We start from the raw sequence: 72,089 nt of genomic DNA on the forward strand, positions 1-72,089 counted from the left end.
AGGGTACCCAGATAGTTGGTGTTACACGACCATAGGTGTGTCTTTAATGGTATTTCTAGATGCAAATTAGCATTTAAATTGGAAAACTGAATAAAGATGATTGCCCTTCCCAGTGTGAGTGAGTCTTTCCAATTGATTAGATCCTCCAGCACAATAGAAATAGAGTGAGGAGACTTCATTTCTCTGCCTAACAAGTTTTGGATTAGAACTCGGGTCCTTCCACACCCTCAGACTGGAATTCATGCCATGGGTTCTCTTGGTCCTCAGTTCTTTGAATTTCAGTTGCAGCTGTACCCCTGGCCCTCCTGGGTATCCAGTGTACAGACCCCTGTCTGTATTGAGAGCTGGGGAAAGGCTTACCTTCAAACACCTATATCCCTCTCTATCCCCTCCAAATGGGCAAAGAATATTTATACTTGACTTCCAATTATCAAGTTTACTACAATGCACACTAAAGAACCATCTGAAAGTGGTTAGAAAGTGTCAGGAATTTTAAATGTGGTACTAATTATTTCTGTACCTCATCAACCACTCAGCACTTTTATTCTGGGTAACCATGACTCACCCTCCCCAGCCATTCACTGCCTCCATTAACTTTTTATTTTCTGCTATGGTGATGTGTATGGCATCATCAGAAAATTAGCAAAAGCGGGGAGGGGGGGAACGAAGCCTTAGTTGGCAGTCAGAGTCACCTTCTCCTCTCCTCTCTTGCTCTGGTATTGTTGTTGTTGTTTGTTGTTGTTTTATTCTAGTAGGTCTACTCAAAACCTGATATGTTGAATTGAAACCCCTTATGTTGAAACTACTTAAAGACAATAATGATAATTTTTTTTTAAATCTTTTCATGAAAAAACAAAAGTCTAGTGAAAAGTCAGGAGTTTAGTGCCCTGATTCAAGTAAGGATAAGGACTGATGAGCTGGGCGATGTAATCCTAGCTATTCAAGAGGCTGAGATCTGAGGATCACCATTCAAAGCCAGCCCAGGCAGGAAAGTTCATGAGACTCTTATCTCCAATAAACCATCAGAAAACAGGAAGTGGCGCTGTGGCTCAAATGGTAGAGTGCTCACCTTGAGCTGAAGAGCTGAGGGACAGCACCCAGGCCCAGAGTTCAAGCCCCATGAGGAACAAAAAATTAGGAAGGAAGGAAGGAAGGAAGGAAGGAAGGAAGGAAGGAAGGAAGGAAGGAAGAAAGAGGGAGGGAGGGAGGGAGGAAGAAAGAAAGAGAGAGAGGGAGGGAGGGAGGAAGGATGCTATCTTAGACAAGGTATTAGCAGAAGAGTTAATGGAAAGAAATTGATTCTGGGAAGAGGAAGGCCAATAGAACTATGTATTTGATATGGTGATGAGAATCCAAAACATCAATGATTACTCCAAGATTTATGGTCAGAGTGACTGAAACACCGAGGTCTTATCAACCCAGGCAGTTTTGTTTGTTGGTTTTCGTTTGCTTGACTTGATGGTGTGGAAGCATTCAAGCAGTCTGTTTAGAATAAATTCAGTTTGAAATAACCTATTAGAAGTAAGTAGAAATGCCAAGTAACTATGTAGAAAGAATCTGAGCTGAAGATCCAAATGTGGGTGGTGTAAATACGGATGGCATTTAAAGCCTGAAAAATCGGATGAGAGTAGGACTACTGAGAATAAAGAAAAGTAAGAACAAAGTTAAGAATGGAGTCCTACAGTGCTCAACTCCAAAGGGTACCAGTGAAAAGAATGAGTGGCCAGTAAAACAGGAGAGAATCCAAGAGTGTATGGTGTGTTATAAGCTAAAGGAGGACATACCTTAATCTTCTCCCTCTGTAGAGAAGAAGATAAAATCAATTGTGTAAGTGCTATTGGAATAAGACAAAGTCTAAGAATTGGCCTTTTTGGTTTTTTTAAATTTATTTACTTATTATCCTTCAGTAGTTGTACAAAAATGTTTCAATTCAACATGTCAGCTTTGAGTACAATGCATCTTGATCAGTGTCACCCTTCCATTATTCTCCTCCACCTCTCCCAACTTCACCCATCCCCTTAATTTACTCGAGTCCATGATTACATCTGTACATTGAATCGTATGACTACATTTACCCACCCTTTCTTTCTCCAGAAATAGTTAGCAAAATGGAGGTCATTGGTGATCCTGAGGAAGAGGCAATAAAAGCCTGGTGAAGAGAGAGTGAGAAGACTGGAAAGGAAAATGGAGAATAAAGATAATTCCTTCAAGACGTGCTGTTGCATAAGAAGCATAGAAGTGATGGGAAGTGGGGTATGATGTATAGGTATAGAAATGACAAAAAAACATTTGTGGTACTAAAACACAATTTTAGAAAGAAAATGTTGATGATAGTTGTCATTTCAAGAAAGAGAGTTTAAAAAAAAATCAATGCCCTTAGAGACAGAGGGGAAAGCTGGGCAAAGAAAGCCGGGCAAGGCCACTAAGTAGAAGAATGAGACAGCATCTAATGTACAAGTGGAGCGTCGGTTTGCAGAAGAGCAGAGGTGTTACAGTCCGGTGGGAAGGCAGATGAACACAATGCTGATGAACAGACATGGTGCTAGAAGCCAACAGAAGTTCTCTCCTGATGGTTTCACTTAAAAAAAAAAAAAAAAGAGGTTCATCAGCTAAGCAGAGGCAAGAGAAAGAGATTCTGACATTGTAAAAATGAAAAGAAAGGCATGAGTGGAGTAGAGACAGAAAGGGGCTTTGTTTGGCAGCCTTCAATTCAAAATTCGCTGTGCTTGTGTGCTTTGTGTTTTGAGTCAATCAGGCTCAGCTGCTCACATGTAAGTGGAAAGAAACAGAAGCTGGATATATAACTGCAGTTATGTCCACAAATATAGCAAGACCCATGAAAACCAAATGAGTTCAGGAAATAAACCAGAGAGGGATCTGTCTCCTATGTCTATGGAATTTAAGCAATAAAAGAGAATCATGGGGTAAGAGGAAGGGGAGAGACTGAAGTATTGGTAAAAATCAATGGATTAGAAGCTATACTGGAATAAAAGGATTACACATTTTGATCTGATAATACCTTGCTAATTTATTTGTTTCAATAATTTTTTGTCAGTTATGGAACTTGAACTCTGGGCCTGGACGCTGTCCCTCAGCTCTTCAGCTCAAGGTGAGCGCTCTACCATTTGAGCCACAGCACAACTTCCGGTTTTCTGGTGTTTATTGGAGATGAGAGTTTCACGGACTTTCCTGCCCAGGCTGGCTTTGAACTGTGATCCTCAGATCTCAGCCTCCTCAGTAGCGAGGATTACAGGCGTGAGCCACTGGCACCTGGCTAGTTTCAATAATTTCTATAGAGCTCATTTGTTTGTGTGTGTGTGTGTGTGTGTGTGTGTGTGTGTGTGTGTGTGTGTGTGTGTGTGTGTGTGCTAGTACTGGGGTTTGAACTCACAGCCTAGAGCTCTCACTGGGCTTTTTTCCTCAAGTCTGGCACTCTACCACTTGAGCCACTCCTCTACTTCTAGCTATTTTTGCTGGGTAATTACAGACAAAGAGTCCCATGGACTTTTCTGCCTGGGCTGCCTTCAAACCTGTCCTCGGACCTCAGCCTCCTGGGAAACAAGAATTACACACGTGAAACACCAGTGCCCAGCTCTACCTAGCATTTTTAGTTGAACAGTGCTTTGGTTTTAATCTGGAATGTCCAAAGCCTCCAAAAGACCCCCACAGTGGCAGGGTCTAAAGGAAGGTCTACTCACTCTCTCTCTCTCTCTCTCTCTCTCTCCCTCCTCCTCCTCTTCTCCTCCTCCTCCTCCTCCTCCTCCTCCTCCTCCTCCTCCTCCTCCTCCTCTTCCTCTTCCTCTTCCTCTTCCTCTTCCTCTTCCTCTTCCTCTTCTTCTTCTTCTTCTTCTTCTTCTTCTTCTTCTTCTTCATCTTCTTCCCCCTCTCTTTTTCTCTCTCTCGCTTTCTTCCTCACTTTCTCTTTCTCTCTCCCTCTGCCTCTTTCTTCCTTCTCTTCATCTTCATCCTTCCTCCACCTACTCTTCACGCTCTCCTTCTGCACATACAGATTTTTCTTTGTCTCATGGTCCCACCATGATATGTCATGATAGGCCCAAAACAACAGGAACCAAAAATAATTGTGAGTAAACTATTCCTCTTTATAAGCTGATTATTTCATTTTCTCTATGTGTGTATAAAAGAGAGAGAGAATCAGAGTGTGTGTGTGTGTGTGTGTTGTTTGGCTGGAACTAGGGCTTGAACTCAGGGTCTCTCCCTTGCTCTTTTATTTTTGGATGATATTCTACTGCTAGAGGTATGCCTCCAGTTATTATTTTGTCTATTTTTCCATTGAGATGCTATCTTTTCTTTTGTCAATCAGTAAACATTCCTATGTACTCTGGATATTTACTTTCTTACACATTACTATCTAGAACATATAAATTCTCCCATTCCGTTAGTACTTATATTGTCTGTGGTACCTTCATTAATCAGAAAACATTGATTACTTGTTTGTGCAGGTAATGGGGCTTGAATTCAGGGATGGCCTATGCACTCATTATACCTTAGCTTTTTCACTAACGATTGCATTCTATCACTTGAGCCACAGCTCCACTTTTGGCTTTTAGTGATTAATTGATAAATGTCTTATAGATTTGTTTTCCTGCCCAGGCTGGCTTCAAACCTCAATCTTCAGATCTCAGCCTCCTAAATATCTGGAATTACATGATGTAACCCATTAGCACCCATCAGAAATTGTTAATTTTAGTATAACCAAATTCATCAATATTTACCTTACAGTTTTTTCTGTTTGATTTTTATTAAATGTCATTCCTCACACCTAGATCTTATATTTTCTTCTGTGAACAATAGTTTTATCTTTTACCTTTAGAATGTTATGAATGTTTGAAGGATATGTTAGCTGACAATTCAGTTTGTCTGCATCCATTAAACTAAGTTTCCCAACATCTTCTGAATAATGCTGCCTTTCTTTTTAACTTACAAGATAGCCATCCTTAATAATTAATCAATTAAGCACATGTGTACATATATGTGATTCTGTCCCTGTTTTATTCTGTTGATCAGTGTGTCTACTTTGGGACCAATTTCTCAGTATTTATTAGAGCAATTCTATCTCACTCCATATACCAACTTTATTTTTCCTCAAATTTCACTTTTTATTCTCCCTGGCACATGGAAAATTCAACTACTCTTTTGGTTGGAACCCTATTGACTTTATAGATCAATTAAAGAAGGGTGATATTTTCACACTATTAAGTCATCCCATTCAGAAACATAAAATGACTCTCTAATTAGGGAGAGCATCACTGATGGCCTTTATTGCAGCCTTAAGTTTTTCCACATAAAATAGTAGCATGTTCTTGATTAAGTTAATTTTAGATGCCTTACGGTTCTTATTGCTACTCTGAATTACATTCTCTAGCTGATGGAAAGAATTATATTTTCCCCCTGACTGCAAACACACTGAGTAATCATAAGAAACAGACATGAACAGGTGCACTCATGTGGGGACTGCTGGTTTGAATACAGTAGAATGCTGCCCTGGCAGGGTAACTCACCCCGGAAAATATGACAGATTAAGCAGATCAAAGAACTGCATTTGGATAAACAAATTTTATGGGTGGCTCCTCTCCTTCTTGCCCCTTTGTACCTTGATGTGGGCCTTCAAGTGTCTAGATAAAGAGGAGAGGTAATTCAATCTTTCTTCAATATTCCTACTAGTAGAGCAATACTGTTTGTTTTTTCCTTAGCAGAGCCAATATATAGCATTCTTGGGCCTATTTTATAAGAGCCTTAATCCCTAACATACCTAATACATGAGGACTCTCTACCCTTAGGATCTAACAGCCACCCCAAAGACGCCATTCTTGTGTGTGTGTGTGTGTGTGTGTGTGTATGCGGCACGTGCACTAACTTGAACTTGCACTCCGGGCCTGGGTGCTGTCTCTTAGCTTTTTTGCTCAAGGCTAGGACTCTATCATTTGAGTCACAGCTCCACTTTCAACTTTTTGCAGGTTAATTGGTGATTGGAGACTCACAGACTTTTCTGCCTGAGCTGGCTTTGAATTGCAATGTTCAGATCTCAGCCGCCTGTAGCTAGGATTACAGGTGTGAGCCACAGACATCAGGCAAGGCCATCACTTTAATGCCATCCCCTTGGGGGTTAGGATTTTGAGAATAGACTAATTGACAAATTTGGGTGTGAATTTTAAGAAAGATATAGTTTAAGAGGAAGTAACCATTGGAAAAAATGGCCATAAATACACCAAAGCAGCAGGTTGGAGTAGGGAAAGAAGGAGATGGAAATGTTGAAGGTAGAAAAGAAAGTCAATACTTGGTAACAGAAGATAAGAGATCCTCTGAGTCTTCATCCAAAGGCATTTCCTGGTGCCTGCTTTACCCCAATCCTAAATTCAACCAGGAATAATCAGGGTTAACCTGCGTAGCTTGTGCCCTGGAAGATACTGAGGAAACCAGACACTAGGCAAGGGCACATAAGCCAGTAGACAAAGGACTAAGAAGGAAGAACACATCCTCTTCTATGATAAAGAGAGAGGGAGGAATCAGATGTAATGAGATTTAGGGAACCAAGAAAGGAAGCAATTTAGCGAGATTGTGGATCAGAGCTTTTTACCACCTCAAAAAAACCCTAACAACTAAAAATATCTGCTGTGAATGAAGGCCTCTGATGTGTAATTGGTGCCACAGGAAACAAGAAAAATTATAAATGGCGTGAGTGCCAACATAAGGGGCTAGCAGAAGCAGAACATGAGTGTGGTCATAGGTCCACCTGTTTTAAATCATCTGGAAGGATTGTTAAACATGGTTTCCACAAAAACCATACCAGAGGCCAACTGAAGCAGACTCACTGGTGGTGAGCCAATGAGCTACATTTTTGTTCAATTATTCAGCAAACTCCACCACACCAGAACTCAAGAAGCACTAATGCAATTGTGCTAATCCTGACTGGGTTGCTAGTTTCTTCTGTCAAGATTCAGCATTGCATTTCTTAATAGTGAAGTTTCTACCAGATCTCAGTGGCACACCTGTAACCCTAGCTACACTGGAGGCTGAGATCTAAGAATTGCAGTTCAAAGTCAGCCCAGGCAGAAAAGTTTCTGAGACTCATATAGAGAGCATTAGCCTTGAGTATAAAAGCTAAATGACAGCACCCAGGTCCTTAGCTCAAACCCCAATACTAGCACAAAAAGCAGGGGAACAAAGAGCTGGAAGCATGCTTTAACTGATATAGCACTTTCCTGGAATGTATGAAGCACTTGATTCAATCCTCAATACTGAAAGGGGGGGGAGGGGGAATTCTGTTAAACTTACTAAAGTTTATAGAAAAGTTGGTTCATTACTTTGTTTCTCCTCAAGTAGGTCTCTTTTCCTTTATTATTGCATTCCAAATTGCAATGGCAATAATAATAGTTCCTCTAGAAATATATTATGTATTCAAATACTATATATATATATATATACTATAAATATACTGTATATTCAATCAACTTGTTAAATTCAAAAATTTTAAAGCAATATCCACTTTAAAAATGCCTTTAAAATGCCTTTAGGGTATACTACAAAAAAATATTCTCATAGATTAATTTGAAGTCATACTAGTCACTGAATAACTTTCATAAGTTCACTTATACATTGTTTTATTTGGCAAGAAATCTATCTTAGGTGGTTGAATAGATGTGTGTAATGGCTTCAAACTATGTTCAACTCTGATCTTCTAGCCATAACTTTTGTTGATTTTCTTTAGCTCTTTCTAACCTATTTAAAGCAGACACAGACACTGTCGCTTCCCAACTAAAAATTGAATCCGAAGAGTTTCTCAGGAGAGAGACCATTGCCACACAGAACTTTTCCTCTCAGGTACCTTCCTATAGAGCAACGCTTCATAAATGAAAGAAGGTAAGTACAGCAGAGCCTATCCGTTCCATGGAATCACTTCAAAAAAAAATGAGTGGCAGTTAGTGAATCTCCCATTCATTCACACAATAGGCACAAACAATAGTAGAGCCCACAGCGGTGATGCAATCCACTGCAACAGGTCAGGCATTGTCCTAACTGTGCCTGCGTCCCACATGCAACTCTAGGAAGAATTCCAACAGCTTCAATGAATCCATACCTCTGCTCTGCTCAGGACGCACTGCTTGTTTCCAGCTGTTTCCTCCTCCCTCTACACCCATCCCACAATCCATCCCCATCTTCTCCCTGGCCTCATCTCTGGCTACTCTCAGGCAGGAACAAGAGCCTGTTTTTCCAATCTTCCCTGCCAGTTACAACCTGCCTTAAGATATGAGGAGGAGGAGGAGTATCATTATTATTATTCATTATTATGTCCAAGTACTGGTACAAAGAGGTTTCAATTACACGTATCAGTTGATGAACACAATGGTTCTCAATCAGTGTTACCCTTTTCATCATTCTCTCTCATCTTTTTCAATTCTCTCCATCCCCTCAATTTTTCTAGCTCCATTTTCACACATATATATTCACCCCCTTAATGGTTTATATCTGTGAACTGGCTGAGCATCCGTCAGCAAAAACAGAAATCTCAAATTAATATTCTAATGATACACCTCAAGCTCTTAGGAAAAAGAAAAACAAGTCAAACCCAAATCTAGTATATGAAAAAAATATAATAGAGAATAGATTAGAAAATAAATGAACTAAGGGCAAAAAGAAGCACACAGAGAAGTAACAAAACAAAAAGTGAGTTCTGGGAAAAGATAGACAAAATTGATAAGCCCTTAATAAGTCTGACTAATAGAAGAAGAGAAATCATCCAAATAATTAAAATTACAGATTGAAAAGGGGAGGGGATATCACAACAAATGTAAGTGAATTCAGAACATTCTACGGTAATAATGTCTCAAATCTTTATGCCAACAAACTGAAAAATCTAGTAAAAAAAAGAAAGGGATGCACTGTTAGATAGCATAAATGTACCAAACTTGAGCCAAGAACATATAAATCACTAAAATGGATCTGTTACAACTGCTTTAAGATCTTTTCAGTTGCTGTCACCTTGTTCTGGAATGCTCATTCCCAGGTGGCCCCATGGTCACCCCTCACTCCTTCCACATCTCCAGTCCTAAGTCTCTGCGAATGCCTGCCCTGTCCATCTTACCTAAAAGTTTACAGGTCCTCCTCACGCTTCCAGCCTCCCTGCTCAGCTTCCTGCTGGCATGTTTTGTGTTCTTATTTATTTTGTCTCCTTGCTAGAATATAAGTTCTGTCTAGTTCATTGCCATGCTTCCAGTGCTCAGATTACAGGTGGCTCACACCTGTAATCCTAGCCACTCAGGAGGCTGAGATCTGAGGATCGCAGTTCAGAGTCAGCCTGGGGAAGAATGACTGTGAGACTTTGATCTCCAATTAACCACCAGAAACCTGGAAGTGTCACTGTAGCTCAAAGTGGTAGAGTGCTGGCCTTGAGTGAAAAAGCTCAGGGACAGTGCCTAGGTCCTAAATTCAAAGCCCACAACCAACAAAGAAACAAGAAAGAAAGAGAGAAGAAAGAAAAAAGAGGAAGGAAGGAAGGAAGGAAGGAAGGAAGGAAGGAAGGAAGGAAGGAAGGAAGGAAGGAAGGAAGGAAGGAAGGAAGGAAGGGAGGGAGGGAGGGAGGGAGGGAGAGAGGGAGGGAGGGAGGGAGGGAGGGAGGGAGGGAGGAAAGGAAAAAAGGAAGGTGGTATACAGTAGGCGCTCCATAATTGCACACTGAATTAATGAAAGAATTTATCTTCATCATGCATGGTGAAGAATTTTAAGTATGGAGCACTGAAAATCAATCGTAACAGATTTACCAGGAGTCACTTGCAATTACTCCTTTACTAGGGCTAAAGCAGAGTCTTTAAGTCCCTTAGCTCCTGGTGCATATTACTATTTAATAATTGCATATTCTTTGGCTCAACCTAATGTGTTTTCTGGGTTTGTGACAGATGCATTTCAGCCTTACACAATATTTATCATCTGATCATTCTCCAAATCTGTTTTATACGTTGTGTTTTGAACACTCTATGTTGGAATATTCCTTGGTATTAAAAAAAGAAACAATTGGAAGGCACAGAACTAGAAGCGTGGGCACAAATCAAAGATTGGCCTCATAAGGTGGCATCTAGGACATGACTTTGACCAGGATAATAATTCTCTTTCTAAAGCATCTGAGTGTAGGTGCTGACTGCAGGCAATCTGTTCTCTGTGGGGAGTACAAGAAGCATTAGTGAGGTCCGCCGACCACCAAACCTCTCCTGGACCTCCACCAGGGGCTCAGCCTTTCTGTACACCCATGCTGGCTCTGCTCACCTTCAGAGCCACCTGTTCAGACCCAGCTGTTTTCTGTGACTACTGACTGACAGAGAATTCCACTCACCAGCTTGCCAATCATGGTGAAAAATGTGGAGCTAGTAGACTCTTAATCAGTCCCCATTAAATATTCTTTAAACAGCATCCAAACTGGGGTAATGCCAGTACAATCCTCATGCTGGTAACCAAGACAGGGTGGGAAGTTCATGGAACCAGGCAGCCCTAGGTTCAAATTCCAACCTAAAGGTGTTAAAATAAATGCCTCTTGTTTAAGTAAGAACATTGTGAACTTCACGTTCACAATGGTGTAATTGAATCATTATGTTTCTCATTTTACAGATGAGGAAATTGAGACTATTCAAAAGGAGGAAAATGGAGGAGGAAATGGTGGTCTTGAATGCTAGACCACTTATTCCTTCCTCTTCCATCATCAGTAACAAGAAGAGGAATTAGAAAGAGGGAACCCTAGGAGCATAAAAAGAATGGATCAAAGTTCTGATTTTTCTATTTCTTTTTTTTAATTGTGAAAATATTGTACAGAGGGGTTACAATTACATGGGCAAGATAATGAGTACATTTCTTATCAAGCATTGTTGCCTCCTCCTTTGTTTCCCCTTCCCATTCCTTTCCATCTCCTCCCCTTCCCTCCCCAGGCTCCCCCCCATGCCAAAGTTGTAAAGTTCATTTTTCGACATAATGTCTTGTACATCTCATTGTTGCAATGGGTCCACGTGTATCTCTATTTAAACAATTTGTTTTTTTTACCTTCCCCTCCACAAATTATACCAACATCAAATACAGTGAAAATGGGTTATACCATGGGGGAGGAACATACAAAACAACAAAGAAATATCTTATAAATATGTTAGAAACAATAGCAAGAAAGAAAAAACATTTATGTCCTTATCTTGGGGTTCATTTATCTGACCATTTCTGCTTGTCTCAGACATATACTAGTTATTGCAAGTAAGGGAAACCATGGGACCTATGTTTCTTTGGGCCTGACTTACTTCACTTGAGATACCACCTCACTCCAGTTAAAATGGCTAGAATCAAGAACTCTAATAACAACAGATGCTGGAGGGGATGTGGACAGAAGGGAACCTTACTGCATTGTTGGTGGGAGTGTAAACTTGTTCAACCACTTTGGAAAATAGTATGGAGTTTCCTCAAAAGACTCCACATAGAGCTCCCCTATGACCCAGCAATCCCACTTCTGGGTATTTACCCAAATGATCACAAACAAGACCATACTAAAGCTACCAGCACAACTATGTTTATTGCAGCATTATTTACCATAGCTAAGATATGGAACCAACCCAGATGCCCCTCAGTAGATGAATGGATCAAGAAAATGTGGTATATATACACAATGGAATTCTATGCCTCCATCAGAAAGAATGATGTTGCCCCATTTGTTAGGAAATGGAAAGACTTGGAAAAGTTCTGATTTTTCTATTCTCATTCTGCATGGTTCTGTCAACCACTCAAATTTTTATGCAATGTGTGTGCCAGTACTGGTGCTTTGAACATGGGGCTTGGGCAAGCTTTTTGTCAGTCATAGGGCCTGGGCAGCCAGATCAAGGCTGGCGCTCTACCACTTGAGCCACAGTACCACTTCCGGCTTTTTCTGATTATATGGTGCTGAGGAATCAAACCCAGGGCCTCATGCATGCAAGGCAAGCACTCTCCTACTGAGCCACCCTCTCAGCCCTGTGGGCAAGCTTTTTCACTCAATGCTAGTGCTGTACCACCTGAGCCACAGCTCCACTTCTGTCCTTTTGGTAGTGAATTAGAGGTAAGAGTCTCATAGATGGGCAGGCTTTCAACCACAATCCTGTGTAGCTATGATTACAGGTAGAAGCCACTGGCATCCAGCTTGAACTTACTTTGTCATATACCAAGTGGTGCAAATGATGCTTACTTCAGAGCTGAGAATATTGGCTGTAGCTCATTTGTAGAGTACTTACCTTGCATGTGCTTGGGTTCAAATGCCCAGCACAACAAAAAAAAAAAAAAAAAAATACTTACAGAGGTGAAAACCTTAAGGTTAAACAGTTAAAGATTCAATGGAATGAGACAAAATCTATAATTATTCTTCATATACAGAAAATCATGTCATCACTGAGCTAACAACACAACTAGAAATAAGAGCTCGTTTTATTTAATGTGGGAATCACCTGCTATCTCTAAGAGAAGCATAGAAGAAATATTCTGTGGAAAAGATGCTCATCCAGTGGAACTTACCATGAGTAATAAATAATAACAATTACTTTATTAGTCCAGGCAAAGAATTTTGTGTGTGCATGCTGGTACCTGGACGCTGTCCCTTAGCTTTTTGGTTCAAGGCTAGTGTTCTGCCACTTAAACCATACCTCTATTTCTGGCTTTTTGCTGGTTAATTAGAGATAAGAGTCTCATGGAGTTTTATGCCTACGCTGCCTTTGAACTGTGATCCTCTGATCTCAGCCTCCTGAGAAGCTAGAATTACAGTCATGAGCCACCAAAGGAATTATTTTAATATTTCTACCTGATGAATTATTGGCTCTGCCATTTTATCAAATCAAGCTATTTCATTTGAGAGCATTCACATTTTGGAAATCTTTTTTTTTTTTTTTTTTTTGCTCTATAGGACAAATGTAACCATATCTTCATGATTTAAGAGTTGTGCAGATTTACTTTTCCGAACTACACTTAAACTTTACTTCCTAATATGTTTGGTTTTGTATTAGGAAATAATTCTTTCCATCCCAAATAAAAGTCAAGTCTGTATCTTCTTTATCATATTCTTTTCTTGTTGATAGTAATTTAGTCTCAGGAAAAAAAATAGAATTAGGAAGAAATAAAACACAGGACAGAAAAAAAAACAGTGATCATGTAAAAGTAAAATGCAAAAATTAAAATAACTCAAGGTATAGTTTTCAATAAGCTAACAGAGCTGAGTTTTAAAATGACTAATCTTCATTATGCTGAAAAAATACCCTAACTACAAATTAGAATTTGGAAGCCCATGCTTTGAATTTCATTTGCTTCATGAAAAACTCCAAGAAACATATCAGACAAAATTTATTTACAAATGAGAAACTTGGGAATTTTAAACGGTTAGTGTTTTCCTGGCTTTTCTTTTTTTTTAATTCTGACAATATGTGTTATTTTACTAGGCCAGTTTCTACTAAAGTATAGTTTATTAAAGATAGACAGAAAAGAAGATAAATTTTTCCACAGATGCTCCCGTCGGGTAACTGACACATATCCACAATGCATTCACACATTTTGCTATCTGCCTATTTGAATGACAGAAGAAGAACAAGCATCCTGATCGTCTAGATGAAAATTGAAGACAGCTTTTATGGATACAACACACCCCCCCTCCGAAAATAAAAAATAAAAAGATGCTTTCAGAAATGTGATTGGCAAACTTGATATTGTTCTTGTTGATCACGACGCGTTGGAGGCATGACTTCTCTGAAGAAACACTAGATCTCGCAACAAAAATATCTTTAAATCTTTTAGATAGCCAGTCCACAGGGAAAGGTTTAAGAAAGGATCAAAGCTTGTCCTTTCAGCTTGAATTATTCCATTACAGCCGAATGTGACATAATTACAAAAGATGTTGGATGTGGAATCTCATCAGGATTATCTGACACTCATCTTTGTTGAAAAAGTCTCCCCAGCTGTTGCTCTGACCGCACAAATGTGACACAAGAGCAAAGTACAAAAGTCCGTGTAAGTGACCACTGCTTCGGGTGAGCTTAACTTCCTTAGGCCATTTTGTGACTTTCCACAATCATCAATGGTATTTTTTTTTTTAAATAACACAGCAAACATTGTCCCAAATACATTCCCATTTTCATCTGTAAGATATCTTTAAAAACATGAAATCAAAGCAGCAGCTAGAGAGATTCTTTTTTTTTTTTCTTTTCTTTTCTTTTTTCTTTTTGACAAGTTTGTGTTCAGTTCAGCCAAACTCATTTGGCTGGAAACATTTCGATCAGAAGTGATCATTTCTACCTCCTATGCAAGTCAACCTCTGCTCCTATATTTTTTTAATACATTCTTATCTTAATTTAGCTGTGCTCACTATTCTGGGGCCTGCTAATGGCTTTACTAGTCCAAATTCGGGAGATGAGGAATGACTTCAAAAGAGTGCTTATGACACTGAAAATGAAATAAGCTGAATAAATATTTAATTTCCTACTAGGTTGAAGAAGTTCTGACCATCGCATTTAAAATTTGAAAAAGATGTGTGTGTGTGTGTGTGTGTGTGTGTGTGTGTGTGTGTGTGTGTGTGTGTGTGTTTGTAAGCATTTGCCAGAGTTGCTTTTTGAAATGTCACTACGGAAGTTCCATTGTAAAATATAACATCAAACATAAAATGTTAGATAATGACTCATTCCCAAGGATTTGGGAAAAGCAAAAAAAAAAAAAAAATACTTTTCTTTCCTTCCTTGTCGTGGATTACATTTTCTTCATACATTATTAATGAAGTTAAACTTCTAGTAACATGCCAAATGTGGTGCACAGGAGATCTGTGCTTAATCCAACACAAAACAGGCTCAGTCACATAACGAGAGAAACAAGAACAAATGTCAACAGTTTCACACTGGGACTAGATTAAACAGCCCGTACTTACTGATTTCTTACACAAGGATTATCTCACTTTTACTGCTCTGAGAAGGAAGGCCACACTTCTCTTACATTAACACAGAAATGCACCTGAGAGAGGGAAATGCAGAAAAGAAAAAAAAAAGCTTCCTCTTCTCTCCCCTTCAATCTTACGGCCATGGAAACCTGATTTATTAAATACCACCGACTTAAGCCATTGTTTGGCTAATGGGCTACATAAAAAATGTCTACTAGTGATATACAAGTATTAATACTATAGAGATCAAATATAATATGGCTTCTTATTGAACTCTGATTAGATCGTGCTTAAAATAACTGGTGTTTACTGTTTACTCTTCTACTTGCTAGGTTCAAAAAGCTCTCTGGCTTAGGTGGTGGCTGGATCCCTTACAGGCGATATTAATGTTGAAAGAGTTTAAGGATTTTTTTTCCCCTTTAATCCTTAGAGGCTGAGGCTTGTTGCCCTCACATAAGCAAACTTCCATTGACTTCAGTGAAGAGTTTAGCAGTTGCATAAAAGTCACAGAAGCTGTCTTACTCAAAGGGTTTGTGTTCATGGAAAGTGTAGTATTCAGAACTTCCATCAGCTACATAGGGAGAATTGTATCTATTGTCTAGGTCTAGAGGGCTCACCATCAAGATGTCTAAAAACAAATATATGTGTTTACTCATTTACTTTTATTGACTTAGGCTGCAGAATGTAAGCATTTATATGACTTCAAAAAGCAGAAAAATTGATCCTCCATAGAACATATACTCCATTCTAAAATTTTCCAATGTGTCTTTACTTAAGAGGTTCTCAAATGTACTAGTTTAAAAAAAAAAATTGAAATAACAAGATTCTGCATACTTGATCAACATGGTTTTTGTACCCATCCTGGTATTTAAATTCAGGACCTGGGCACTGACCCGGAGCTTCTGTGCTCAAGGCTAGCCCTCTACCACTTGACTCACAGCTAAACTTCTGGCTTTTTGGGTGGTTAATTGGAAATGAGTCTCCCCGACTTTCCTGCCCAGACTGTCTTGAAACCATGATCCTCAGATCTCAGCCTCCTGAGAAACTCAGATTATAGGTATGAGCCACCAGCGCCCAGCTGAAAAGAGTATGCAAAATAAATTCTGATGATTTGGAAAATCTTGATGAAGTGGACTTAATCAAAAGAAAATATGACCTACAAAGCTTACTTTAAAAAAAGACATTCATTTTACTGACTACTCACCTGTCATTCTTATAGTCTATACGTTAGGAGCAGAGCTGTAAATTACAGGACTCTGACCAGTTAACCCCTTCAAGGCCAGATATTTATTCACAATTGTTCAACACTCAGTTTCTGAGAAATAATCCCAGCTTTTTCACCTAGTTCCTTCATTTCCTGACAGCTTTAATCCTGTTCCAAATCTAATACAATTATTATCTGCTTTCCCTTATCCCCCATTGCCACAAATAAATGCAAGCTCCATACTGGAAAAAAAATTTTGAGAGAAACTTTACCTTACAGGGAATGTTATCCTACAATAGGCATCCTTAACTATTTGCTAACTTGCCATGGTTCACATACCAGCTACACACCAGTGAGTGAATGAAACATTTAGTCACTTAAAGCTTTTTACTTACGTGATACCAAACAGTGGCTCATTGTACAGTTCAAATGCAAATCTGAAACAACTGTTGAGAAAATTCTAGCAATAAAAATGAAGCAGCAAAAAAAAAAAATGAGAAAAATAGTGGGAGAGAGCAAGGGAAGGGGGAACAATATTCAAAAAGAAATGTACTCTTGGGGGGAGGCTGGGAAGGGATGTGAAGGGTAAACAAAGGAGGAGGCTGCAATGCTTGGTAAGAAATGTATGCATTATCCTGCCCATGTAATTGTAACCCCTCTGTACAGTATGCTCACAAATAAAATAAAATTAAATTAAAAAAAAGAAATGTACTCTTTTTCTGACTTATGTAACTTTAACCCCTTTAAAATCACCTTTACCTTTACTACATGTATAAAATAAAGCCTTGAAAAATAGAGAGACAGGTTTGTCTATTTGTTATGATTTGAGGAAAAATTGGCAGCCAATGTCCTTTATCAGTTTACCTAAAAATGAACTATTCATCCTTTTTTTTTTTTTTGTCAGTTATGGAGCTTGAACTCTAGGCCTGGGCCTTATCCCTCAGCTCTTAAGCTCAAAGCTAGTGCTCTACCACTTGAGCCACAGTGCCACTTCCAGTTTTCATGGACTTTCCTGCCTGGGCTGGCTTTGAAGTGCAACCAGCCTCCTAAGTAGCTAGGATTACAGGCATGAGCCACTGGTGCTGGGCTCTGAACTATTCATCTTTTAGAACAATTCTCTAAGGTAAGCACAGTGATCAGTAATAAAACCTATATATGTCATATATAGTATGTATGGCATATATACTCTATATAATGTACGCATACTATATATACTATGTCTACTATATGTAAAATATATCTCATATATGTAGTATATGATATATATAATATAGTATATATTGCTGGTATATACAATATATGATATGTGTAATATAATATGTATTATATACATTATATATTATATGTAGTATACTTTATAGTAAATAGTATGATATATAGTATATATAGTATATAGTATAATATACGGTTTTATTACATATAGTTTTATTATATGTGTGTGTGTGTGTGTGTGTGTGTGTGTGTGTGTCCAAGGCTTGGTCAACAAGGTAGAACACAATTGGAAGTAAAGGAAACTTTAAAGGATGGGGCCTAGTGTCAGAATGCTTGTGTCCCCCAAATTTTTCATGCTGGAACCTAACCCTCAAAGTAAGGCTATCTGCAGGTGGAGTTTTAGGGGGAGTAATTAGGTTATAAAGGCAAAATTTTATGACCAAGATTAATGCTTGTAGAGAAACAGACTCCAGGCAAAGCACAGTGGTCACTCCTATCATCCCAGTTCTGTAAGAGGCTGAAACTCTAAGGATCACAGATCCAGCCCATCCCAGGGGAAATGTTCATAAGACTCCATCTCAACAGAAAAGGGCTGGGGGTGGCACTTCAGACCTGTTATCATAGCTACACAAGAAAGATAAATATGACGATCATGTTTCAAGCCATCGTGGGGCAAAAAATAAGATGCTATACCAAAAATAATAGAGCAAAAATGACTGGCGGTATGACTCAAACAGTGGAGTACCTGCCTAACAAAACCCTGAGTTCAAACCCAAAGGCCATAAAAATGTATTCATAAACAAATAAAGACAGGAATGCCCCTGGCCACTTCAGTGACCACAGAACCCAGCAAAAGTAAGAGCTATCCATAAACCAGAAAGTAGTCCCTCCTCCAACCTCCTAACCCCCAGAACTATGAAAACATCAACGTTTATTTTCATTCTCAAGTTAACCTTATGAAGTTGCACAAAGGGGTTTCAACTCAATCTATCAATGTATGAATACAATGCATCTTGATCAATGTCACCACTTTTATAGTTCTCTCCCAGCCTTACAAAACAAACCCCTCCATTTACCTGCTTCCATTTCCATGGATGTACATTGACCATCATGATAACATTCTTCCATCTGTTCCTCCTCACCTTGACCTCACGTACTCCCAGTAACACACATTCCAGCTTCCTGATATTCATGTTCTTAAACTATAAGTTAGTTACTCAAAGGAGGTACAACATTGGAATTCTCCCCTGCATAACAGGTTTGTGTAAATATGCATATGACCCAGTACATGTTTCTATACGTGTTTATAATTTAGAGCTAACTTCCATACATAAAAAGCATGTGTTTTTGTTTGTTTGGGTTTGCTTATTATCTTTAAGTAGTTGTGCAAAGGAGTTGCCGTTCAACATGCAGTTTATGAATACTTGATCAACACCATCCCTTTTCTAATTCTCACCCCTTCCATCCAACCCACCCCTTCCCTTACTTGTCTTAATTGTATAGGAAATACATTGAGTTTTGGACTACCCCCTCCCTTCTTTTCTTCATTTTTCTACCGTCTACCCTTGGCCCCATTCTTTTCAAGTACCCAGTTCCTAGTGTTTATTTTGCTGAACTTTGGTTTTGCTTTTCTCAGGAATAACCATGTTTGAGTACTCGCCTGTATCTACCATCTTTGAGTTAATGCATTTGTATACACTTGCATGCCACAAAAATAGTCACTTACATGCTTATAAACTAATTCTAGCTTCCACATTTGAGAGAAAACATGCAACTTTTGTCTCTCTGAGCCTGACTTACATCACTTAAACCTAATTTGTTTCCAGGTTGTTGCATTCCCTTGCAAATTATGCACTATGATTCTTACTAATGGATGAGTAAAATTCCACTAAATACTACACTTTCTTGATCCATTTGCCCCACTAAGGAGTGATGTTGAGGGGTGTTTGGGCTGATTTGTTTTGTTTTGGATAAGCCCAAACTCTGGTATTGTTACGGCCACCATCAGAACTAAGACAGACACCCTCTCGAAAGGTTCAGCCTTGACTCTTAAGTGCAACATACTATGAACATAAACTCATGAACACCAAACAAAGGAATTCAAGATTAGGATAAACTTGGGAAAAATTCAACCAAAAAAAATTATTTGTGAAAAGTGAGGAGGTACAAAATAACTTGAAGGAAAAAAAAAAATGAGTAAGGAGGAAAGAAAAAGATTCTTCCAGTGTGTATCTTTAGTTGAAAGAGGAAAGATAGAGAGATTGGTTGCCTTTGATTATTCTCCAGTAGTGCTGTTTCCTGGGTTTACAAATAGGACAAGACAGAAGCATTCCATAGACTTCTGTGCACTGGAATCCTGCTCCTGAATGAAGCTCCTCCCCACCCCCACCCACCACCCCAACATTGCTCTGATAGCCACTGCTTTGGCTGTCCTACCCCTAACCTTCTCATTTAACAGCCTTTTTGTTCAAGTTAAATATCTGTGACAAACAACAATAGCTAGAGTGTCTTGTTACAGCATGATGAAAAGGTCAACTTGTTATTTATTTCCATTCTGTGATGATATTGTGGTAATGTTTATAACTTAAATATGCCTTTGGAGGGTACTCTTACCTTCTCTATTTATAACTGGCCTTTGGTTCATGGCACAGCAGTTGTACCCAGCTTTTTTCACATGTGACTGGCACACACGCAGCTAGAATATTGTCAATGATGATTGCAGTTGACTCTTCTCATAGTGTACAGTGCCATTCTGTCTGACAGTAGCTGCTAATAGCACCATGACTAATTAGTTCTGCTATACACGTATTTTTCCTACTATTGATTACCACTTGGGAAATGATCAATTCAGGAAGAAATAAACATTCTTTCTGATGATTCACTCTCTGATGTTTTTGCATTTCTCTCTTTGTTTTGTTTTGTTGGTTGTGGACCTGGGCACTGTCCCTGAGCATTTTTGCTCAAGGCTAGTGCTCTACCATTTTGAGCCACAACTCCATTTCTAGTTTTCTGGTAGTTAATTGAAGATAAGATCTCCAAGAATTTCCTTCTCTCTCTGGCAGATCTCAGCCTCCTGAGTAGCATGAGCCACCAGATCCTAGCTTGTAATTCTCTTTTAAGTCTTCAGTATACAAATTTGAATGGTATATTAAACATCCATCCAATTTCCCATTGAAGTAACATTTTCCTTTGGGTGTTCTTATGAATGTGTGCTCCTATGACTTTAGCTGATTATAGTATTTGCTAATTAGGCAAATTCAATCTCCAGTTCAATTTCCATGTAGTTTAAATGATTTTGATCTATGCCATTTCCAATAGATCCAACCAAACTACATTGCTTTAGAAGTGCATAGCTACAGTTCATCAAGCAAAAGACCTCTTCTCAGATACTCTGTACTTTATATTCTAGATAGTCCAAAGAAAATACTGGTTTGGATTTAAATACTAAATGGATTTTAGAAGATAATAGACTCATAAAGCTTGAGGAATATGAGATCAGTGTTCATCATTGATCATTGGCCACTTTCTTTATAACTGGATGTGAAACACCCTTGTGGAAATCAAGAGATTTGAAGACTTCCAGTTTTATCAAAATCCTTCTAGGCAAAGTATTTTAAAAATGGAAAGGATCTTTGGATAAAGAAAAAGATAGATATTTACAGGCTCAAAGTTATATTCAATCAGTTTTTAGGATGCATTTGAGATGTTCGCATCACCAAGGCTTTTTTGGAACATCAGTGATAGGTGAACAATTAGCATGCAAGTTCAGTGTAAGGACAGATAGAAAAGCATGTCCTTCATAAACTCTTCCAGTTATAGCTAACCACCCAGTTCTATCTGTAAACATGTCATACAGAGCTCTCAGAATGAGAGTTTTCAGTTTTCTGAAAGTATTCAAATAAAGGCTCAATAATATATATTATATTGTTATATTATATTTTTTAAATATTAATTTAAACAGCATGGAAGACATTTCCAGCATTTATGAGCATGCCTGCTAAATGTGAATTAACTAAAGATAAAGAAGAGGAAGCAACCATTAAAATAATAAAATAGTAAATAAAAGTATTTTCTTGCTGTCTGAGAGAAAGCAAGTGTAAAACTCTTTAGCCTTTCATACCTGTTCCCTTAAATAAAATGATAAAATGAATTTAATTAATAAAACAAATATTGCAAGTCTATTTTATTATAAGTTAATTTAATATGAGTGATACTGTGGGCTAAAATTGTGAAGGCAATTCAAAATAGAAAAACAAAATCACAGCAATGGCATTTATAATCCTAACTACTCAGAAGGTTGAGATCTGAGGATCACAATTCAAATCCAGCCCAGGCAAACAAATATGAGAGACCCTTCTGTCCAATTAATCAACAAAAAGCCAAATCTGCAGGAGTGGCTCAAATGTAGAGCACCAGTTGTGATCTAAAAAGCTAAACAAGAAGCCAGGTGCTAGTGGCTCACACCTATAATCCTAACTACTCAGGAGGCTGAGATCTGAGGATCATAGTTCAAAACCAGCCTGAGCAGGTAAGTCCTAGAGACCCTTATCTCCAGTCAACCCCCAGAAAACCAGAAGTGAAGGTGTAGCTTAAAGTGGTAGAGCACTAGCCTTGAGTGAAATTGCTCAGGGACAACACCCAGGCTGAGTCAAGCTCCAGGAATAACAAAAAAGAAAAGAAAAGACAAGGCCAAATAAAATATTCAATATTCTAACTACTCTGTAAACAAGTTATTTTCAGAAAAGTCAAAGAGGAAAAGCAGATGATTGAAAGGGTCAAAAGGAATCTTATTAAGCAATGATATTGCTTAATAAATGATTTGTCATTGCTTTCTGATAATTCCAGGGTATACTGATCTGAAAACAAATACCAAGTGTTAGCTAGGTTTTGTATTTTCAACCCATCCAGAGTATATATTCCTGACTTATTTGTAAAAAGAATTTTTTTTAAAAAAGAAACTTCTCAAATGTAATTAAAATTATTTTACTACTTCAATTAAACATTTTTTTTTTTTTTTGGTCAGTCCTGGAGCTTGAACTCAGCGCCTGAGCACTGTCTGGGCTTTTTCTGCTTATGTAGTACTGAGGAATCGAACCTAGGGCTTCATGCATGCTAGGCAAGCACTCTACCACTAAGCCAATTCCCAGCCCAACCATTCATTTTTCATTTTCTTTTTTTTTTTCTTTTTTTGCCAGCTGTGAGGCCTGAACTCTGGGCCTGGGCACTGTCCCTCAGCTCTTCAGCTCAAGGCTAGTGCTTTAGCACTTGAGATGCAGCGCCACTTCCAGCTTTTTCCTCTTCTGTGGTGCTGAGGAATCGAACCCAGAGCCTCATGTTTGCAAGGCAAGCGCTCTACCACTGAGCCACCTTCCCAGCCCCCATTTCTAAATTTTAAATTGCTACCTATTCATTTTGGGGGGGATTTGCCACTTTGACATTTCAAATGATGGAAGTGTATTAACCTTCATCAAATTGGGAACTGCACACTCAGCAGAACGACTGCGATGCCAGCAATGGGAATTGCCTTTCGGGTCTAATTTACATGTGTTTGACGAAGGATACAATCCAGCTGTTGTAGTGATTTCACTCTTGGATGACTTCCCTTTGGGCCACCTCCTGCCTCCTGATAGCTTTCTACTGTTTATTCATGTGTTCTATTGATTGACAACCCTGAACCATGTCATTACATCCTTTTAAAAAGATATGACTTTACCAGACCTGTCAGATATGACCAAAGAATTAGCCAAATTTTTAGAATTAATGACCCACTTATTGTATGGTTAAAACAATAGCTTAGGAAAATGGGAGGGCATAATAACCGATATTGATACCCCATGTTCGTCAGACTTGGGGGACCATCTTAATTGGATGCTGTGTCGTACTTGTATCAGGGGGCTAATTCTCAGGTTTATTAAAACCACTTTAACAAAACAGGTCCACACATCCTATCAGTTGCTGTTGACACCGAGGTCAATAATTAGATCCAAAAACTTGCTAAAAGACTTTGAAGAAAAGAGTTAAAATGCAAGTGGGGTGGGGAGATGATTGTAGGAGACTGCTTTTTATCCATCAGAGTATGTTGTATTTCTTTATAAGACTCCACTTTTATTTGCCCTGTTCCAGGTTCTTTTTCTGTACTCTTGTTTGGCTGAGCCCTCCTCCCTATGTCTGTGAAATTTGCCCAGACTTTTCCTACTAGATTGTTTATGTGTTAAAAGTCCACTATCAAGATTCCCACTCTTTCAGTTTAAAGGTTGAATGTTAGCCAATTGAGAGAGACTGTAAACACAAGCCTAACCAATCCAGATGAGGACAAGGGCTCACTACATCAGGATAAAAAAAAGCACAGGTACACATTCTTTTGATTTGTATACTCTTTTGCTATAAAAGTAAATTTTGCTTTTCTGGGGGGGAAAAAAGTCTTCTTTTTAAAGCCTCTATCTCAACTCTTCATATTGCAATGAATTTGGAATCATTTCCAGTAATACTATATATAATATATCACAGAAAGGATTTATTAAGTATAATATGAAAATAAATGGCTGGAAAACAGGAAATAGCTTGATGCTATTTGCTTTCTTAGGAATCTCTCTGACTTCTTGAAGAACAGAGTGAGAGCGAGTACCAATAAAAAAAAAATGAAGAAAAAAACAGGCCCAGAGTTCAAGACCCACAACTGACAAAAAAAGAAAAAGAAAAGAAGAAAAAAGTGTCACATCCAGACATGATGTATGTTGGAAGTTGAACAGACAAAAAGCTTCTGATAGATTTAATGTGATTGAAAACAGCACTTACCAAGAATGATATCCAGGATCCTTGCTTATAACTCTAGCCATAAGCTAGAGACTAGTACACCTGTGCTCTTTATTACCAGGACCAGGAGACTGAGACTCGAGGATCACAATTCATAGCTAGCCCTGGCAGGAAAGACCTTAAGACTCTTATTTCCAATTAAGCAACAAAAAGCCAGAAGTGGAGGTGTGACTCAGGTGTTAAGTGCCAGTTTTGAGCAGAAAAGCAAAGGGTCAGTGCCCAGGAGGAGGAGGAAGAAGGAGGAGGAGGAGGAGGAGGAGGAGGAGGAGGAGGAGGAGGAGGAGGAGGAGGAGGAGGAGGAGGAGGAGGAGGAGGAGGAGGAGGAGGAGGAGGAGGAGGAGGAGGAGGAGGAGGAGGAGGAGGAGGAGGAGGAGGAGGAGGAGGAGGAGGAGGTAAAAACACACTCACTAAAAACAAAATGAAAACAAAAATCTTTAATTTGAATATCTAGTACGACATGGTCAGTATGTATTATACTGATTGCTGAATTGAAACTTCTTTGTAGAATTAAAAATAAGTAAAAATAAAAAATATTAAATCCACTAACATCTAGACTTAGAGACAACCAAGATGAGTCATTGGATGTTCCTGCCACATAAACACAACAGTCCCAGAAACATCCTGGCTTCCCCATTTCACAGAAGTCAATACACTACAGAAAGAGATTAAGCCACCTCTGCGGTTTGCCTTTCTGCTCCTCAGTCTCTAGATAAATTCCAGACTGCTTGCCCTACATCTTCATAAAATGCAAACCTTTAAATATTCTTTAAAAAACTTCTTGTAACATGTCCATATTTGGAATTCAAGGTTTTCCAAAGCCGACGGACAAAATGCTTCTGCCCATCACTAAACATGGAAATATCATTTGGTTTCATCATCTAATTAACCCTTTAGTAAAATTAATGTGGAAGGGAAATCTAGTCATATAATTCAAGGTCAAAAATTAAAATTATTTTTTTTTAAAAAACTGCATCAAACTAATGAAAGAGCCATCTTTTGAACTTTGTCTTCGTGGAAGACCACTACATGGAAGACAAAAGCCTACTCTGACTTTCCCAATTATGCTAAGCCCATGTAGTTCTCCAAAATGATTTGAATTTGAATACCTTTAGTGTAGGGACAACCATACAGAATTCCCACAAGATTCAGCACCTTTTCAATTCAGGAACTCAGCTCCCTTCCCACAAATGAGCTTTCATTTGTGGCCTCTGGTCTGTATCGCTTTCTAATTTTGTGTGTCGAGGCTACTTAAAATTATTTTTCATATAAAGATGTATTGAAATTTTAAAAAACAATTATTTTTCATGTCTCCTTTTTTTATTTCTAAAATATTAAAGCACTTTTGTTTTCAATTTAAGCTGTCCCATTTCATTTCTTTTTAATGTCCAAAATGCATCAATTTCTTCTAGCAACTTTTTGACCTGAATTCCAAAGCAAACACATTATTGCCAAAAAATAAAGGGGAGGGGGAGGGGAGAAGCCAAGGTAATTCTGGAGTGTCTTCCAGTTTCAACCACAAAGAAGTTAACCTATTTTTGCTCATATTTGAAAATATATATTATTCCTTTAGATTTAAATTCCTTGAGGCATCCTTCAGATTTCGCATGAGGTTCGGAGTGTAGTAATTAGCAGTGTGCTGCTTACATTGCCAATATATTTGTACAAACATATGTTGGCACTCGGTTCCATATCAGCCGCACATCAAAGGCGGGCACTAAGGAGGAATTATTCCACCTCAGGGCTGGATTAGTGTCTCTGCCTGAAACAGGCCTCATTTAAGGGTATGGTTTGGGAAAAATGAAAGAACTGGCCTGGTCTGGGTATTGGAGTGAATCCATTAACAAAGAGCGAGGCTGAATATTTCTGCCATTCTTTCTCCAGCCCTGCTACTATGATGCTGGCGGCCCCTTGCAACCACTTTTATCTTTAGTTATCCTGTCTGCAAAAGGGGACCATAAAATGCTCCCCCAAACCACTCACCTAAGAATAGGCATATCCAGAAACCTCAGGCTAGCAAAGTTGGCGTTTCTTTTTAACTGACATCTTTATGCAGAAACCTTTATGTTATCTAGATCCACACTCCCCTCACAAATCTGGAGAAAATGAAGCCTGCAGCCTCCACTGGAAAACTGAAGAAAGATGCCCAAATCTCACTGCCCAAGAAGAGAGAGAGACAGAGACAGAGACAGACAGAGAGACAGAGAGACAGAGAGAATGAGCTTGAACTCAGTCAGGGCCTGGGCACTGCCCCTGAGCTTCTTTTGCCCAAGGCCAATGCTCTACCACTTGAGCCATACTTTTGCTTCTGGCTTTTCGGTGGTTAATTGGAGATAAGAATTTCATGGAGGAAGTGGCGCTGTGGCTCAAGTGTTGAAAAGCACAGGGACAGAGCCCAGGCCTAGAGTTCAAGACTCATGACCAACAAAAAAAAAAAATCTCATGGATTTTATTGTCCAGGTTGGCTTTCAACCATGATCCTCAGATCTCAGCCTCCTGGGTAGCTAAGATTACAAGCATGGGCCACCAGTGCATAATTCACTGGCTTTCTTTTTATTTCCTTCAATAAAATAGTACTTCCAAAATAAGTCCATATAAGAAAACTAACATTAGAGTTGACAATGTAAAATTCCTATTTGCCCCAACTCAATCCTTCACAACAACTTTGCTCTGTGTGTGTGTGTGTGTGTGTGTGTGTGTGTGTGTGATCCTGAGAATTGAACCCAGGGCCTTATGCTTGCTAGGAAGGTCCTCTACCATTTGAATTACACCCCTAGCCCTTTTGCTTTCATTTGTGTGGGTTTTTGTGTGTGTGTGTGTGTGAACATACTGTACAGAGGGGTTACAATTACATGGGCAGGATAATGCTACATTTCTTATCAAGCATTGCAGCCTCCTCCTTTGTTTACCCTTCACATCCCTTCCCAGCCTCCCCCCACCCCCCCCCCACCCAATCCTCCCCTCCTCACCCCCCCCCCCCCCCGCACCAACGTTGTAAAGCTCGTTTTCGACATGACAACTTGTACTTCTCATTGTTGCAACAGGTCCACCTGTATCCTTAAACAACTTGTTTTTCCCCATCTTCTCCACAAGTTATACTGACATCAAATATAGTGAAAGCAGGGGTTATAATGTGGGGGAGGGACATACAAAGCAACAAAGAAATAATCTTATAAATGCGTTAGAAACAAATGCATGAAAGAAAAAAACATTAAAATACATATCTAAGGGTTCATTTTCCTAGCATCGCATTATCTGACCTTTTCCGCTTCATTCATACATATACTAGATATCGCAAATAAGGGAAACCATGGTGTGTGGGGGTTTTTTTTTTTATAGAGTCTTTGTAATATTTGCTCAGGGTGGCCTCAAACCAGAATAGTCTTACCTCCATCTCTCAAATAAATACCTTTTTTACTACATACAATTATTTCCAGTTTGCATATAACGCAACAGGATTAGATATCAAAGAACTTACCTAAGATTGGACCATTAGTAAGTCACAGAGTCAAAATTTTAACTGAATGCTGACTTCAAAATCAGGTAATGTAACTATGCTACCCAGTTAAGAATTGAAGTAACATTATCACAAACTCATCAGGAATGTACTAGGCTAACAGAAGTTCAGGAAGTTAAGTTTTCAGAAATTTTATGACAGTCACTATTAAAAATAAATGTTGTAAATGTAAAGTAAAATAAATTAAATATTAAGAGTTAAGCAATCTCACACCTATTTAAGTGCTAAATGGAGTCACATAATTTCAAAAAGAGCTTTTTATGATAGGCTAAGTCACACATTCAACAAGTAGAATGTCCATCAAGAAACACTGGGTACACACATTTTTAAAATCTAATGCTTGTTGGACACTTAAGAGTCACACCTCTAATCCTAGGGACTCAGGAGGCTGAGTTCTGAGAATCGAGGCTTAAAGCCAGCCGGAGCGAGAAACATCATGAGACTCTTACCTCCAATTAACCAGCAAAAACCCAAAAGTAGAGGTATGATTCAAGTGACAGAGTACTACCCTTGAGCATAAAAGCCAAGCAAGAACATGAGACCTTGAGTTCAAGCCCCAGTACAGGAACTAAATAAATAAATAAGCTGACGGTTTCTGCATAGAGGACTACTTTATAATATAGAAAATTAAATAATAACCCTCTTGTTATATTTTATGGTTTTGGTTTTGTGTCAGAAATGCTAGCAGAGCTCTAGGCTGGACCATTTGTGTGTTCTGCATGTTATCACCTAAAGCAGCAGATAGGCTGGTTTGGATCATGCAGAATGGTTTGACTCACACATCTGGGTCCTTCACAGATACGGCTGGAATGCTGAGCTCTGAGAGTATCCATGAAAAGTACACGTAGGCCTGTTCCCAGCTGTTTCATAGTAACTGGACTTACATGAAATTCAAGGTTTCTAGAAATAATCCAAGACATCAAAATGCAGAAAGTCTCAAAGGATGGATCTTCAAGCTCAAATAGCATCATTTCAGCCATATTATAGTCACAGAGGCTAGCCAAATGTGGAGGTGAGGATAAAAACCCTATCACTAAGTTGGCTCTGGGTGGCTTATGACTGCAATCCTAGCTACTCAAGAGGCTGAAATCTGAGGATCACGGTTCAAAGCCAGCCCAGGCAGGAAAGTCTGTGTGATTCTTATTAACCACCAGAAAACTGGATATGGCGCTGTGGTTCAAAGTGGTAGAGCACTAGCCTTGAGCAAAGAGAGCTCAGGACAGCATCCAGTCCCCAAGTTCAAGCCTTCACTGACCCAACAAACAAACTCTATCACCAACCAAATTAGCCATAACAAGTTTACACTTTCAAAGTTATTTATTATTGCTTACAAGACAAGTGTCTACTAATAAATGACTATGACATTTGGGATAAGTGGGTCAAGGTATAGATAAAACAAAATTGACCATGAGGTTCTGAAGCTGGGTAGGGATTCATTACTGTACGTTGAACAGGATAAGGATTTGTTGCCATATTTATAGATGTTGAAACTTCTCTATATTAAGAAATTAAAATTTAAGTAAAAAATGGGTTTAATATCAACCAAGCAAAAACCAATTATCTATATCATGTCCACCAAAGACAATGAAACAAGTAGAGATTGAACAAAACAATTCTTTAAAACCTCTTTTGATGAGTGATCCTTAGGAATCCTTAGGGATATGGTAAGCTCTAATACTGAGGGACAGGAAAAAGTGAGTCTGCCTTCCTTCCTTCCTTCTTCCTTCCTTTCTTCCCCTCCCTCCCTTTCTCTCTTTTTTTCTTTCTTTTCCTCCTTCCCTCCCTCTCTCTTTCTTTCTTTCTTTCATTTCTTTTTTTTACCAGTCGTGGGCTTCTGGGTACAGTCCCTAAGATTTTGTGCTCAAGGCTAGCACTCTACCACACTGAGCCACAGCTTCATTTCTGGCTTTTGGTAGTTAATTGGTAATAAGAGTCTCATGTACTTTCTGGTCCAAGCTAACTTTGAACTGTGATCCCCAGATCTCAACCTCCTAAGTAGCTTACAGGCATGAGCCAGTGGCACCCAGCTAGAATTTCTTTTCAGGGCCCAAAAGTAAGAAAACACTCAACAACAACAGAGGGAAAAAGCCACAATGGTGGGCATGTCAAAAAGACACAAGCGCCAACTGTAAGAGCATTCAGTGTTAGAGCAAACAAATAAGGGAGTATTGGATTCTAATCCAAAGTGGAGAGCAAATCTCCTTGAGTGCATACTAGTATAAATAAGTGATTAAATAAATAAGTGAGGAAAATAAACAAATCACCCTTGGAGAAGAATTTATGTAGTCACTACCTCCGAGCGGTGCAGCGTAACTTTTCACTTACTTAAGTTTGAGCTGTATGGCTTCCTCCCAGAGCATGGAAAGCTGAGTAACTTTCCTGGAGAAGCAATTCCTTCCACCAGGTTATCCAGGTGAAGCTCAGCGGTGGTGAGTCACGGCGATCGTACAGCCCCTGGAGGAGACGTGATGGTTAGGAGTCCTTTATTCTGTAATCATCTTGGCCAAATCCCCTAATCCCAGTCTAATCATAAGAAAAACATCAGAGTTTAACAGAATGCCACAGACTGAGTAATTTATTTAAAAAAAAGAAAGAACAGAAATTTATTTTCTCATCGTTCTGGAGGCTGTGAAATCCAAGATCAAAGCTCCAGAAGATTTAGTGTCTAGTGATGGCTCAATCTCATGCTTCAAAGATGGAGCCTTTGCATCACCACTCCACAGAGTAGGAAAAGCAAACACGTTCCTTCAGGGCCCTTTTCTAGGGCCCTAATCCTTGCCCTCATGACCTAGTCACTTTCCAAAAGCCCAGCCTCTTAATACTGACACTTGGGAGATTAGATTCCATCGCACAAACCTCAGAAGGATGCACACATTCAGGCCATACCAGGTAAAAACTAGAAAACATATGAATACAGTTTGACTTTTGAATCAATATTGCTTATTAATTACAATAAGTACATAAAAATCAATGTCAGAAGGGAAATAAGTTTCTATGCAACTTTTTTATAACATCTTAACACATATTTATAAATCTTAAACTACATTAAAATGAAAGCTTAAAATTAAAATTTTAAACCGGGCACTGGTGGCTCAGACCTGTAACCCTAGCAACTCAGGAAGCTGATAAGTGAGCTTCAATAGCTGGCTTTGATCAAGGTTCAAAGCCAGTGTGGGCAGACAAATCTGAGAGACTTTTATCTTCGCTGAACTAACAAAAGGCCTGAAGTAGAGTTGTGGCTCAAGCGGTAGAACACCAGCATTGTATGAAAAAGCAAATTGAGAGCAGAAGGCTGGATTCAAGTCCCAATACCAGCACACATACACACACACACACACACACACACACACACACACACACACACACACACTTTTTAATGAAAAATGAGCCCTGCAAGCCTTAACAGAAGGTCTGGTGGGATCTAGAGCTTTGCAGGTCCTCTACAGGGAAAAAACATCTGTATTTCAGCTTACCATAGACTAGTGCCAAATCAAATCATTAGATGAAAGATGGTAACAATGAGAGAAGTATAATGACTTCTTTCCATATCTAATACGCTCCCTTATGTCCACTCATGTTTATCCTGTAACACATGGAAATACCAAGACAGAGGCTCTGAGGATGGTCCCAGGAACTAACCCAAGAACATTCTGGTAGCATAAAGAAACCATCCATTTCCAAAGTGTCAAAAAGGTCAGAGAGTTTTTTACACTGAAAGAATTTGTATCAACTTGTTTCTTGGCATCTTGGAAAGAAATAATCCCTTTCTAAACATTAAAAGAAATCATTCTAAAGAAGTTTTAGCAATGCCATAGGTCCCCCATCCCCTTTTTTATGGTAAAGGTAATATATAGAGGTGTTGCAATTACATAAGTCAGCCAATGAGTACATTTTCTTTTGAACAATGTCACCCCATCCCCATTTTCTTCCAGTTTTTACCTTTTCACCCCCTTCTCCCACAAGGTTATATAGTTCATTTTCAAGGTAATGTCTAGTGAGTATCGCTGCTCTATTTGTTCACCCTTAAATAGGTCCACAGTAACAGAGGGGAAAAAAATGTTCGGACCTTAAGGTGGTCCTCACACCTGGAACAGTTCACCATGCCGTTACAAGGGTGGTCTTATTTCTCCTTCTTGCAGTTGTGTAAAGGAAAGACAGTAGGCTGTCAAGGCTCGCTCACTCCTCAGGGTTCCTGTGATGAGTAGCTGCAGGTATTGCTGCTGAGTATCCTCGATGAGCTGCTAGTCAGAATAAACCTCCCTCTGTGCCAGAACACTTTGTCCATCGTGGGGCTTGACCTCAGGTCCTGGGCACTGTCCTTGAGCTTTTTGTTCAAGGCTAGCACTCTACCACTTTGAGCTACAGCATCACTTCTGGCTACTCGGTGGTTAATTGGAGCTAAGAGTCTCACAGATTATCCTGCTGGGCTGGCTTTGAACTGTGATTCTTCAAATCTCAGCCTCCTGAGTAGCTAGGATTACAGGCATGAACCACCAGCATCTGACTAAGAAAAATTCCACCTGCTAAAGTCATGGCTCCTGCGCTCCATCGAACTCTGGTTATAGGCTCATATTTACAAGGACCACCCCATCCACAATGCCCTATATGCATGTCCTGCTTGTGTGGGACAGCTATGGTGACTCCTTAACATAAGTGTTCTCCATAATGTTGAGCTAGTGTAGCAGAGAGCTGAGAGTCACCTTTCTGGTCCACATGGGGTCTTCTATGTGCACAGATAGGAACCCAGTTTTCCTGTTCTTTCTCCATCTTCTTAGGACATAGTTTGAGCTATGCATGCAACTCCTTGTTAAACATGTACAATTTCTCTTGCCTTAATTATTTTTAAAAAATCCTGATGTCAGTACAATTTGTGGCGGAGAAGGAGAAAAACAAGTCGTTTAAGGATAACTGTGGACCCGTTACAACAATGAGAAGTACAAGTTGTCATGTCGAAAACAAACTTTACAACTTTGGTGGGGGGAGGCGGGGAGAATGGGGTAGGGGGCAGGGAGAGGCTGGGAAAGGATGTGAAGGGTAAACAAAGGAGGAGGCTACAATGCTTGATAAGAAATGTACTCACTATCTTGCCCATGTAATTGTAACCCCTCTGTACAGTATGTTCACAATAAAAAATAAAAATTAAAAAAAAAAATATCCTGGGAGCCAGGCACTGGTGGCTCATGCCTATAATCCTAGCTACTCAGGAGGCTGAGATCTGAGGATCATGGTGCGAAACTATCCCAGGCAGAGAAGTGTCCCCATGAGATGCTTATCTCCAATTAAGCGCCAGAAAACCGAAGTGGAGCTGTGGCTCAAAGTGGTAGAGCTCTAGTCTTGAGTTTAAAAAAGAAGAATAAAAAGCTTATGGGTCTGGGAAGGTGGCTCCGTAGTAGAGCACTTGCCTTGCAGGCATGAGGCCCTGGGGTCGACTCCTCAGCACCACATAAACAAAAAGAAAAAAGCCAGAAGTGGCGCTGTGGCTCAAGTGGTAGAGTGCTAGCCTTGAGCTGAAGAGCTGAGGGACAGTGCCCAGGCCCAGAGTTCAGGCCCCATGACCGGACCCAAAAAAAAAAAAAAAAGAATAAAAAGCTTAGAGACAAAAACCTAGTCCCTGAGTTCCCATGACTGACAAAAGAAAAAAAAAACCCTGGGAAGAATAATAAACAGAAGACCTAGTTACATCAAATATGTGAAAATTAAGTTAAAATTGAACTTTGAACCATCAATGATCCATTCTCAGTATCAGTAAAGTAGTAAAGTGACAGATAGTTCGACCATGCTATATGCAAAATTTTATACTTACAAATAACTTTATGAAATAAGCATAAGAATCATTTATTTACAAAACATTAAAATAAGTTTCATTATCTAAGTGTATACTCAACCCGTGGTGCAGAAATAGATCAGAGGCATGTGAGGCTGACCGACCGATGTTACCTCCCATTGAGCACTGCATTCACTTCCGGCTCTGTGCATGGGAGCCGCCCACCCTCAGTGGAGACCAGCCCAAGAGAATGCTCTCATCAGAAAGAGCCAGACAACCCATCATTCCAGAAAACGACTAAAACACACCCACACCTATAAATCCCAAACACGGTTTTATCACACGAATTCAGCTCGCTGTGCTTTAATTAAGTCTCATCAGCAGCTTTATATTGAAGTCTGCAAACTTTAAGGACTAGTTCAGTGACCAAAGATATTCATTACATAATGGCATTTAATTGGAAGCGTCCCAAAAAACACTCAAAAATATACTGTCCCAGAAGCTTCTGTCTAAGGCAGACATGAAGTAAAATGTAAAAGAAACGGTCGCTCAAAAACATGATGTAACAGGAACCAGGATAAAAACTGGCAGACTTAGGTACATAAGATTGACTATAGATAGTCTTTTTCCATTTACCACTTTGATGGAATCTTAATGCTTTATTTGCTAAAGGGGATGGATTGGGTATAAAATGTAGAGGTGTATCTAATTGACATTTTTAGAGTATTTGTTTTAGAACAACACAGAAAGTGGGTATTTATCGCCCAGTTGAAACAGTAAAAGAAATGTTTCTAATCCAAATGAATGACTTTTCTTAAATATGAACTTTTACATGGATGGCCATTTTTCAACTGACTTTGCATAAAGAGTATTTAAGGAAAAATAATCCTTTTAGAAAGCCTTATTATTGCATAGACAATTACATCTTCTGTCTAAATCAATAACTTCAGTTATTGGGAGCCAGAAGCACTGGGAAAAGTCACACCAAGTATTTTACTTCTTTTTAGTGTTTTGTTTAGATAGTACACCCTCTGGCTAGAAAAGACAGAGAAGATCAAATTCATATTAATATTTTTGAACTCTCAAAATATCCATGTGATTGCTCAATATCTCTATCCCAAGTTTACTTCAAAAGTAAAGGGACTCAGGCACTGTTTGCTTTCACCTATAATCCTAGCTACTTAGGAGGCTAGGATTTGAAGATCATAGTTTGAAACCAGCCCTAGCAAGAAAGTCCAATTAACCAGCAAAAGAACAGAAATGGAAGTATGGCTCAGGTGGTAGAGTATTAGCCTTGAGTAAAAAAAGATAAGGTAGAATATCCTGGCCCTAAGTTCAAGCCTCAGTATTAGCACACACCAATTAAAACAATGAATCTATCCCTGTTATATTTCCTTTGTAAGGTACCTAATATTGACAACTATACTATAGATTTTGTTTATTGTGTTTTGTTTTGCAATACTGGGTAACTTTACCCTTGTAAGCTAAATAAGTGTTCAGCCACTGCACCACTAGTCTACATTCTCAACCTGTACGTAATGTATCTTAAATAATTTATAGCGTTGTTAGCTTCTAGTTTTACAAATTCTAAGAAAACTTTCAATTTAAATATATCTTGGGATAGTATTTTTCAGTGCCATATTAATCTATTCTTAGTGTCATACCCTTTTGTGATGTATGATGGTCTTCCTGATCTATTATTTGAATTAGAAGCTAGAAAAAAATTGACATGATCATTTTATATTTAAAAAAAAAAAAACACAGTCTTGCTGGACTAAGGTAGTTCACACGTGTCATCCTAACTACTCAGGAGGCTGAGATCTGAAGATCACAGTTCAAAGCCAGCATGAGCAATAAGTCCATAAGACTCTTACCTCTAGTTAACCACCAAAAATAAAAACAGAAGTACAGCTGTAGCTCAAGCGGTAGAATGCTAGCCTGGAGCAAAAAACCTCAGAGACAGCACCCTGGCCCTGATTTCAAGCCCTAGGACCAGCACACACACAGAAAAGTCACAGCCTTAAGCAGTTTGTGTCTTATTCTTAAACACTAAGAGTAATGAATAAATGCTATGAACGACCAAAAATATTCTTGAAATCCTTTGTTCCCTAAGGAATTAAGAAAAGAAAAATTCCTTATGGCAACAACTCGAACATGACACCAGTCAGGATAAAGCAAACAAGAGTGGATAGAAAAAAGTAGGAGGGCATACGCCCAGAAAGGCTGGAATGAGAAAGGAGTGCAGGCCTAGGAACCAATCTTTCCTGCTTCACGCTTCTGTATCGGTCAGGACTTGCCTTCAGATGAGTGCTCAGCCAATGCTGAGAAGCCTGAGTTCCTGATTTCCCCTCCCCATTTCACTTTCCTAACTCATTAAATTCTTTCTTATTCTGACAATGCAATTCTACTCAGTCTCCCAACATGCATTCCTGGAGTACCTGAGCCACAGAACTGTCTATAAAATATTGAACAAAAACACACACTTAAACCACATTTGGCAAAGACTTCTCCAGATCCATGTGTCCCTTCCACCCATGGTATTTTTGTTTCCCTCATAGAAAATTAGCAACCTCATAGGCTCATCATAACGGCCAGTAAATAATCTGAACCATGTCAAAGATGTGGGTTGTGGGAATTGTGCCTCTCATTTTATACTTGAGTTAAAAATTATCAAATATTTTTAATTAAAAAATTGTAAGTGGGATTATCAACACAGGAGCCAAGCTTCAGGTGAAGGCAATTCAGACAGGTTTGGTTATAAAATGATCAGATAGCAATTTGGTACGTGGGAAATGCTGATAGATCTTTAGCTCATGAAATTCAACCACAGATCAAGACACCTGATCCCACAAAGGCACAGGAAGATTTCTTTTTATTTTATTTTATTTTGCTTTTGTTGTTTTCAGTCATGGAGCTTAAACTCAGGGCTTGGACACCATCCCTGAGCTTTTTCACTCAAGGTTAGCACTCTGCTACTTTGAGCCATAGCACCACTTCCAGTGGTTTATTGGAGATAAGATTCTCACAGACTCTCTTGCCCAGACTGGCTTCAAACCACAATCCTCAAATCTCTCCCTCCTGAGCCGCTAGGATTATAGCTATGACCCATCAGCTCACCAGCTTTTCCTTTAGTCTATGTTCCACCACACAAATTCAATGAACAAGAAAGCTTGTTTGCTAGGTCCTAAGTGGTCCTGACGCATTTGCAGGCTGACGTTAGCCAGCTACGGCAGAATGGGAAGAAACTGGTAATACCTCCGAGAATTGTGAGCACCTAGGTTCTTGAGAATGGTAAGAGTGGAGCCTCCGACACAGGATTCCAGCTCAGATTACCTGGTCTCCAAACATGGCATTCATTAGGTCTCTGTGGAATCCTTGGGGAAAATGTTAGCCTTTCCCTAGTGACCCACCAATCTATCTCTTTTCTCTCTGTTGAAAGCTATGTTTCCAACTCAGTAAGATTTTCCTTTTGTGTCTAACACCTGTGGTAAGGTTATGACAAAAAGTGTGTATGTAAACATGTCTTGCTAGGCACTGTTCACAATAACCAAGATATGGAAACAACCCAGATGCCCCACTATAGATGAGTGGATCCAAAAATTGTGGAATATTATGCAGCCATTAGAAAGGACAAAATAATGGCATTTGCAGGGAAATGGATGGAACTAGAGGAAATCATTTTGAGCAAAGTAAGCCAAGAGCAAAGAAACAGATGGCACATGGTCTCCCTGATATGTGGATGCTAAAGCCAAAATGCAAGGAGATATAACAAAGTAAACAAGACTCGAGAAACAAAGGACTGCCACTCATTTTGTTACATCATTGTTAAGTAACTCCAAGTTTTTAACCATATATATATATATATATATATATATATATATATATGCACACATCTGAGGGAAGCTAGGAGGAGGAACAGACTCGGAGGGAAATGGGAAAACATACAACAGAAAGGCCCATCAGCTGCACTGGACAGTGATGAAAATGAACTAAGCAACTCAAAGGCCACAATGAGAGGGAGGGAATGAGAGGAAAAGAAGGAACAGCTTACACTAAGCAAAAGGAAAGAAATGTAAATATCACCTGATGTGGAAGAAATAGTGGCATAGTCAAAGCTCATAGAAAACTTTATAGGCCATGATAAATTTGCCTTGTGAAGGTTAAAATGTGTTTGTGACTTTAAGTCTCACTATTCCACAATACTGTGAAATATGTGAAATTTATGTAATCACCTAATCTCAATAAAAATTATTTTTAAAAAAAATATCTTGATGGCAGTGGGGCTTCAACTCAGGGCCAGTATTTTCTTTCTTCACTCTTTTGCTCAAGGCCAGTGCCCTACCACTTCAGCTACAGCTCTACTTCAGGCTTTAAGCTAGTTAACTGAAAATAAGAGTTTCACAGACATTCCTGCCTGGGTGGCTTCAAATCGAAGATACAAAGATCTCAGCACATTGAACAGCTAAATTAGCAAGGGTGGGCCACTGGTATCAGAGGCTGTCTTTTTGTTTGTTTTTGTTTTTTTGTTTTTAAGTGCTAATGATAGAACCTTGTACATGCAAGGCAACTGTTCTACTCTTGAACTACATCCTCAGCCCTTTCACACTCAATTTCTAAATCTCTAGTTCAGTTAACTACATATATAACCTTTCTAGCACTTCAGGAGAGGTACTCATAAAAAAAAAAAAAAGACTGTGAAACTTATATTGCAAAATTTCACTTAACAAATGTTTCCCAACAAATCTCACCTCTTGAAAATCTTTCATGAAAGGTCACTAATAGACCATCAACCTTTTTAAAATCGTGGCGTGATTAGAATTGCACTTTGAGTATAATCCAAACATGATTATTAAGCAACACCTTCATTTCTTCTTAGCCCTTAGCATTAATTTTCCCATGTAATTTGACTTTTAGGAACCCAAGAGACTATATTTAAACAGTGGTACTGACAATTTTTAAAGTAATTAAATGAATAGGATTCATTTTTTTTTGTCCTTGGGAAAAATCTTGAGCCCACATCTAGATCTTATTTTTAAACCTTGGTGTTTTAAGCATTCTGTTGAGGTGTTTGAAGTACTCTTAATAGTTACTCAATTGTTATAAAACCCAATTTCTATTCTCCTAATCTCTATGATCAAATCTTTACTTTCATGACTTGCAATTAAGCCTCTATTTAGGGATTATGAAAAACCAGATCTACACCTTCTGCGACTTGTTACCATCAAGATGAAGATGCAATCTCCCACTTACAGTGGGGATGGTTTCTTGGGTGTACTGTCAGAAATAAAATGTGTGCTAATGTTTCGATGATGTTACTGAGGAAGCACTTGTAGGCAACTAAATACATGGTAGATAACTTGATTGATGCAAAAGGAAAATGTGCACCATTAAGATTGTAGATAAAATGAGCAATAAGCAATATGAAACATAAGAATCATGGGACTTGATTATGTCCCACAACAGCAGGATCTACACAAATATTATAATTGGGGTAGTAATTTATGTCTTTGGAAAGCTAAAAGACATGAAGCACTGTTTATTGCTTAGGCCCCTGGCGCCATCAAGATGGGTCCACTGGGACACAGCCCCGAAGCCCAACCCATTTGGAGGTGCTTCCTATGCAAAGGGAATTGTGCTGGAAAAAAACTAGGGGTGGAAGCAAAGCAGCCAAATTCTGTTAGAAAGTGTGTCAGTCTGCAGCTGATCAAGAAAGGCAAGAAAAGCACAGCTTTTGCACCCAAGGATGGATGCTTGAGTTTTACTGAAGAGAATGATGGCATTCTGGTTACTGGATTTGGCTGTGGGGGACATTCCCAGAGTCCACTTTAAGGTCATTAAAGTAGCCAATGTGTAGCTTTTTTGACCCTGTACAAGTCAAGAAGTAAAGACTAAAATCCTAAATTCTAATGATAAAAGCACAGTAATAATCAATTTTCATACTCAAAAAGAGAAAAACAACACCACCAGTTAAGAGGATAAAATTGGCCAGGTGTTGGTGGCTGACAGAATCCTAGCTGTTCAGGAGGCTAAGACCTCACATTCACAATTCAAAACCAGCCCAAGCAGACAAATCCAAAAGACTTATCTCTAATTGACCACCAGAAAACTGGAAGTGGAGCTATGGCTCAACATGGTAGACTGCTAGCCTTGAACAAAAGAACTCAGGGACAGTGCTCAGTCCGTGAATTCAAGCCCCATGACCAACAAAAACGAATAAAAAACTATCTCTCTATTCTGTTTGGAATTCTCAAGACTTTATTATTTATCCTAACCATGACCAACAAAAACGAATAAAAAACTATCTCTCTATTCTGTTTGGAATTCTCAAGACTTTATTATTTATCCTAACCATGACCAACAAAAACGAATAAAAAACTATCTCTCTATTCTGTTTGGAGTTCTCAAGACTTTATTATTTATCCTAAAAACACCCTATGTCAACTTTTCCTCCCTCCCCAAAGCAAAGGTTGAATGCTCAGTATGGCTCAGACTATTTCTGGTGTTTGGAACATATCACTGAACAGGAGAAACATCCTACTCTTTTGAAGCTTTTATACTATTGAGAGCCAACAGATTAATCGTGGACATAATGAAAAATAATATATATATAGTAAAATATAATAAATACTGTGTGCAAAAAAGTCAAGCAGGATAGAAAATAAATTATGGTGGAGGCATAGCAGCACAATAAACCATGCTAAACCTGCAACAGCAAAAATATAATAAAGTTATTATTCAGCTGGGTATGGTGTTACATGCCTGGGATGCCAGGAACTCAGGAGACAGAGGTAGGAGAATCGTGGTCTGAGGTCACTTCTGAACAAAAGTGTGAGGCCCTATTAGAAATATTAAGTGGAGACATGCCCATATTTTTTCCCATTCATCTATGGGTGGGCACCAAGACTAATTGCCTAACTGCTGTGAATAGTACCACAATGAACGTGAATATGCAGGTGTCTCAATTGTAGGCTGACCTACAGTGTCTGTCTAACTTTGCTCCTCCTTGTAAATCTCCATAATGACTATTGCAGGCTTAGTAATCTGTTAGAGAGGCTCACAGAGGTGTGGGCAACAGCTTATCAATTGGTTTAGGGCCTATTGAAAAGTTGTAGTACAGCCAAACCATAGGCAACTACTGCCCCCCCCAAAAAAATGAGAAGGTACTCAACAGCGCAAATGAATCACAAACACACCGCTGTAAGTAAACACAAAGGCTACTTATGATTCCATTTACATGACTTATTCGAAATGGTAAAACTCTTGAGACATAAAGTGCATGAAATTTGCCACAGAGCAGGGCTGAACAAGGAAGACAAGGAATTGACTAGAAAGGGAGTTGTGTGAGATGATGGGAAGTTTCCATATTTCAGTGATGGTGGTATTACAATACACATTGACCAAAGTCAATTGAACTCAACAATGTAAAAAGTGTAAATTCAACTTCATGCAATTTTGTGTTATTTGTGTGCCAATCCAGGATGCTATCCCTGAGATTTTTTTTTTTTCTTTCCTCAAGGCTTAGCACTGAACCACTTGAGCCACAACTCCACTTCTAACTTCTTGTTTCTTAATTGAAGATAAGAATGTCAAGAACTCTCTTGGTCAGGCTGGCTTCGAACCTTGATTCTCAGATCTCAGCTTTCTGAGTCGCTAGGATTACAGGCCTATAAACCACTGGTGCCTGGCTGGTTTCATGTAAATTTTGACCCAATAAATTTAAACAATATCCCCCAAAATTACATAACCAATGGGGATTAAGTAATAGTGAAATTATATTCTCCCAAATTCAAACAAAAACTGAATGAAGTTTACATTACTATTACAGGCAGAACTACCTAGCTACCCTCGTTGGTGGTAGATATAAGAACACACAATGGGAGAACTGCTCTGAGCAATCTTTACAGGAAAATCCCAAAATCTTTAGTTTCTTTCAGACTTTTGTTTTTTAGGAAGCTATTAGCTCACACTTACTCAACAAGGAGGATAACTGTCAGCAAAAAATGAGACAAATAATCTGGGAAGGATGGAAAAAAAACAAAAACAGGAAGAGAAGGGGAGGAAGCGCAGTAAGAAAACTTTCCACCTATTTGTGGTTGACAGTTTCTCCAGGCCTTAACACTATCAGTGGCCTTTGGATTGGAACTTCAAACAAGGATCTGGATAAGCAGTAAGGATGGTAAACAAACCAGCCTTTTCCAGAGTCAGCTGGAGACTGAAATGCGCAAAAGGCAAAATGGGTGTGTGGAGTTAGGGGCCGTAGGTTGAAATTGTGTCACTGGCAGGAATGAGTTTTGCTACTTTGAAAGTTAATCATCATCGTCTCTGGGTATACCTTTCTTCATTTCTACGGAATGGCTATCCTAATACGTTATTGATTGTGTGTTCTGAGAACAAACTGAAACGTTGCCTACAGAATGTTGAACTGGTATGGTACACAATTAATAAACCATTGCGTTTCTGTTTTCTTTCAAAGTAGGATAGTGCTGGTGGCTGTGGTGAGTTAAACAAAAAGCTCCTTCATTGTTTCTCTGCTTAAGGTCAATGGAATAGATAGAAGTATTGAGACTTAATTCAGAGCCCTCTCTCACTCATCCCGTCCAAACCTTCCCAGCACCAGCATTGCTATTGCGACTCACATCAGGAATGTCCTTCAATGACTCACAAAATTTACAACCATGAACTTTAGGATACCAACTGAGAAGAAAGAAAACTAAATGAAGCCTAAAACTGGTGGCTCACACCTATAATCCTAGCTACTTGGGAGGCTGAGGTCTGAAGATCACAGTTCAAAGACAGCACAGGCAGAGAAAATCTGTGAAACTCTTATCTCCATTTAACTATCAAAAAGCCCAAAGTGGAGGTGTGGCTCAAATGGTTGAGTAGCAGCCTTGAGTGATAAAACTCACCACCTAGGTCTTGAGTACCAACACACACACACACACACACACACACACACACACACACACACAAAGGCCATTATAACAACCTAGACAAGAAGCAATGAAGTTCTATACATCATGGTAACTATAGTTAATAGTAAAGTATTCTTAAAAATCACTCAGCCCTGGGCTGGGAAGGTGGCTCAGTGGTAGAGTGCTTGCCTTGCATGCATGACGCTCTGGGTTCGATTCCTCAGCACCACATAAGCAAAAAGAAAAAAGCCAGAAGTGGCGCTATGGCTCAAGTGGTAGAGCGCTAGCCTTGAGCTGAAGAGCTGAGGGACAGCGCCCAGGCCCAGAGTTCAGGCCCCACGACCGGACCCAAAAAAAAAAAAAAAAAAAATCACTCAGCTCCGGGCTGGGAAGGTGGCTCAGTGGTAGAGTGCTTGCCTTGCATGCATGAGGCCCTGGGTTCGATTCCTCAGCACCACATAAGCAGAAAAGATTTTTTTTAAAAGCCAGAAATGGCGCTGTGGCTCAAGTGATAGAGTGCTAGCCTTGAGCTGAAGAGCTGAGGGACAGCGCCCAGGCCTAGAGTTCAGGCCCCACGACCAGACACACAAAAAAAAAAAAATCACTCAGCCTATTGTAAGTATTCTTACAATGAAAAATATTAAGTATATAAGAAAATGCATATATTAATTAGAGAATGTATACATATTTCAAAATGTTGAATACATAAATGCACTTTGTTTTATCAACTAAAAATTAAGCAATTGACTTCAAACCATATTTTATTTTTTTAATTTTTTTTTGGGGGGGGGGTCCAGTCGTGGGGCCTGAACTCTGGGCCTGGGCACTGTCCCTCAGCTCTTCAGCTCAAGGCTAGCACTCTACCACTTGAGCCACAGCGCCACTTCCAGCTTTTTTCTTTTCACTTATGTGGTGCTTAGGAATCGAACCCAGGGCTTCATGCATGCAAGGCAAGCGCTCTACCACCTTCCCAGCCCCTATTTTTTTAATTTTAGATTTTTTTTATTGAAAAGATATTCTACAGTGGGGTTACAGTTACATGAGTAAGGTAATGAGTCCACTTCCTATCCAGCATTGTTACCCCCTCCTTTGTTTTTTCCCTACCATCCCTTGCCCTCTACCTCCCCAACTCCTTACTGCCCCCCACAAAGTTGTAAAGTTTGTTTTCAAGATAGTGTCTTGTACATCTCATTGTTACAATGTCATCCTGTATCCTTATTTCAGCATTTTGTTATTTCCCTTCCCTCCCCAAATTAAAAAAATGTATATATAAGATGCAGGACACCAGAATCAAATATAGTGACAACAGGAATTGTACCATGGAGGAAGAACATACAAAGAAACAAAAAAAAAAAATCACATAGTACATTATAAGTACATTAAAAAGGACAACAAGAAAGATAAAACCTCTTGTGCCCCTATCTTGGGGTTCATTTCGCATATGGTCATAGACACATAGCTTTTGACCTCTTCCACTTGTCCTAGACATACACTAGTTATTGCAGACAAGGTAAACCATGGGACCTATGTCAAACAATATTTTAAAAGCACTATGCACCCAGAATAGTGGCACATACCTTTAATCCCAGCTCTCAGGAGGTAGAAGCAGGAAGACAGTGAGTTTGAGGTTGACTTGGGCTACATGGCAAAACCTTGTTTCAAAAAAACAAGGGCTGGGAATGAAGGTCAAGGGTAGAGCTTTTCTAGCATGCATGAGAAATAAACACACAAATACACAGTTAGGCCTTTATATTTTTGTATGAGTTGTACTTGAATCTGATATTTTATATGTCAATTAATTTTTGAACTATTTAGAAAATAATAAAAATTTTTCTTTATTAAAAAAAAAGGAGGGGGACTGGGAAGGTGGCTCAGTGGTAGAGCGCTTGCCTTGCATACATGAGGCCCTGGGTTCGATTCTTCAGCACCACATAGGCAGAAAAACCAGCAAGTGGCACTATGGCTCAAGTGGCAGAGTACTGACCTTGAGCTGAAGAGCTGAGGGTCAGGGCCCACGCCAAGAGTTCAGGCCCCACAACTGACCAAAAAAAAAAAAAGATGTATGTGTGTGATTTGCCAAGGAAATAATGTGAGAATATAAGCTTTATTTGTTCTTATCTTGAGAAATGGGCTATTTTTTACCCTTTAATTCTAGATGAAAAAGAAAAAGGAAGGAGGGGAAAACAAGCAAGAATTGTCTAGCATTAGAGATTTTGCATTAGATAAAAAGTTTATTTATTGTACTGTACACTCAAATATTAGCACTTCAGCTATTGCTCTGCACAAACAAAAATAAAACTCATTTCCTCATCTGCTATGAGACAGAATATTTAAGACATTATTATGATCCATCCATTCTGTTGCCTGACAGACCAAATACATGGATAGAATACATTCTACTTGAAAATTTTCAATTGCTCTGTCACATTTCAGCTTTACCCATAGGTTCAGAAGAATGGTATTTTCTTTTAAATATCACTTAAGATCACTCAATTATGGGAGTGGAAAGAGAGAGACCTTTCATAATAGTATTGTTGAATAGTGGAATGAGAATCCCTGAGCCCCTTGTCTTATGAAATAAGTCTTTTTGTGTGCATAAAATATAGTTCAACATTAAGCATTTTCTACAAAATAGGGGACAAATCCCAGAGTAATCTTCATACAAAGTTATTTTAGGATCCTAATGCCTGTAAAATTATAGTTGTGCCTTGTCCTAAAGTTGAGGGTCTTTCTACATTTTCATCATAAACCCCATTTTTCAAGAGCTTATCATTCAACTATAGAAATTTGCTTCAGGATGAAACTTGGAATACCCAATTTCAATTGATCTAGTTATATAACCAGTTGAAATAATGATAAAAAGTTTGCATTCTATCTCTCATTTAGCTGTCTGTATTTTAAAGTGAAAAGAAACACTGGCAGGCATTTCCATTTGTCTCTCTTTTTTTTTTTTTCAAAAAAATCTTTACCTCTGGCATCTTTGAAATATAACAAAAAGGATAAAAAGAAAATTTAATGAGTAATTAGTGTCTCAAGAGAAGGATAAAGAAGTGCTAAATTTTTCACCGCCAACTCACCCTCCCAAATCCAGGTAAGGTCAGTAGATATCAAAACTCATTATAACATAATGACATTTATTTTCAGTGAAGAGCTTTTATTGAATGAGAGCAGAATGCCTAATGGAAGCCCATAGAATAGAAAGTCACAGGGAAGTTTAAGCACAAATCTTCTCTGTCCAATGAGAGAATGTTCTAGATTTAATTTTTTTAAAGCATAAACATTCACACTGAAATAATACTGGTAACTTAAATCCAAAATATCTATTTGTTTACATACAGAATTTTTTTAAAGGAGAAGATTCATACTGTGAGTGACTAAGAACATTTAAGTAGAGGAGCTATGATTTTAGCAAAGAGTTGATTATAATTATAATAGTCAGTCCCAGAGATGTTTTGAAATGAGTGCTTTAGAAATGAGTGCTTTTAACATTTTTAACTATTTCCTAAAATGAGGGGCAGCGAATATGGTCATTGCTTGCTTTGTTTATTTATTGTATTTAGTGCCAGTATCAGGGCTTGAACTCAGGGTCTCATACTCTCATGGGGTTTTTTCAATCACACTGGCAATCTAACCAATGGGGGCCACACTTCCAGTCTAGCATTTTGCTGGTTCATTGGAAATGGAGTGTTGTGGACTTTTCCACCTAGGGGGCCTTCAAACCTGTCCTCAGATCTCAGCCTTCATGGTTTGCTGTAGTGATTCATATTGAACAGAGCCAGAACTCCTTACAGAAATCTTCTTCTTCATGAACACGTTGCCCATTGATTGCCATCTTTTGCACATTTTAGCAGTGGAGACAGCAACATGGACTCAGCAGCACTGGCCGATGTCTGCTGCTGCTGAGCCGCAACACTGACTAGGTGTTGTTTGGCATAGGGCTGCAACCATAGTGGTCTCTGCTAACTCCTCAGCCAGAAGGCTTATAAGTGGGCCTCTGCCACTATGAGCAAGAGCAAAAATATTCTGTTTCCGTGCATGAAACTGCGGAAAGGTGAAGAAGAGGCTTCAAACAAAGGAGCCCAGAACCATGATGGTATTTGTCATCCACTACAATGAGCATCTGGGGCATCATCACTGGGGCCAAAAAATAGTCCCAGGCCCAGGCCTCAAAGAAGTGAAGATGTGGTAAAGATAGAGATAAGCACATGATTACAATCCTATAAGCAAACTGTGGTAAGATACATCAAGGCTTACTTTGGCTGTAGTATGTCCTTCAGTTCATATAAGGAAAAAAATGTCTCAATGGTATTTCCCACATTAGAAACACTGAATCTATTCTGGTTTTGTTTTTGGTTTTGGTTGGTCATGGGGCTTGAACTCTGGGCCTGGGTGCTGTTTCTCAGCTCCTCAGCTCAAGGCTCGTCCTCTACCACTTGAGCCACAGCGCCACTTCCAGTTCTCTGAGTGGTTTATTGGAGATAAGAGTCTCACAGCCTTTCCTACCCAGGCTGGCTTTGAACAGCAATCCTCAGATCTCAGCCTTCTGAGTAGCTAAGATTACAGGCTTTAGCCACCTGTGCCCACCTCTATTCTTTATTTATTTATTTTTATTTTTACTCTTTTGTGCCAGTACTAGGTCTTGTACAAAGGACCTGGCCACTGTTCATTAGTGCTTTCACTCAAGGCTAGTACTCAATCACTTGAGCCATACCTCCACTTCTGGCTTTTTTTCAGGTTAATTGGAGGCTTCAAACCCTGATGCTCAGATCTCAGTCTCCTAAGTAGCTAGGATTGTAGATAGCGGCCAGTGGTGCCTGGCCAAGAATCTATTCTATTCTTACCCCAGATTCCTTTTCTTAAAACCCCATGAAAAGGCCTTAAAGAAATTATTGTTGTTCTTTTTATTCCTTGTTCTCTATGATCAAATGACTTCTGTCATCGCTGAGGGATTCAGAGAGTCTCTGGAAAAATGATGGCTAGAGTAACCCAACCAAAATAATGGCTAGAGTAACCTAACCAAAATGATTACTGTGGTAAGAAGGCCATTAAACTGGGAAGACACACAGCCAAAAGTGCATTGATAGATGACAAGTTAAGGAGGGAGTGGAAGGGGAGGAAAGCCCACTCAGCCTTCACAAATGTAAGGAGATTTTCCGGTAAAGCGACAATAATTTAATTACAAAACTGCTTCTGATACGGCTGCCCATGAAATCTTTTTTGGCAAAAGGACTGACAGAGAAAGTACAGCAGGCTGAGTGATTACTGATAGGTTTGAAATAGAGCCAGCTTAAAGGTAGTGAACTAGCTTTCTGGTTTGGGGGCTTGAAGCAGCATCCAGATGTTCGTCCTGAGTCCTTCCATGAACGGATGGAATCCAAGGCCACTCCAATCTGTCAGGTAGGTTCGTTAACAAGGTTCATGTCAGTGGGTTCAACATCAACATTTTGTTCCTGCAGATTCAGTTGTCATTAATACAAAATATTAACATGAATCTGACTGATTTCTATAGGAAAAAATTAATCTGATTCTACTACCATCAACCCACACAATGGAACTATAAAATGATCCTTTTTAAAGGGCAGATCCTACTCACTATAAAGAGGCATGTGATTCAATCCATCACTGCCCAGTGATGTTTTGTAGCCAAAGTCTTAACAAACTATGAAAGCTGATCAACACCTGCGTTTACTAATAGACTATGGATACAATCATTATCAAATGATTTTTCAAGCCAAGGTTTGGTTCCATTTATAGTCTGATGTTTGTTTAGTTTAATATATGATGCTTTGTATTTTATTGGGTACTCTCCAGACTTTTATTTAAAACAGAAACACTAGGGAAAAAATATATATGCTACACAGTTTCTGTTCTAGACCATTAATTTTTCAGTCAGATCTAACTATCATTTAATTGGTTCCTGATGCTAAAACTTGGATTTCAAGTTTAAATGCTTGAAACTGGAGCATATTGAATAATTTGTTATACTGAGCTATTCATCCCAAATGTCCAGGGAAAATAAACCAAGTCTCAAAATAAAACTAAGCTACCTTCTGTGATGACACAAAATTAATAACATAGCCTAAGAAATAGATATTAAATTGGTATGCCAAAAAAAATCATTAGTTTCCTTGATGAAGTAATACTTAATTCAAATCAATGACCAATGTAAAAAGAGCTCTGTTAAGAACAAAACAAAAAAATCCTTGGACATATATTTTAGAAATTTAACCTAATATTACAATATTCAAAATCATAATTCAGACAAGTTGGTTTCCTTTGAAAATACAAATGAAATTTAGTACTGCCTCTTTATTTATGGATTAATTAAAATGTGTGGTAATACCTAATTTTATGGTTATTTTCTAGAAGTTTTAAGAAATCCAGTAATAGACACACACACACACACACACAATTTTAAAGCTTTCCAAAAATGTGTTTATTTATTCCTTCATTTACTTATTTATACAGTCATTTATTGTGCCAGTCCTGGCATTTGACAGTCCTGAGCAGTGTCCCTAAGCTTTTACTTTTTTCTCACAGCTGGCACTTGAGCCACAACTCCACTTCTAGACTTTTGGTGGTTAATTGGAGATAAGAGTTTTTCCTGGACTTTCCTGTCCTGATTTGGCTTTGAACTGCAATCCTCAGATCTCAGCCTCCTGAATAGCAAGGGTTACATGTATGAGCCACCAGCCCTTGGCTAATACAGTCCGCATCCCTATTTAGCAATTTGAAAACTGAAAGATTCAGAAAAGCATCTTGGGAAGTCGACATTGTAAGTAAGTTTTCTTTTCACACCAAACAAAGTAAATTTGTAATCCAGCTCAACTAACCAGTTCAGAAAAACAACCTCTGAACAGGAATTCCACACATGCAGATAAGCACACTGGTGAAGTAACTGCTAGTTCAGCAGGACCTGGTGCAATTTGGTAATCAGTGTTCTGGACGCCAAATTAGCAAAGTAATTGCTCTAGCCTAAATGTAGCCCTGGAGGTGCAGAGCACAGATTCTCAGGAACTTGCAGATCTTCAGCCACCGGCCCCATGGCCATGCTTGCTGCAGACCTGCAGCCTCAGACCTGCAAAGCATTGTGGCTGAGGGAACCTTTTAGATAGATAGATAGATAAGTATTCCAAACAATCTTGTTTGCAATGAATCAGTTCCTTCATTCCCAGTTTCTTTTCCATTAAAATTCTGAAATTTCTTCCCATATCAGAAGAGATGTGATTTATTTCCTGGTGCTTTGCAGCCACAGCTTCCCCTGGTGACATCGTCTTTTATCTGCGAGTCTGTCTGACTTAGTGCCAAGAATTGTCACGTTTCCTACCTCCAACCTCTCCACTTCCAGTGCTGCTTGCCTGGATGGAGAGTGTGATCCAAGAGGAAACCTGGTAGATGGGGAACCTCTTACTACTCCCTCACCCCCTAAATCTTGTCTAGTGTACCCCAAAATATACATCAGATTACCTCATTTCATCTTGAGACCATTTAAGTACTTTTTTTGTTTTTTTACTTTCTCCCTTTGTGCCTCATTTTCACTATCCCCTTCTGCCTGAACTTCACCCAGGTACATTCTTCTCCTCGTAAAACATCACTGACTCCAATGTCCCTGATTTGGACTCTAAATTCATCCATAGGCTTTATGGACTCTTTGGTCCTCATCTCTGACCAATCTCAAATATATTCCTATCTCTGCCTTTCCCCAAAAGGTCTGCATTTCTTTTCATTTTTCAACTTGCTGTTTCTTTTGTGCAGAACATCCCACCTTATAAAATTTGTATAGAGGGGAAGTGGCGCTGTGGCTCAAGCGGTAGAGCGCTCGCCTTGAGCTGAAGAGCTGAGGGATAGCGCCCAAGCCCAGAGTTCAAGCCCCATGACTGACCAAAATAAAAAAATTGTATAGAGGGTTCTTTCCATACAGATTCTCTGCCTTTCATCTACATCCCAGGTAGGCAGACTTCCTTCTTGTGTACACAGCACCCCTTTCTGAGCACACTTGTCCCTCTGCAAAGAAATTTGGAAGTTACAGATCATTGTGAGTTCTTTCAAGGCCATGGTTTCTATCTTCCTAGTTTGGCCGTGGTTTTTATCTTCCTAGTTTTTATATTCCTGACATCTGTTCCAAGTACTGAGAATCTGCAAGGAGGAGGAAAGAGGAACAAAGGAACAAGAAAAGGAAAGTATAGAAAAAAAATCTTATATATCCTATTTTAGAATACATGCTTTTGTCCAGCTGACATGATCAACTACAGAAACTTGGTGCACTAAAAACATCTAAAAGGCAATACTTCGCCGGGTGCTGATGGCTCATGCCTGTAATCCTAGTTACTCAGGAGGCTAAGATCAGAAGATTATAGTTCAAAGCCTGCCCTAGCAGGAAAGTCCTTGAGACTCCAATAAACTATTCAAAAAAAAGCCAGAAGTGGGGCAGTGGCTCAAGAGGTAGAGAGCTAGCATTGAGCACAAAGAGGCTCAGGGACAGCGACCAGGCCCTGAGTTCAAGGTCCAGAACCAGCAAAAAAAAAAAAAATCAACACTTTCTTAGCATACATGTGGAGGCTTATGTGTGAGGCCTGAAAAAAGATCTATGAAAATCCATTTCTCATCTAAAGAGTCCTGTGTTCAGATTGGCTTTGAAACAAATAGTATACCTTAAAGTAATGAATGTCAGGAAGACTAGGTGAGAAGTAATTTCTGCAAAATACACCCAAGAGATTGTAAAGGGAGCAGGAGAGAATAAAGGTCAACTAGACAAGAACGAAGCCAAAAAGTCATCTTTCACCAGTCAAAAAGTATCAGATAAAGGCTAGGCAGATTGAACATAGGATACAGGAGGGGTGAAAGGAACCACCCTGATTAAATAACATAAGATTTTTGACTCACACAAATTTCTGGAGGCCTAGGCAGGAGAGACAAAAAGTATTTTTTAACTAATGATTAATCTCTTCTGTGTTTCTCAACCTAGTGGCATTGTTGAACTTGGGGGAGGGAACTATGGAATTAAAGAACCATAAGAAGGTTTTCTCTGTCTCTACTATTCTTATTGAAAAGTTCCTGAGTGTTTACTTGGATATTCTTATGAGATCTCTACTTAGAAGAGTTTTTTTATTTGTTTGGGATGGGTTTGTTTTGTTTAGTTTAGAATTTGGCACCTGGGCCTTCACTGTTTATTCACTAAGAGTCATCAAATAATGGAAGGGACAGAACAACTTCAGTATCCCATGTTACTATCCCAAAAGCAAATTCCGATAGACATGGTTTTACAGTTTTGTCTTTATTGGGAAAAGGAAAAGGAAATGTATCTTTAGATGATCACATTAAAACATTTGAGAAATGGAGAAAGTTAGAAATGTCAGACTCAAAAGGAGTCGGCTCCTCTGGTACCATGGGAAAAAAAGAAAGGAGAAAGAGAGTAAGGAACATTACAGGAATGAATAATTCTTCATGACTTATTTACATTGTCTGAAGCATATGCTGGTGAACAAGATATTTCCCAGAGTGCCACAGGACACTTTACACAGAACCAGACCCTTTTCCATAGACATTTACCCCTGTTTTCCAGGCTCTCTTTCCTGCTCCAGAATTAGTAACTTTTTCATCTTTTTTTCCCTCCATCTCCTGTATCAGTTCTGTTGGCCTCAGTTTCAGTAATCTAAGTGAGTCTGACTCAGAGCCAAGGAGTCATGAGTCTAAACAAACACTAATCTGTATTATCAGAGACGTATTGTCAGTGCCAGATAAACAATTTACTTTCATTCATTCATTCACTCCTTCAACATAGTATAAAGGTTAACAAGGCACCATTTCTTCCCCTTTCCACAGAGACCTTTAATGATAATACTGGGTAGAAAGTCTAGAAAAAAAGAAAACCGGAACTAAGGGAGCAGGAAGGAAAAAAGGGACCCACACTAAATCCTCCTTCCAAAGGAACCAGTAAGAAAAATAACTATACTTAAATCCAGAAGTGACTAGATATTCCATGAGCCATTGGATAAATATTTACATTTCTTTTATTGTTGTTGTTGTTATTAGTAGGGCCTGGGCTTTGAACTTGAGCTCTTTTGCTCAAGGCTAGTGCTCTACCACTTTGAACCACAGCTTCACTTCCAGTTTTTAGGAGGTTAATTGGAGATAAGAGTCTCCAGACTTTCCTATCCAGATAAGTTTCAAACTTTGATCCTCATATCTCAGCCTCCTGAGTAGGATTACAGGCAGCACGAGCCACCAGCACCTGGCACATTTATACTTCTTAAAAACTGAGTTTCTAAGATCATCTTCTGTAGATAAGGTTATTGTAGAAAAGAAACTTGAAAAAAAAATCCCTTAGGTATCTACATAGCTGACTTGGAAAGACAAAAGGATGGGAACTGGCCAGGAAAGAGGGTAAACATGTATGAATTACTGAGAAACTTCCTTGGGTTGTCTGCAAACACGTAATCCAAGTTCATCCATGTGACTGGAAATTAATAAGCGGCCTTCACCTGAGATCTATCAGTTCAACTCCAGCATAGGCAAAGGTCTCTCTTTGTCACCTCTATTCAATTAAGCTGAATCACAGAATGCAGGAAATCCACTTTATTGAGGATTTATTACATACAGATTGGTTTCCCACAGCGATCAAAAATATAAAATACCTTTTTAAAAATGAAAAGAAAATTCAAAAACACAAGTTTTAACTCTTCCCCCTCCTCCCCCACTATGCTCTGTTGACAGCGACCAGTTAGCTTCTCAGTGAGGCCTGTTCTGTCACCAATTACATGGGAATGGTCATGAATTCTACTTACAGTCTCTCTACCTTGAATTTTGTGGAGGAAAAATCTGTTTCCCTTAAAACAATGAGTACCCAAAAAAAGCAAGATGAAAGTGATTGTGCTTAACTGAAGTAATGAAGTGAAAATCTGAGATTTATTAAAAGGCAGCCTGTCTTTGGATGTTGAGTGATAAGAAACATGAATCAAGTATCCAAGTCCAGCCCTGAGCTCTATACCTCTTGAGCATTCATGATTTCCCTTCAATAGTAGTCTCCATGGAGATACTCAAGGTTGATTGTGACCACAGTGCAGCAGGGGGTAGATGGACTATTCAAATCCCAGGGTGACCAAGAAAACTGAAGATCAGAGATTTGTGGTGGTAAACAGCATGCCAGGACAAGTTCTTCTATTCTCTCATTCTTGATCGGTGCTGGTCCACTTCTGAGGCTCACTCTGTGAGGAAACAGAGAAGAGAAATTGAAGTCTCAACACAAAATGAGCTTTGGGTCAGAATAGGTCAGATATAGATAGATAGATGATTGATGAGATTCCATCAACTAGGTGCGGTTTCTAATGCCTCCAATATCTCACTCGACTTCAGGTCAAGTAGTTCTTTAGCTGTGCCAAGTTTTGGATGGGCAAAGAAATGGTAAATGAGAGTAGTTCCCATTATTTCCTGAGGGAGTGAGTTTAGCTATCACAAAATTAATGGTGACTGATACCAGACTAAAAGCTTGGGAGCAACACCAATGGAAAGGCTCCCCATCCCAATTTAAGGCTTAGTTTACTGATACTGGAACTTGAATAAAAGGCTTTGTGCTTTCACTCAGTTATGATTTTTGTTATTTTTGTAACTCACTCATAACTGGTTCTATGCAAGTAGTGACATCCTTCCTGTTCTAGTTTTTTGCTGGTTATTTGGAGGCAAGAATCTCGAAGATACCCAGGCTGGTTTCAAACCAAGAGATGTGAGATTCTCACACCTCTTGAGTAGCTAGAATAATAGATGTGAGCCACTGGTGCCTGGGTTAGGTTTTAGCTTTTATTCTTTTTTAACAGGCAGGAAATCACAATATCTTAAGCAAAATGAAAGTGCACTTCTCTCTTTTTCAGTGACAGTCCACGCAGTCCACAAGTATGGCAGTTCTGTTGTACCAGGAAGCCACGGTTCTTTCTACTGGGTGGTTCCATCACAGCTGGTTCTCCTCCAGTCCATCTCTGCGTTCCAGCCAGCAGAGAATGAAGAAGCCCATCCTCTCGCTTTGCGGTCATACTCTAGAAGCTGAAGATAATAATCTGATTCACATTGGCTAGAAGTCTTGCACCTATCCACAGCTGCTTGCCTCACAGGCTTCTGTAGAAAGAAAGAAGAGCAGATGGCAGAGGACAACTAGCTGTTCCTGCCATAGACCATAGACCCAAGCTGAAAAACTCATTCATGGCAAGGCTTTCCCTTCAGCCTTCAGCCACATTACTATAATTTCCCAGCCTTTTTCTGCATTGATGAGCCACCTCCATTTCTGAAGCTCCATGCCACAGGCCACTGCTTACAATGGCTTACAAAGCCGCAACTCCAAGGTGACTGGCTCCATGAATGAATATTAGTACTGGTGTTTTTTTAGTGCTTTCTTTTACCTTAATACAAGCATATGTACTAACTTGTAACCAAAAGAAATATTATCTCTTTTATGGGGAGATGTCAGTCCATGAGAAATGTATTAGAATAATTATGGACGTTTTTTGCCATAGCAAGAATATTACATCACTGTAAAACTTGAAATATGAAGAAAGTATGAAAGTGATACTGTCTGTTTTAGTGAGTTTGAAAGGCTTGGTTATGAGCCCATTTCTCAACTCTATCCTTTAGCCTAACCTAAGGAGTCAGTACATTAATAAAGGAAAGGAGTGTTCAATCTGGAGTTAACATGAGTCCCACATGCTTCCAATTAAAATTACATTAAATTTATGCATGCCACTCCTTTGGATTAATAATACTCTTTTTTTTCTTGTTCTTTTTGGGTCCCAGACCAAGATGCACACTCAGTACCTAATGCTTTCCCTCATTGGCTAGTGCTCTACCAACTGAGCCACATCTCCAGCCCAAGGATTAATAGAACCTTGAGCCAAGATTCTAAGAAGGACATTCTATAGGACAAGAAATGTGAAGTTCTTACCACTGCCCAAAGCGTGCCTACATGCCATCCAGTAGTTACGTTTCTTTCAAGGCACTGTCAAGCAGTGTCTATAAGACAACATGAAATATGGGTCTGGAAGTCAGTTAGAAAATCCCTAAGCTGCATTTATTGGAGGGTTTAACAATATAAATTGCAGAAGAGAGAATCTGCTAGAGAAGCTGCTCTACAAAGTAGCACTACAAGGAACCCTCCAGAAACATATTTCATCAGTTGAGTAAGATTCTTTGGCAGACCCATCTCCCAAGGGGTAAGCTGCAACATCTGTAATATCTCCTACTCCTCTCCAAGGATGACATTGGTTGAATCCTAGAGGAACTGGGCTTTTCCCTCAGGATGGAGAGTACTAGAACCCACCCTTGTCAGCATTAGCAACATAGCCAACCAAACCCAGCCACCCCACCATCTACCTTTCTCCAAAAATACACTATTACCCAGGGAGACAGACACACAGACAGACAAATACACAAAGAGAGAGAGACAGACAGATACACAGAGAGAGACATACAGACAGACAGACACACACAGCGAGACCAAGAGCTTACCATGAAGATCATGATTTGTAAGTAACTACATTGCTTGTAGATCCTTTTTGTGGTCAAATAGATCAGAGTCTCTCTGAGTTGGTTAGAAACTTTACCCTTTGCTTTTCCCTGTAAAATGTCAAAAGCATCTTTGATAGGCTGTCTACCCTCCATATCTTTTTTTTTCCAGGCATAGGCTTGAACTCTGGGCCTGGCCACTGTTCCTGAGCTTTTTTTGCTCAAGGCTAGTGCTCCACAACTTTGAAACATAGCACCACTTCCAGTTTTTGGTGGCTAATTGAAGATCAAAGTCTCACCGGGACTTTTCAGGCAGGACTGCCTTCAAACCATGATCCTCAGATTTCAGCCTCCTGAGTTGCTAGGATTATAGGCATGAGACACCAGTGCCCAGACCTTGATATCTTTTGTTGGAGAACTCGGATCTTTTTTTCCTTGTGTGCATTGCTCCTCAACCTAAAACCTTTCAGCTAAGTATGATCCTCTGACAAAGTTCTGATCAATGAAAGGTGAAAGAAGCAATTCCCAGCAGGTCTGTTTAATAGAGTTTAACTCTAGTGGGAAAGTTCTTGACCCTTCTAACTCTCACCCCCTGATGCCCTCATGGATCTGGTGGCCCTGTCATTCCCTGGGGCTCAAGTGGCCATCTTGAAGCTGGAGGTGACTCTCACTGACTAGGATAACTTAGCAAGGGAAGTTATTGGACCAAAGAAACTCCCGACTTAGAAACCAGACTGTCTCTCTTGTATGAGAAGTCAAAGTAAGGGTACCAAGCAATGGCTTGCTCTATATCATTCATTCAAGAATGAAGGTCCTGGGACTCTGTCATTCGTGATGTGTGTGTGTGTGTGTGTGTGTGTGTGTGTGTGTGTGTGTGTGTGTGTGTGTGTGTGTGTTTTCCAGGCTACTCTAGCTATTAGAGTTGAGCACAAGCCAAAATGAAAAAGAATGGAAAGCTGGGGCTCCAGGCCTTCTCTTGTGAAAAGGATAAGCATGTATCTCCCTGCTAAGGACTGTATCAAGTTATCACAACAAGGGAAATTCAGCTTCTTAATCGACAGCCACACGCAGCCATGAGTCTACTGGGGCAGAAAGACTAATTTTAACATGCAACTCCAGTCTCTGCATAGGTGGGAATGCAGGATTCGGGGAGACAGGGCCCCTCACATACAGCTTAATTTACCCTACCTGTTTCTGTACTTCTTTCATTTCAGACAAAAATTTTTTTTTTTAATGTTGCTAAGATACTTTTACTTGGGAGGGCTTTTTTTTCCTGCAGTTAAACGTAATTCTAAATGGTACAAGTCATTGGATTTTACCTTTAACTGTAGGACTATTTTGGCTTATGAGTGTCTATTGGTCCATTAACATGGTATTTAAACTATGAAGAATTTCCTCTCACAAGACTTTGGACATTATAGCTGTGGTTTGGAGTTAGCCTTTAACGTGGAACTTTTCCATACCCTCCCCCACATTCCTGGGCCTGTGCTGTGCAATATACCATGTGATTCTCAGTGGCCTAAATATTAACAACATTGATGTAAAAACTAACATTTACTTCAAACAGTGAAACAATTTCTAGACTTAGCAGTTCTTAAGTAGATAACACCTCTTTCACCTAGATAACATTCTAACTCATCTACTCAATTATGATTATTAAACTAGAAAAAATAGTGTATCTAGTTGATAAAGTTACCCATGAATCTAAAACAAAGAACACAAAATATGAATCTTTCAGGGAAAAGAATTCTTAAGCAATTGCAAATGAAATAATAGTATTCCAGGTGAAATATAGTAATAATGCATAACCTTATCCCTGAGATAGTTAAGAATTGAATTCAGATGTAAAGAAAGCTCATATTATATTAGGGTTTTTTTTATTTCGGTTTTGTTTTGCTTTGTACTGGGATATGAACTCAGAGCCTCATTTATGCTAGGTAAATGCTCTACCACTTGAACCATACTGCTCACCCAGTTTTGCTTTTCCATTGTTTTTGTTTTCCTCAGAGAGGAGCTCTCTTTTTTTTCCCCTACATTAGCCTTAGAGCATAAACCTACACCCACAGAGTAGCTGGGACTACTAGAAAGTACCAACAATATCCGGCTTGCTCTGTGAGATTGGGTCTCACTACTTTTTTTTTTTTTTTTTGCCCCAGCTGGACCAGAACTGGCATCTTCCTTCCTTTTGAATTGTTTCAGTTTTTTTTTTAAATTTTATTGTCTGTTATAAAGGTTGAGAGAGCTATTTGTACTAGTTCCAGCCATAATTTATAAGGGAGATCATATGCAATGTAAAAGTTTGATATGGAAGCTCACTAAATTACATTTTCCTCCATGCCTCAGCTAGCATACTAACACTTCTAAGTGATCAGGATTGCATTTAGCATTGAGGCTTCTTAAAGCTTTTCTTTTTTCTTTTTTCTTTTTTTTTGTCAGTTGTGGGTCTTGATCTCTGGGCCTGAGTGTTATCCCTCAGTTCTTCAGTTCAAGGCGAGTGCTCTACCACTTGAGCCACAGCACCACTTCTGGTTTTCAGGTGGTTAATTGGAGATAATTGAACCCCTATCCTCAGATCTCAGCCTCCTAAGGAGCTACGATTACAAGTGTGAGCCACCAGCACCCAGCTTCTCAAAGCTTTATAGAGATATCTAAGTGTAGAATCAGGACTCATCACTCTGGTCTTCCTGACCTGGATTTTGGACCTAATTTTTCTCCCTGACTAAAAGGAAAAGGATTGTTTAAATTAAACAGCCTCAAAACTTTGTTCTAGCCTACCAATTTGTGTATGTGTGTGTGCGTGCACGCGCATGCATGCATTCATGCACCCGTCTTGAGACTTGAACTCAGGGCCTGGTTGCTGTCCCTTAGCTCTCTCTCTCAAGGCTGGTGCTCTGCCACGACTCCACTTTCACCTTTTAGCTGGCTAAGTAGAGATTAAGAGTCTCATGGACTTTTCTGCGTGGGCTGGCTTCAGATGATCCTCAGATCTCACCCTTCTGAGTCGCTAAGATTACAAGTATGAGCCACCAGCACCCAGCTTAACGATGATTCCTGTAATTCCAAAGTTTCCCTGACCAGTGTCTATGTGACCACAGTTTTTGTGGATAGCAAATGGTATAACCTTATAGTAAAAGGCCTTGGGAACCAGGGACTAGCCTTTGAATTGCTCAGAAATGGTTTGTGTAAGGATTGTGTAAGTCATGAGGCTGTGTTTTTGACCTACTCCATGACAACTTTTAGATACACTGATAGCTACTTTTTACTTGGAAGTTGATTCTTTGCCAGGTGTTATGCCAAGTAAATTACACGCAGCATCTTATTTAATCCTCCTGACAACTCCAGAAGGGTGAGACTATTATCCCCATTGCGCAGATGAGGAGTCAGAGGCTTAGAGTCATTCAATAATTTGCCGGGGCCATGCTGAGTTGGACTGGAACTAAGGCTGCCTGGGCTCCCAGCTCATTCTCTGTCCAATGTGGTGTGAGGTGCCCGCAAGAGGTCAACTTGTCCTGGCAACTGCTCCCCTGCTCCCACTCTGAGATGTGTCCTCTGAGTCACTCATATTTAATTACACCATGAAGTCTCCGTAGTAAACATTCTTTGTGTCCCTCCCAACTCCATTCCCTTACTTCTCCTAATAATAGATGCAAACATTAATTGAGTACTTGCCCCAGAGCTCTGCTCTTTAAATAGATGGTCTAGCTTCATCTTTCCAACTCTCCTCTGAGATAGATACTATTATTTCCTCCATCTTACAAAGTGGATGGTGAAGCACATTAAAGTTGAGAACATCACCCAAGCAACCCATCCAAAGAACAAAAAAAAATTGTTTTTCAAATTAATTCTAATTCCAGAAGAAATATGAATTGAGGAATGTTAGTAAGATTCTAAAGTAATGTTTGTTGAACTCTCACACTGTGTTGAACTCTATGCAAATTGCTTCACATAAATGATCCCATATTAACCCTCACGACAATCCCCTAAGACAGAGGTTAGCACCATTAATGTTATTTTTTTTTTTCAGATAACAAAGGCTATCTAGCACTGAATGATTGCAAGGTCAGGATTTAACATCAAACAGATTGCAGAACTACTGGTACATTTCCTGGATAAATATATCATTTATCCCGTATGGGAGGCAGATGACTGCCCAATGTTCAATGTGTTCATGTATATAAACATTCAGATATTCATATTTGGCCCAGAATGAGAAGAACATGGTGGCAAGGCCTAAATAAAAACGAGAGCCTGGAGCTGTCCTTCGACTCCCAAAGGTGCCTTTTATCTTTCCCAGTTGTTTGCACATATAATTTATTTTTGTCAGTCATGGAGGCTGAACTCTGGGCCTGGGCGCTGTCCCTCAGCTCTTCAGCTCAAGGCTAGTGCTCTACCACTTAAGCCACAGCGCCACTTCCGGCTTTTTTTTTGCTTATGTGGTGCTGAGGAATAGAACCCAGGGCCTCAAGCATGCAAGGCAAGCACTCTACCACGGAGCCACCCCCCTCCGCCCCACCCAAAATATTTTTTAAAAATAATGGCATCGGGCTGGGAAGGTGGCTCAGTGGTAGAGTGTTTGCCTTGCATGCATGAGGCCCTAGGTTCTATTCCTCAGCACCACATACGCAGAAAAAGCCAGCAATGGTACTGTAGCTCAAGTGGTAGAGCACAAGCCTTGAGCTGAAGAGCTGAGGGACAGCGCCCAGGCCCAGAGTTCAGGCCCTAAGTCCACAAAAGAAAAAAAAAACTAGCATCTACCTTTCTTCTGAGGAAGAAAGGGGTAAATATGTATGTATAATAAGCAAGAGTATTGTCAGGTGTCTGTGGCTCACAACTGTTATCCTAACCTACTGAGGACTGATGTTTAAAGCCAGCCTTGGAAGGAAAGCACACAAGACTCTTCATTTCACGAGCAAAAAGCCAGAAGCAGAATTGTGCCTCAACAGGTAGAGTTCTGGCCTTGAGTTAAAGAGCCAAGCAAGAGCACAAGGCCAAACTCAAGCCCTAGTACTAGCATGAAGGAAGAAGGAAGAGAAGGAAGAAGAGGAGGAAGAGGAGGAAAAAGAGAAAGAGGAGGAGGAGGAGGAGAAGAGAGAAGAGAAGAGAAGAGAAAGAGAAAGAGAATTATGCCTTAACAATTCAACAAACATTAACTCCATTGAGATTACTAAGATCGTGCCATTCATATTTTTTGATCCTTTTCTCCGTGACACAAAAAAATCCCTCCTCTGCCTCAGAAGCGATCAAGCTAGCCCTGACTGAACTTCTTTTCCTCAAAGAAGCAGAAAGGAAGGAAGCCTGAGATGGTCAGAGATTTGGCTCATTTCAACCCAGCCATACATGCAGGTCAAAGGATATCTTTTCTCTCAAAATTAGCCAGAAATGATTCTCAACATCTGGCATGAGTGCCACTCCCTAAGCAATGCAATAAAGGCATACTTATACCCTGTCACGAAATGTTTTCTAATAATGCACCTGACTTGCCTGACTGCAGGTTCTCAGGGAAGGGCTTTTTGGATGATTCCCATCAGTCACCAGTATTGACGGATTGCTCAGCTGACTGATCTAACCACTGGTCCTCCTAGCTGCTTAACTGAGAACATAGGCAGCTTGCTCCCTAGAGGCAGATTTCGTAATGGTTCAGCGTTACCGGCGCCAGAGATGACTGCCTAGGTTTAACGCCTGCCTTCTCTGTCTTCTGACTACACCGACCGAGGCCGTTGATCTCCTTTCTTTGTGCCGAAAACATCACGAAAATGAAACAATAGTCATCTTCCTTCTGAGAAGTCATTGAGTTTACTGTGTAAGTGCTGCGGAAAGTGTCTGGATGTAGTAAGTGCTCAATGAAGGGTAGCGTTACTGGCTGGCTAGCACAAATGGCTCAAAGGAGTCTGAGCTGTCCAATCACGTCATAGTCAAGTGCTCTGTCCTTATCTGAATGTAGAACAGAGGGCACTTGCCTCCCTTTTGTGGGTAGAGGCATTCAGGCCAACAGTTCCCATGGCAGCTGTGCCCTGCCCATCACTCCAGCAGGGAATACACGCCAAGTGTGCATACCTCCATGAATCATTTTGGCTGTTAAGCATCATTCACCAGCATGACCTTCTCTCTTCCTTCTGAGCCATGTTAATAAGGCTACAGCCCTTGCCACCCACCCATCCGTACACAGGCAAAAAAAAAATGTATTATTTTATATTTTATTTTATATACTTTACACAATAGATAATTATATCTATCATTGTATATTTATATTAATATAATCATCTCTATAAATTTGTCCTTGATATCAAGAGCCAGCTGTTCTTTCATTCTCTTATTCTATCAAGAAGCAATATTGAGTATCCAACCCTAAACACAAGGCTAGACGCTACGATGGTAGCAGTAAAAAAAAAAAAAAAATCAGTTTCAGGCTCTTGGTAAAAGGAGGATCAGCATGTGGAGTAGAAAGAAAAGTAAATTAAAAAGTTATATATGTAATCAGGTGGTAAGCAAGCACAGGGTTTCATGAAATTCATAGGGTAGAGCATAGTAAGTTGCTGCTTTTGTTTCATTTTGTTTTAATATTAGACACAGGTGGGCACCAGTGGCTCATGTTTATAATCCTAGCTACTCAGAAGGCTAAGATCTAAGGATCATAATTAGAAGCCAACTCAGACTGAAAAGTACATGAGACTCTTATCTACCATTCACAACAACAACAACAAAGCCAAAAGTGAAGCTGTAGCTCAAGTGATAGAGTGCTTGTCTTCAGTAAAAATGGCTAAAAGACAGTGTCCAAACCTTGAGTTCAAGCCTCAGTACTGGCACATACACACACACACACACACACACAGAAAGCATAATCTTTCCTTGCCCAAAAATATAAGCCCTTTCACAAGACTTCCCAAGAGAAGGTAGATGCTAAGCCAAGACTCAGCAAAGAAATATTAAATCTTGCAATTATTCCATTACACGAATGGAGAAACTGAGGCAGGAAGACATGGCTCTGGAGGAGTAAAGAATACATGGGAGTCTTAGGAATCAAACACTGTCCTGGAGACTTGGAGTTCTTTGCTGCTGCCAACACTCCATGCTCCCTCCCTCCAAAAGATCTAAACATTTTAAGTTTATGAGTCTGACAACTTCAATGGCATTCCTTACCCAGGCTATAAAATTCTAGCCCTGCCACTGCTGAGCTGCTTTTTTTCTGAATTTCACAAACTTAGAGATAACACTGACTCTAGTTTTCTGGCCAGCCACACTAATGGAGCCCAGGACTTCAGTTTATATTTGAAGACTAACTTTACAACTGGAATGGGAAAAAAAAAGACTATTGCCTGGGGAAATCTAGGCCAGAGGGGGGTGTGTGTGTGTGTGTGTGTGTGTGTGTGTGTGTGTGTGTGTGTGTGTGTGTGTGTGTGTGTGTGTGTGTGTGTGTGTAGATAGAGAGAGACAGAAAGAGAGAGAGAGAATTTTTTGTTTGATTGATTTTTTTTTTAGCTTTTTTGTTTACTTTTTACATTTATATTTTACATTTTTTCCATTGCTTTGGGAGCACTAGATGTTTCTAATTGCTTTATTATTCTAGGATTTCCCTTCAAAGTTATGTTTTGGAGTGTTTTATTCATATCCAAAATACTGCATCATAGCAATTGCTGTATGATAATAGAAATAGTCTGCCTATTTAAAAAACAAGTTCTCCGTGTGAATAAGTTAAGTAACAATCATGTTGTTATTTTCTCATCTGATACGGACTCGTGAGCAAAAACAAAGAAGTTGGATCAACATTTCAGCTATGTACCAAGTCATCACATAGAGAGCTGTCACTCAAAGAACTGAGTGCATAAATAAGATTATAAAATAAGCCTCCCCTGTGTTCCACATATGTGCAAATTCCCTCCCCCTTGGCCCTGGTGGCATTGAACAAGCATTCATTAACCAAGGCACTTTAAGTGCTATGGTAAAACTGGTTCAACCAAAATATTCAGCAAAGATCCTTTGCCAAGCATGTGAAAGCTGGGGCTCTTCCAGGCAAGTGTGGCTTTTTTCCACTGTTACCATCACACCGTTTGACAAACGACATTTGCCCCATTCTTACCCGAATTCCTTCAGTCCCACTGATTCCATAGAACCAGCCCAAGTGTATGACAATACAGAGAGAATATTATTAGAAGAAGCAAAGATCTTATTTCGGCATAATTATAATCAGTAACCTGAGGCGTGCCAAAGTTAAGTCAATAAAGGTTATTTATAAAGCATGAGGTACCACAGTACTGTCAGGAAAAAATAGAACCCAGAACTTCAATTCCTAGCTGGAGCTAACACAGTTTTCTCAACTGACAAGAATGACCTCTGAAGTTCTGAATACGAAATGGTAAAAGTGAATGTTGCCATTAAGGTTTGATTGAGCGTTCTTTAGGAAAAAGAACATTTTAGAAAGGAGATGCCATAGCAATCAGATGAAGATGAATATGGCATGCTATCAACTTTCGGTCTCAGCACCTCGTTTCAAGCATGCTTACACTGGTATTGCTGCTTATGGTCCAAAGAAAGACAAGGGTCAAAGCGCACGGAAAGCATGGACAGAACTAGAAAGCCTTCTCACCATTTTCTTTCCTTGGTGCTTTACAAAGCTTGTTTTAATGCGGCCCATATCTTCAAGTGCCTCCTACTTGTCGGCATTGGCCCAAGATTCTGTGGAGAAAAAGGTCATCAAAGCCCCATCTCTGCCACCTTAGTTAATCTTTTAAATAAACTCAAAGGAGGTAGATGGGATTCTCTTTCATAGGTATGAATCACTCAGCCTCCAGGGGGTGCACTCAATCCCTCCTGCGGGCACTAGGAGCTTTTTCCTGTATCACCTAGAATATAAAGGACAGCTCCACTCAGTCAGCCAATTGACACTGATTGATTGATTGGGTGGTTGGTTAGTTGGTTGGTTGGTTAATTGATTGATTGATTTTGTAGGGGGGCTGCCAGTACTAGGGCTTGAACTCAGGGCCTCTCACTTGCTTAGCTTTTTTTGCTCAAAGCTAGTGCTCTATCACTTGATCCACACCTTTACTTCTTTCTAGATTTTTGCTAGTTAAAGATAAAAGTCTTGGGAATTTTTCTGTCTGGGTTGGCTTTGATCCTGAATCCTCAGGTCTCAGCCTCCTGAGTACTTAGGATGATAGATAAAAGCCACTGACAGCCAGTTTGCCAATTGACCTTTAAATGAAAGGTTGGACAAAAGAAAGAAGGTTCAGAACTGAGATGAAGGTGAGTGAAAGGAGATGTTCTAAAAAGAAGGGAGGGCTAGGAATGTGGCTTTGTGGTAGAGTGTTTGCCTAGCACGCAGGAAGCCCTGGGTTTGATTCCTCAGTACCATATACACAGAAAAAGCAGGTGGTGGCACTGTGGCTCAAGTGGTAGAGTGCTAGCCTTGAGCAAAAGAAGCTCAGGGACAGGCCCTGAGTTCAAGCTCCAGGACTGGCAAAAAGTAAAAAGATAAAGGAGAGAGGGCAAGACTCTGGTCCCAGTCCTGCTCTTCCTTTCACATCTGAGGACAAGGGGAGTTATAAAGAGCTATTTATTATGCAAGTAATGTGTTAACACCTGGATTTGTTTTCCTTGCTTTTTTTTTTTTTTTTCAGTCATGGACTTGCACTAAAGACCTAGGTGCTGACCTTGAGCTTTTTTCACTCAAGACTAGCACTTTACCACTTTGAGCCCCAGGGCCACTTCTGATTTTCTGGTAGTTAATTGGAGATAAGACTCTCACAACGTTTGCTTCCCTGGGCTGACTTTAAACCATGATCCTCAGATCTCAGCCTCCTGAGTAGCTAGGATTATAGGCATGAGTCACTAGTGCCTGGCTAGTTTTGTGTGGTGTGTGTGTGTGTGTGTGTGTGTGTGTGTGTGTGTGTGTGTGTGTGTGTGTGTGTGTGTGTGTTTGGTTTTCACCAAATGCTGCAGTTGCTTTTTAAAAAAACTAGTTTATCTAGTTATGTGTTAGGCGCAAGCATTATTCTAAACTGAAACATCATTTAATAGTCAACCAGATACTAACCAGTAACAAATCCCATAGTAGTGATTCCTCTTTAGCTGTAGCTCTTACCACCTTCTGAGTATTTAGTCATCAGAGGTGTTTGTAAGCATTGCCTGCAGAGACAAATTAAATCAGTTTCTAGAAATGAAGCTTAGCTTGGATATTGCCTAAAAGCTATCTAGGTGATTCAGATGTACATCCAGGTTTAATAATGGCTGCCTTACAGTGGTTTTGAAAGTATATTCCTAGAGCCTGGTGGTGTGCACATTATCTGGGTACTTGTTAGAAATGCAAATGTCTGGACCCCACCCCAGACTTACGAAGAAAAAGCTTGTAGTGGCTCTCCACATTTGAGAACCACATCCTTAGAATATATTATCATACTAGGCATTGGTGGCTCACATCTGTAATCCTAGATACTCAAGAGGCTGAGATCTGAGGATTGTGGTTTGAAGCCAACCCAGGCAGGTAAGTCCTTGAGATTCTTATCTCCAATTAATCACAGAAAAAGTCATAAGTCGAGCTGTGGCTCAAGTGATAGAGTGCTAGCCCTGAGCAAAAAGGAACTCAAGGACAGCACCTAGGCTCAAAGTTTGAGCCCCAGGACCCATTAAAATATGTGTGTGTGTGTGTGTGTGTGTGTGTGTGTGTGTGTGTGTGTGTGTGTTTGTAGTCAAAGGGCTATTCTCTACCTAAAACGCCCAAAACACTCAAGTCAATTGGCTGACACTTATCAAGATGCCTTGTACTCACAGACATATTGAATTGAAACCCCTGTGTACAACTAATTAAAGATAACAAAACTAAAATACAAAATAAAATAAATGAAAACAAATGGACCAAAATTAAAAATTAGAAAAGAGACACTGCTTGGAAAGCACCCTTTTGCATTTAAAAAAAGGGGGGGCTCTGTAAAGAAATCAAAATTATAAACTATGTTGGCAATGGGTCCCCTCTATCATTCAATACAGGTTTTTTTGCCAGTCCTTTTCTCGCTACACCCCAGTCTTTCAATTATTTTTTCCCTTTTCCGGTTCTATTAGAGCACATGCTGAATTTTCTTCTCCATCTCTTGGGCCTACTATAAGTGAGTCCCTTTCTCTTTAATTGCAGGAGATGCATGAGGGCGCAGATGTATGAATTACAGATTTACATGCGTTAATCTTCATGAGCACTGCATTCTCCAAGTATCGTGCAAGCTACACATGACAGTCTTGGGTGCCATAGGCAGGCATAAGTTGTTTACATTAGCAAATGCATTTCAACAAAAACACATGTTAGTAATTAGCACTCCCTGGGATCCTTCTACAGGGCCCTTCTGTAAGGAGCTAGACTTTGTTAGAACTTGAGTCCAAAAAAAAAATGCCTTTTTCATGTTTGATTGCTAACAACCCACCCTATGAAGATCTCAAAACATTTTGGCTATGTTAGATTTTCATTTCTCCACATAATACAAGGAGTTACCATTACGTTATGCATGCTTGAAGTGAGCATCTTCACATGAGCCCTTCCTGGAGGAAAGGTCTGAGCATGGAAGTTATCATTCAGAAATCAACAATGAGCACATCTTGTGGAAATGAGAACATCCACAGTTCATGCTCACAATTCTGAAGTGCTGGGAGATGTCATTAAAGTGACAAAAGCTGAAAACAAACGAGCTATTCTAATCCTCAGCTAGTGGGTCAATCTGCTAGCAAAGACTGTACGCCCTTCAATAGGGATGAGTTATTTCAATAGTGATGGGTGATTTCAATAGTGATGGGTGATCCGTTGGCACTCAGCTCCCACAGTGTCACCTCGCTGCCTGGTCTCTCCTGATGCTTTCCTCTTCCTGCAGAGGCAAGGCCAGGCCTTGCGCTAACTTCTGTTGGCTGCTGGCCTCTCTATTGATGACCATCCATGTGTTATAGTTTGGCCGGTGTCCATCTAGATCTCAAAAGTAAATCAGAAAAGAAAGCTAGCTACCAGTGACTCAAACCTGTAATCAAAGCTACTCAGGAAGCTGAGGTCTGAGGATCTTCATTCCAAGCCGGTATGGGAGTGTGAGACTCTTTATCTCCCATTAACCACCAAAAAGCCTGAAGTGGACCCGAAAGTGGAGCTGTGGCTATTTTAAAGCATCTTGTTTCTACTGTAATGAAAGGACTACTTCCCCAAAGCACAAGTTCCACCAGGCTGTCTATGAACAGTGCTGTAGATCCAAAGCCAATATTTTCTTCCTGCCCGACACCCACATCTTTCCCTTTCAAGCCTTTTTGGATAACCCAGAGCAGAAGGAGTAAAAAAATAAAAATAAAAAAAATCACACGCTGCAGCCTATCCAATCACGATGTAAAGCCCTGCTCTGCTGCTTGACTCTAAAGTAGGTTTAGCCATGATCATAGTTGAAAGTTCCACCCCACCCCAACTCGTTGGTTTGGTTTTGCCAGTTGTCAGATCCACACCCACCAGGTCTTAAAGCAATCCATTTTCATTCTGTGCCAGCTTCCTTACTTAGAGGCCTCAGCAGTCCTCTACTTCCTGTTCCGTCCTTGACCCCCATGGCTTCATGGCCTATCAGCATTCAGTCACTCCCATATACCTAGCCACAGCTCCTGGAAGCGTGGCCTGAGCAGCTTCAGCCTCCAGATGGGCAGAGGAGAAGAGGGAGAGGCCCCATTTGGTCTCATCACAATGACGTTTTCACAAGGGGAGCTGCTGACCTCCGATTATTCACTCCCTTTCCCCTCACAGAGTCGTTTAGTCAACTACTTGGCAACTTGGAACCATTTACAACTTAACCCTCCACGACCTTGGGGAATCCTTGTCTTACTGGCACTTAAATTATCAAGAGGTAAGTGAAAGTAAATTTAAAGGAAAATGATAGTTTATGATCTATGCAAGCCAGAAGATCCAAGTAAGTATAAATAGAGTTTTCAACATGAAAAATCATGCTTCGCATGCCACTTATCCTAATAAAGATTTTCTACACAAAATAAGACCCATAGGCATATGCCCTATACAGAGTACAGTCTCCCCTGCCTTTTTTAAAAGGAAATTCTGGAAAATGATATTAATTTAGCGCCCATAACTCTGCTTTAGCCTGAGTTACTGATGAAATTTTTTATATAAAGGGAATTAACTTTAACATTTAATTTAAGCACCTAAAGATTATATATTATCCATAAGTGTCAATAAATTGGTATTATCACTGTTTGTTTGTATACAAGATATAACATGCTTGCACCTCACTTGTTTTAAAATAATAGTTTGCAAGTTTGGTGTTATAGGACTTTTTAAGAAACTGGTGGTCAGGTAATCCTACCTACCTTCAGGAGTCTGAAAGCTGAGGATCACAGTTCAAAGCCAGCCTGAGGCAAGAATGTCCATGATACTCCTTATCTCCAGCTAACTACCAGAAAGCCAGAAATGGAGTTATGGCTCAAGTAGTTGAGTACTTAAAGTATGGTTCAAACCCTAAGAAAGCCCTGTACTGGCATAATTAAGAAGATGAAGCAAGAAGAGCAAGAGAAAGAGGAGGAGGAGAAGGAGGAAGAGGAGGAGGAGGAGGAGGAAGAGGAGGAGGAGGAGAAGGAGGAATAAAGAGTAAAAACTGGTTTGTGACCAGTAATATTGGTCAAAGAAGTGTCTTGCACTGAATTTCCCTTATATGCTCCCATTTAGTCCAGGTTCAAGCAAATTCTGTTTCTTAGTTCATCAGTTCCCTAACAGTACCAATGCCTTGTCTTTCCTCAGAAGCAGAAAGCTTATCTCTTCAATCATATGCCTTTAGACCTCCTTTGCTACTCATACACCTGTATAAATCTCCATCCTTAGGAAAGAAACACTAAATTAGATTGACTTATTTCTAATCTTTTTTTTTTTTTTTTTTTTGGGTCGGCCGTGGGGCTTGAACTCTGGGCCTGGGCACTGTCCCTCAGCTCTTCAGCTCAAGGCGAGCGCTCTACCACTTGAGCTACAGCACCACTTCCGGTTTTTCTGGTGGTTATTGGAGATAGGAGTCTCACCGTCTCTCCTGCCCAGGCTGGCTTTGAACCGCGATCCTCAGATCTCAGCCTCCTGAGTAGCTAGGATTACAGGTGTGAGCCACCAGCGCCCGGCTTATTTCTAATCTTATTATCTGTTGTGACTTCCTTAACAAATCTAGTTACAAGTTCATTAAAACTTAATGATCTTGAAAAGTAGAGAGAAGAAGAATGAGCAAATACAGTTTATTCAATGTGCATTATGTAAAATTTGAACTATGACCTGGGCACTGGTGGCTCACACCTGTAATCCTAGCTACTCTGAGAATTGTGGTTCAGGCCAAGCAGAAAAGTTCATCAGACTTATCTCCAACTAACTACCAGAAAGCCAGAATGGCACTGTGGCTCAAAGTATAAGCTAGCCTTGAGTAAGAAAGCTCAGGAACAGTGCCCAGTCCCTGAGTTCAAGCTCCACAACCAACCAAAAAAAAAAAAAAATTGAGCTATGTAACTTGAGGGTAGAGATAGAATGGAGAAAGATGGGAAAGAATGATGGAAGTGAATTGATCAAGAAGCATTATTCTCATAATATGCCTTTGGAACCAAAATTCCTTTCCACAGCTACGTAATAAAAATAAAAAAGAGTAATGATCTTAAAAAACGCATCATAAAATCCATCTTTTCCAACCATTCTCCTACCTCTTCTGAAATTACAAGAATCATAAGAAGTGGAGTTCCATCACCCAAAAGTCTTACTTTCTTTGTTGATGGTTCCATCTTGTAGTTACAGTACAACAGAAACACCAGGAAATAGCTCCAGGTGGAGCTGGCATTACTCAATATTGTGTACAGAACTAGGTATTGTAGGGTAGGTGCAAGAGGAAGCTCTGCAGGTATTTAGAAGTAGGAAGAGGAAGAAGATGACAAGATCCAGTTTATCCCAGCTAGCATGGCACTGAGGGCTCCTCCTTCACCCTCCAGGAGACTTTTTCAGAATACATAGAATACTCACAAACTTCTGAGTCTCTAATTGGTGGAATCATGTAATGAACATTTTATGATAAAGCATGTATTTATAAACCTTTCTCTCTCATACATACACACATGAGGCCCTGTCACCTGACTAAACTTCATTCCACATTAGTGGAAAATCAAATGAGAGTACATATATGAGCAAGTCAATACCAAATACCTAAAGTTACCACTTGTTTGTTTTTCCTGTCTATCTCCTTCTTTGTTTGTTGGGGATACCATAGTCTGAACTCATGGCTTCAGGCTCACTGGGCTGGCTTGTTCGGCTGTCACTCTACCACTTGAACCATGCCTCCAGTCCAACTTTTTACTGGATATTTGGAGACATATTCTCACAGGCATTTCTGCCTCAACTGGCTTTTAACTATGATTCTTCAAGTCCCAGCCTCCTTATTAGCAAGTATTACAGGCATAAGCCACTGGCCTGTTTGTTTTAAAAATCGATTTTAATATAGTGTTTGCCACTTGGCAAAACTGATAAATGGCATTGTGAATTACTCTTTTATCAAATTTTCTGGGTTTTATTATTCTAAAGCCCTGTTTCTTTAAAGAGAATGAAATATTTCTTCCATGTGTTCAGGAAAGTAGCATCATTTTAAGCTGTTACTTTGATTTAAATTGGTGAACATAAACAACATAAACCAGTTGATAAATGTTCAAAGTTCAAAAATCTTCACACTGGGCTGGGAAGGTGACTCAGTGGTAGAGTGCTTGCCCTATTTGCATGAGGCTCTGGGTTCGATTCCTCAGCATCACATACGCAGAAAAAGCCAGAAGTGGCGCTGTGTCTCAAGTGTTAGAATGCTAGCCTTGAGCTGAAGAGATGAGGGACAGAACCCAGTCCCCGAGTTCAAGCCCCACAACCGACAAAAAAAAAAAAATTCCGACCTACATACTAGTACCATGAATTTCAGATATAGTAATAGAATTGATCCTATGAAGCATTCCAACAAAATAAACATAGAACTTCTTTCTAGATCACAGATAAATGATTTCAAAATACTTTTTTCCAACCTGGTATTAAACATAGTACCCTCCCCCCCAAAAAAAGTAGATTCATGTTTAAATAATCATTTTATAACTTAGATGAATCGCCAATGTGTTTATCAAAGAAAAAAGAAAAACATGATTTCATTATTTGGATTAATTTCATAGGGCTGTCATTACAAATACCACAAATTGGTAGCTTAAAGCACCTCAGGGTCATCCAGGACAAAAGCAGACTTGAAGGACAAATTCTTTTCTCCTTTTTCAGCTTCTGGTGG

The 72,089-nt window shown here is 39.6% G+C and overlaps 1 long non-coding RNA gene across 1 annotated transcript; it reads right to left on the reverse strand.

The window, feature by feature from the left end:
• Positions 1 to 25,103: 25,103 nt before the first annotated feature.
• LOC122127056 lies at positions 25,104 to 37,559 on the reverse strand. Its single transcript, XR_006151071.1, has 3 exons — positions 37,469 to 37,559; positions 36,483 to 36,486; positions 25,104 to 25,113 (listed from the first exon to the last, which is right to left on the reverse strand). It is a non-coding gene; the product is annotated as an uncharacterized LOC122127056 (long non-coding RNA).
• Between the last annotated feature and the right edge of the window lie 34,530 nt (positions 37,560 to 72,089).

This window comes from Dipodomys spectabilis, unplaced genomic scaffold (assembly GCF_019054845.1).
Source record: "Dipodomys spectabilis isolate Male_0828 unplaced genomic scaffold, ASM1905484v1 ptg000297l, whole genome shotgun sequence".
In the NCBI taxonomy this organism is placed as follows: domain Eukaryota; kingdom Metazoa; phylum Chordata; class Mammalia; order Rodentia; family Heteromyidae; genus Dipodomys; species Dipodomys spectabilis.